This window comes from Arachis hypogaea, chromosome 19 (genome assembly GCF_003086295.3).
Source record: "Arachis hypogaea cultivar Tifrunner chromosome 19, arahy.Tifrunner.gnm2.J5K5, whole genome shotgun sequence".
NCBI lineage: Eukaryota > Viridiplantae > Streptophyta > Magnoliopsida > Fabales > Fabaceae > Arachis > Arachis hypogaea.
This window is the reverse complement of record NC_092054.1, coordinates 88,547,544-88,608,965: the sequence shown is the minus strand read 5'-3', so window position 1 is coordinate 88,608,965 and position 61,422 is coordinate 88,547,544. Positions and strand designations below refer to the sequence as shown.

The 61,422-nt window shown below is 38.0% G+C and overlaps 1 protein-coding gene, 1 long non-coding RNA gene and 1 other non-coding gene across 3 annotated transcripts; all 3 read left to right on the top strand.

The window, feature by feature from the left end:
* The first annotated feature begins 12,245 nt into the window (after positions 1–12,245).
* Positions 12,246–22,700, top strand: LOC112777340 (uncharacterized). The gene is made up of 5 exons (XR_003190387.3): positions 12,246–12,815; positions 12,955–13,133; positions 15,905–19,398; positions 19,538–19,716; positions 22,488–22,700. It is a non-coding gene; the product is annotated as an uncharacterized lncRNA (long non-coding RNA).
* A 6,742-nt stretch (positions 22,701–29,442) lies between these two features.
* Positions 29,443–29,925, top strand: LOC112778506 (uncharacterized). Its single transcript, XM_025822815.1, has one exon. It carries the CDS (start codon positions 29,443–29,445, stop codon positions 29,923–29,925), a length of 483 nt encoding a protein of 160 aa, XP_025678600.1.
* A 9,655-nt stretch (positions 29,926–39,580) lies between these two features.
* Positions 39,581–39,683, top strand: LOC112781371 (small nucleolar RNA R71). The gene has a single exon (XR_003192151.1). It is a non-coding gene; the product is annotated as a small nucleolar RNA R71 (small nucleolar RNA).
* Positions 39,684–61,422: the final 21,739 nt, after the last annotated feature.

The following is a 61,422-nucleotide window of genomic DNA, read 5'->3' as shown; positions in this document are numbered from 1 at the left end:
AATTTCATTTTCATTTTGTAAAGCCTATATAAAGGTATCAATTTCATTTCATTAGGGAGATCTGTTAGGCTGCTAGGCAGCAGTAGGAGTAGGAGTAGGAGTAAAATAGAAGGCTCTCTTTGATACACTTTTATTTTTCTGCACTTTCTATATTCTTGAATTCAGTTTATGCAAATTTCAATTTCTACAATCCTCAGCTCCAATTTCCTTCTCTGCAATTTTACTTTTCTGTTTACATTGCTCCCAATTTACTTTCCTGCAATTTCCATCTTCTGCAATTATTCTGAATTTTGATTTAAGTTCCCAGCACCCAATTCCCTTTACATTTGCTGCAATCTACATTTCTCGTTCTTTAAGATTCTATAAATTTACTTCCTGCATGTTAGATCTGCTGCAATTTACTTTTCTTGCCCTTTAAGCTTCTGCTAATTTACATTCTGTAATTTACAGTTTTCTGCAATTTACATTCGGTTATCAAATTTTCACTCCACTCAATACTGTTAGCTTGACTAGACTAATCACCTCACTAAAGTTGCTCGATCCATCAATCCCTGTGGGATCGACCTCACTCATGTGAGTTATTACTACTTGCCAGTGAGTTTGTGTGGAAATCTAATTTTCACCCATCAAGTTTTTTGCGTCGTTGCCGGGGATTGATTTAGATCGACAATGATTAAGTGGGTGAGAAGTTTAGATTTAGCATTTTCTTTGTTTTTGTTCTTTTAATTTTCTGTTCTGAGTTGACACCAAGGTGTTTGTGTTTTTGCCTCACTAAACAAATCTTACCTGAGATATGAATTTAAGTTTTCTTTGGTGGTGTGTCCTACAAAATTCAAATGGAGTTCAACTCATCTTTTGATCAAACAAATTTCATAGGATATTGCCCACCATCACAATATGATTCAAGTCATTATCCTAATGGTGGATGGGAATATCAACAAGAAATCACATATTCTGAGCAATCCAATCAATGGGGATATGCTCCAGAGCCACAAATTGATCAAGCAAATCACATGAGATATTGTCCAGAACCACAAAATGATTTATGTCATTATCCTCATGGTGTCTGTGCATATCAACAAGAGTGTGAACAATCAAGTGAAAGGAATTTCCTCCCAGAGCCACAAAGTAAATCATACTGTTATGATACTAACACTAACTATGGCTGGGAAGGGAATTCTAGTGCTCCATATGATACTCAGCAAGAGACATCATCTCTTGATTATACTTTCAATAAATTCATGCAAAATTGTCCACCAATGCCACAAGATGATCCATACTGTGATGAATTCAACAATTCTTCAAGTTGTGCTTGGGAGGATCAAAATCAGAAAGCACCCAATGTGTCATACTCCATTAATCAAGAGCCATCATCACTTGAGCAAACCTTCAACTTATTTATGCAAAGTTGTCCAACTTCACCCCCCCCCCCGGCCCATTTTTCATTTGAAAATCTTTCATTACTTGACTATACCTCAACACAAAGCTTCCTCCAAGATCCATACAATTCATTCCACCAACCACAAAATTCATCCCACACCCCTCAACACAACTTTTCCACAACACATCCATGTCACCAAAATTACTCTCAACTTTCATCTCTTGAACTAGCAGTTGAGGATTACCTTCAATAGTCCAAAGAATCCTTGGAAAGTCGATACCAAGTCATTGAAAGACAAGGACAACTCTAGGAAAGACACAAACAATCCTGGAAAGAAATCCTCTTCAAGAAGATGAATGGGCACTTAGAGCAAAGCAGAAGAAACTTAGGAGTGCCAAGAATTGAGGATAAAGAACAATCTATAAATGAGGAAGTAGAAGAGCAAGATGAAGAGGCCTCTGGGTCAAGTGAATTTTCAGTAAAGAAGAATGAGGTGGTAGAGGTATATGAGTGGTGCACGAATTGTGAATCACACCTTTCACAATTCGTACCACTAACCAGCAAGTGCACTGGGTCGTCCAAGTAATACCTTACGTGAGTAAGGGTCGAATCCCACGGAGATTGTTGGTTTGAAGCAATCTCTGGTTATCTTGTAAATCTCAGTTAGGAGGTCAATTATAATTATCAGTTAACTTCCAAATGAACAAGGGAACATAAAATAAATACTTGGTATGCAGTAATGGAGAATATGTTGAAGTTTTGGAGATGCTTTGTCTTCTGAATCTCTGCTTTCTCCCTGTCTTCTTCTTCACACACGCAAGGTTCCTCCTATGGCAAGCTGTGTGTTGGTGGATCACCGTTGTCAATGGCTACCATCCGTCCTCTCAGTGAAAAAGGTCCAGGTGCGCTGTCACCGCACGGCTAATCATCTGTCGGTTCTCGATCATGTCAGAATAGGATCCATTGATCCTTTTGCGTCTGTCACTACGCCCAACACTCGCGAGTTTAAAGCTCGTCACAGTCATTCAATCCCTGAATCCTACTCAGAATACCACAGACAAGGTTTAGACTTTCCAGATTCTCAAGAATGCTGCCAATGGATTCTAGCTTATACCACGAAGATTCTGATTAAGGAATCCAAAAGATATTCATTCAATCGAAAGTAGAACGGAGGTGGTTGTCAGGCACGCGTTCATAGGTTGAGAATGGTGATGACTGTCACGGATCATCACATCCATCATATTGAAGTGCGAATGAACATCTTAGATAGAAACAAGCGTGTTTGAATAGAAAATAGAAATAGTTGCATTAATTCATCGAAACACAGCAGAGCTCCTCACCCCCAACAATGGAGTTTAGAGACTCATGCCATCAAAGAGTACAAAGTTCAGATCTAAAATGTCATGAGATACAAAATAAATCTCTAAAAGTTGTTTAAATACTAAACTAGTAACCTAGGTTTACAGAAAATGAGTAAACTATGATAGATAGTGCAGATATTCACTTCTGGGGCCCACTTGGTGTGTGCTGGGGCTGAGACTTAAGCTTCTCACGTGCCTGGGCTGTTTTGGGCGTTCAACGCCAGGTTGTAACCTGTTTCTGGCGTTGAACTCCAACTTGTAACATGTTTCTAGCGCTGGACGCCAGACTGCAACATGGAACTCGCGTTGAACGCTAGTTTACGTCATCTATCCTTGAGCAAAGTATAGACTATTATATATCACTGGAAAGCCCTGGATGTCTACTTTCCAAAGCAATTGAGAGCGCGCCATTTAAAGTTCTGTAGCTCCAGAAAATCCACTTTGAGTGCGGGGAGGTCAGAATCCAACAGCATCAGCAGTCCTTTTTCAGCCTGAATCAGATTTTTGCTCAGCTCCCTCAATTTCAGCCAGAAAATACCTGAAATCACAGAAAAATACACAAACTCATAGTAAAGTCCAGAAATGTGATTTTTAATTAAAAACTAATAAAAATATACTAAAATCCAACTAAATCATACTAAAAACTAAGTAAAAACAATGCCAAAAAGCGTATAAATTTTCCGCTCATCACAACACCAAACTTAAATTGTTGCTTGTCCCCAAGCAACTAAAAATAAAGTACGATAAAAAGAAGAGAATATACAATGAATTCCAAAGACATCTATGAAGATCAGTGTTAATTAGATGAGCGGGGCTATTAGCTTTTTGCTTCTGCACAGTTTTGGCATCTCACTTTATCCTTTGAAGTTCAGAATGATTGGCATCTATAGGAACTCAGAATTTAGATAGTGTTATTGATTCTCCTAGTTCAGTATGTTGATTCTTGAACACAGCTACTTTATGAGTCTTGGCCGTGGCCCTAAGCACTCTGTTTTCCAGTATTACCACCGGATACATACATGCCACAGACACATAACTGGGTGAACCTTTTCAGATTGTGACACAGCTTTGCTAGAGTCCCCAATTAGAGGTGTCCAGAGTTCTTAAGCACACTCTTCTTTTGCTTTGGGCCTTGACTTTAACCGCTCAGTCTCAAGTTTTCACTTGACACCTTCACGCCACAAGCACATGGTTAGGGACAGCTTGGTTTAGCCGCTTAGGCTAGGATTTTATTCCTTTAGGCCTTCCTATCCACTGATGCTCAAAGCCTTGGGATCCTTTTTATTTACCCTTGCCTTTTGGTTTTAAGGGCTACTGACTTTTTGCTCTTGCCTTTTGGTTTTAAGAGCTTTTGGCTTTTTCTGCTTGCTTTTTCTCTTTTTTTTTCGCTATTTTTTTCTGCAAGCTTTGTTTTTCACTGCTTTTTCTTGCTTCAAGAAACATTTTTATGATTTTTCAGATTATCAAATAACATTTCTCCTTTTTCATCATTCTTTCAAGAGCCAAAAAATTTAACATTCATAAACAACAAATTCAAAAGACATATGCACTCTTCAAGCATTCATTCAGAAAACAAAAAGTATTGCCACCACATCAAAATAATTAAACTATTTTAAAATTCGAAATTCATGTACTTCTTTTTCTTTTTCAGAAAACAATTTTCATTTAAGAAAGGTGATGGATTCTTAAGACATTCATATCATTAAGACATAGACACTTAGATACTAGTGATCATATAGTGAAGACACAAACATAATTAAACATGAAGCATAGTAAATGAAAAACAGGAAAATAAGAACAAGGAGATTAAGGAATGGGTCCACCTTAATGAGGGTGGCGTCTTCCTCTTCTTGAAGGACCAATGGTGCTCTTGAGCTCCTCTATGTTTCTTCCTTGCCTTTGTTGCTCTTTCCTCATAGCTCTTTGATCTGCAGTCAATTGCTCTACCTCTGAATGATGGAAAACCAAAAGCAATGCTTTTACCACACCAAACTTAAAAGGTTTGCTCGTCCTCGAGCAAAAGAAGAAAGAAGTGGAGAAGATGGAGGAGATGGAAGTGTGTGAATGGGTGGGTTTGGGAGGGGAATAGTTTGAATTTGAATGGTGAGGTAAGTGGGGATCCTGTGGGGTCCACAGATCCAGTGAGGTCAAGAATTTAGCATCCCTGCTCCAATTAGGCGTATAAAATGCCCTTACTGTGCAATCCTGGCGTTTAACGCCAGACGGATGCTTGTTTCTGGCGTTAAACGCCAGCTTGGTGCTTGTTTCTGGCGTTAAATGCCAGACAGATGCTTGTTTCTGGCGTTTAAACGCCAAAATGATCTTCCTCCAGGGTGTGCTATTTTTCATGCTGTTTTTCATTCTGTTTTTTGATTTTCCATTTGTTTTTGTGACTTCACATGATCATCAACCTAAAGAAAACATAAAATAGCCATGGAAAATAAATAGATATAATTAAATAACATTGGGTTGCCTCCCAACAAGCGCTTCTTTAATGTCAATAGCTTGACAGTGAGCTCTCATGGAGCCTCACAGATAATCAGAGCAAGGTTGGGACCTCCCAACTCCAAACTTAGAAGTTGAATGTGGGGGTTCAACACCAAACTTAGAGTTTTGTTGTGGCCTCCCAACACCAAACTTAGAGTTTGACTGTGGGGGCTTTGGTTGACTCTGTAGTGAGAGAAGCTTTTCATGCTTCCTCTCCATGGTTACAGAAGGAGAACCTTGTGTCTTATAGTTTGCAATGTCTACAAACCACAGAGCTTCCTGAATAGCAATCAATTGCTCATCCGAAAAGGTTTCAGAGATCTCAGTAGGAGGGAGGGATGCTTCTGCTACTGGTTCTATCCGGGACAGGTGATCAGCTACTTTATTCTCTGTCCCTTTTCTGTCTCTTATTTCTATATCAAACTCTTGCAAAAGCAACACCCATCTTATGAGCCTGGGCTTTGAATCCTGCTTTGTGAGTAGATATTTAAGAGCAGTATGGTCAGTGTACACAATCACTTTTGATCCTACTAAGTAGGATCTAAACTTGTCAATGGCATAAACCACTGCAAGTAATTCTTTTTCTGTGGTTGTGTAATTTTTCTGGGCATCATTTAAAACACTGCTAGCATAATAAATGACATGCAGAAGCTTGTTATGCCTCTGTCCCAATACTGCACCAATGGTATGGTCACTGGCATCACACATTAGTTCGAATGGTAATGTCCAGTCTGGTGCAGAAATAACTGGTGCTGTGACCAACTTAGCTTTCAGGGTCTCAAACGCCTGCAGACACTTTGTGTCAAACACAAATGGTGTGTCAGCAGCTAGCAGATTGCTCAGAGGTTTTTGCAATTTTTGAAAAATCCTTTATAAACCTCCTATAGAATCCTGCATGCCCCAGAAAGCTTCTGATTGCCTTAACATTGGCAAGTGGTGGTAATTTTTCAATTACTTCAACTTTATCTTGATCCACCTCTATTCCCTTGTTTGAAATTTTATGCCCAAGGACAATCCCTTCAGTCACCATAAAGTGACATTTTTCCCAATTTAAAACTAGGTTGGTCTCTTGGCATCTTTTCAGAACAAGTGCTAAATGGTTAAGGCAGGAACTGAATGAGTCTCCAAATACTGAAAAGTCATCCATGAAGACTTCCAGAAACTTCTCTACCATATCAGAGAAAATAGAGAGCATGCACCTCTGAAAGGTTGCAGGTGTATTACACAGACCAAAAGGCATCCTTCTGTAGGCAAACACTCCAGAAGGACATGTGAATGCTGTTTTCTCTTGGTCCTGAGGATCTACTGCAATTTGGTTGTAACCTGAATAGCCATCAGAAAAGCAGTAATATTCATGACCTGCTAGTCTCTCTAGCATCTGGTCTATGAATGGTAAAGGGAAGTGATCCTTCCTGGTGGCTGTATTGAGCCTTCTGTAGTCAATACACATACGCCACCCTGTAACTGTTCTTGTAGGAACCAGTTCATTCTTTTCATTATGAACCACTGTCATTCCTCCCTTCTTAGGGACAACATGGACAGGGCTCACCCAGGGGCTATCAGAAATAGGATAGATAATCCCAGCCTCTAGTAACTTAGTGACCTCTTTCTGCACCACCTCCTTCATGGCGGGATTTAGCCGCCTCTGTCGTTGAACCACTGGCTTAGCATCATCCTCCAATAGGATCTTGTGCATGCATCTGGCTGGGCTAATGCCCTTAAGATCACTTATGGACCACCCAAGAGCTGTCTTGTGTGTTCTTAGCACCTGAATTAGTGCTTTCTCTTCCTGTAGCCCTAAAGCAGAGCTTATGATTACAGGAAAAGTGTCACCTTCTCCCAGAAATGCATATTTCAGGGATGGTGGTAGTGGTTTGAACTCAGTTTTAGGAGGTTTCTCCTCTTCCTGAGGAGTTTTCAGAGGTTCTTTTATTTCCTCTAGTTCCTCCAGATCAGGCTGAACATCTTTAAAAATGTCCTCTAGCTCTGATTCGAGACTCTCAGTCATATGGACCTCTTCCACTAGGGAGTCAATAATATCAACACCCAAGCAATCGTCTGATGTGTCTGGATGTTGCATAGCTTTGACAACATTCAACTTAAACTCATCTTCATTGACTCTCAGGGTTATCTCCCCTTTTTGGACGTCAACGAGGGTTCGTACAGTTGCTAGGAATGGTCTTCCTAGAATGAGAGTTGCACTCTTGTGCTCCTCCATTTCCAGCACTGCAAAGTCAGTAGGGAAGGCAAATGGCCCAACCTTGACAATCATGTCCTCAATTATGCCTGATGGGTATTTAATGGAGCCATCAGCAAGTTGAAGACAGATCCGGATTGGTTTGACCTCTTCAGTCAAGCCAAGCTTTCTGATAGTGGATGCAGGGATTAGGTTGATGCTTGCCCCAAGATCACATAGAGCTGTCTTGGTGCAGTTACCCTCTAATATGCATGGTATCATAAAGCTCCCGGGATCTTTAAGCTTTTCTGGGAAGCTTTTCAGAATGACTGCACTGCATTCTTCAGTGAGAAGAACTCTTTCAGTTTCTCTCCAATCCTTCTTATGACTCAAGATATCTTTCATGAACTTGGCATAGGAGGGTATTTGCTCAAGTGCCTCTGCAAACGGAATCTTTATTTCAAGAGTCCTGAGATAGTCTGCAAAGCAGGCAAACTGCTTATCCTGCTTCTCTTTGCGGAGTTTTTGAGGATAAGGTATCTTGGCTTTATATTCCTCAACCTTAGTTGATGTAAGTTTATTTCCTACAGAAGTGGTTGAAGAAGCCTTTTTAGATGGGTTGTCATCAGCACTAGTGTGTGTCTGATCCCTTACTGGCAATTGAGTGCCAGAGTTAGAAGCTGGAGTGACGTTAGACGCCAGCTCCTCATCTGTTCCTGGTGTCTGAATGCCAGAACTATGCTTCTTTTGGGCGTTCAACGCCAGATCCTTGCTTGTTTCTGGCATTGAACGCTAGTCCTGAGCATGATCTAGGCGTTCAGCGCCAGCCTTCCACCCAATTTCTGGCGTTTTAGCGCCAAAATTATTTTTCCCTGGGCTCTTACTGTCCTCAGGTGGATTTTAGGTGGTTTGCTCATTTCTTGGCTTCTTGCTGCCTTGAGGTGGGGTATTTAATGTCTTCCCACTTTTTAATTGAACTGCTTGGCATTCTTCTGTTATTTGTTTTGACAGCTGCTGCTTTAATTGTACTTCCATGTTTATATTAGCCATCCTTGTCTCTTGTAGTTTATCCTTGAATTCAGCTAATTGCTTTGTTAGAAAATCCAATTGCTGATTGAATTCAGCAGCTTGCTCTGCAGGACTGAGTTCAGCAGTTACTGTTTTAACCTCTTCTTTCATGGAAGAGTCACTGCTTAGGTACAGATGCTGATTTCTGGCAACTGTATCAATGAGCTCTTGAGCTTCTTCAATTGTCTTTCTCATGTGGATAGATCCACCAGCTGAGCTATCTAAAGAGATCTGAGCTCTTTCTGTAAGCCCATAATAGAAGATGTCTAACTGAACCCACTATGAAAACATTTCAGAGGGGCATTTTCGTAGCATCTCTCTGTATCTCTCCCAGGCATCATAAAGAGATTCATTATCTCCTTTGCCTTGGATGTCCAGCCTTAGCTGTGTCATCCGTTTTGGAGGAAAGTATTGATTCAGAAATTTTTCTGTTAGTTGTTTCCATGTCATTATGCTAGCCTTAGGTTGGTTATTTAACCACCTCTTGGCTTGGTCTTTTACAGCAAATGGAAACAGTAATAATCTGTAGACATCCTGATCTACTTCCTTATCATGTACTGTGTCAGTAATTTGTAAAAATTGTGCCAGAAACTCTGTAGGTTCTTCCTGTGGAAGACCGGAATACTGGCAGCTTTGCTGCACCATGATAATGAGCTGAGGATTCAACTCAAAGCTACTGACTCCAATGGACGGTATGCAGATACTACTCCCATATGAAGCAGTAGAGGGGTTAGCATATGACCCCCAGAGTCCTCCTAGACTGTTCATTTCCACTTAGATCCATGATGGAGAAAGGGAGATGATGTAAAATAAAAAAATTTTATTTTTATTTATTTATTTATTTATTTAATTATTTCGAGAATAAAATAAATTAAAATAAAATAAATAAAAATAGGTGAAGATTTTCGAAAAAAATGAGGAGAGAGAAAGTGGTTAAGAAGTTTTGAAAAGGATATGATGATTTTTGAAAAAGGTTTTAAATTTTGAAATAAAAATCTGAATTTTAAAGGTAAATTTCGAAAATTTGCTTTAAAATAGAGAGAAAAGATATTTTTGGATTTAAAGAGGAGAGAGAAAAACAATAAGATAGTACAAGATTTAAAATTTTTAGATCTAATACTCCTTATTTTCGAAAATTTTGGAGGGAAAACACCAAGGAACACCAAACTTAAAAATTTTAAGATCAAGACACAAGGAAACTCAAGAACACTTTGAAGACTCTCAAGAACACAAGAACATGAAGAAAGAACACCAAACTTAAAATTTTTTTGAAAACCAAACTAAAATTTTCGAAAAACAAAGTGAAATCAACATGAAAACACCAAACTTAAAGTTTGGTACGAGATTTAATAGAAAAATTATTTTTGAAAAAGAAGATTTTGAAAAGAGTATACCAAATTGCCATGAACTTAGACCAACTCTCTAGCCAATTGGGCAGTAAATATAACACTTGTTTTGAAGAAGTATTTTTAAATAACTAAGAATAAAAAAATATATTTTTTTTTGAAAACTAATGTTTTAAAAAGGCACAAGAAAAACAAGAAAAAGTCAATAAAGAAATAATTTTCGAAAAATTTTTTTGAAAGAGAAAATAAGGATTCTAAAATTTTAACCAGAAACAATAATAAGAGACTCTAAACCAAAAAGAAAATTTTTTCCTAATCTAAGCAACAAAATAAACCGTCAGTTGTCCAAACACGAACAATCCCCAGCAACGGCGCCAAAAACTTGGTGCACGAATTGTGAATCACACCTTTCACAATTCGTACCACTAACCAGCAAGTGCACTGGGTCGTCCAAGTAATACCTTACGTGAGTAAGGGTCGAATCCCACGGAGATTGTTGGTTTGAAGCAATCTCTGGTTATCTTGTAAATCTCAGTTAGGAGGTCAATTATAATTATCAGTTGACTTCAAAATGAACAAGGGAACATAAAATAAATACTTGGTATGCAGTAATGGAGAATATGTTGGAGTTTTGGAGATGCTTTGTCTTCTGAATCTCTGCTTTCTCCCTGTCTTCTTCTTCATGCACGCAAGGTTCCTCCTATGGCAAGCTGTGTGTTGGTGGATCACCGTTGTCAATGGCTACCATCCGTCCTCACAGTGAAAAAGGTCCAGGTGCGCTGTCACCGCACGGCTAATCATCTGTCGGTTCTCGATCATGTCAGAATAGGATCCATTGATCCTTTTGCGTCTGTCACTACGCCCAACACTCGCGAGTTTAAAGCTCGTCACAGTCATTCAATCCCTGAATCCTACTCGGAATACCACAGACAAGGTTTAGACTTTCCGGATTCTCAAGAATGCTGCCAATGGATTCTAGCTTATACCACGAAGATTCTGATTAAGGAATCCAAGAGATATTCATTCAATCGAAAGTAGAACGGAGGTGGTTGTCAGGCACGCGTTCATAGGTTGACAATGGTGATGACTGTCACGGATCATCACATCCATCATATTGAAGTGCGAATGAACATCTTAGATAGAAACAAGCGTGTTTGAATAGAAAACAGAAATAGTTGCATTAATTCATCAAAACACAGCAGAGCTCCTCACCCCCAACAATGGAGTTTAGAGACTCATGCTGTCAAAGAGTACAAAGTTCAGATCTAAAATGTCATGAGATACAAAATAAATCTTTAAAAGTTGTTTAAATACTAAACTAGTAACCTAGGTTTACAGAAAATGAGTAAACTATGATAGATAGTGTAGAAATCCACTTCTGGGGCCCACTTGGTGTGTGCTGGGGCTGAGACTTAAGCTTCTCACGTGCCTGGGCTGTTTTGGGCGTTCAACGCAAGGTTGTAACCTGTTTCTGGCGTTAAACTCCAACTTGTAACTTGTTTCTGGCGCTGGACGCCAGACTGCAACATGGAACTGGCGTTGAACGCCAGTTTACGTCGTCTATCCTTGAGCAAAGTGTAACATCCTGCATTTTTGAAAATCTAAATATAAATAAATTGTGATTTTATCTTATTAAGTTTAAACTTTATAATTTTAGAAATTATTTTATTAGAATTAATTAAATAGACTCGGAGATAATTTTATTTTGAATCAATTAATATTCTTAAGTAATTTATTATATTGGAATATTTTGTATAATTTTAGTAATTGAAAAATAATAAAGAATTGTACAATTTAATTTAAGTAACTTTTATCCTGAAAAAGTTACGATTTATTTTACTAATTTGATATCTTATTTTATGAAGTAATTAATTAAGAGTAATTAAATTAGTTTTATTAATATTTGGAGTTTAAGTTAATTAATATTCTTATGTAATTTTTATAATTGGTTATTTCATATGCTTTGGAAATAAAATTTAGTAAATAGAAGTGTTATATAATTTAATTTAAGTAATTTTTATTATGAATAAATTATGGTTTATTTTATTAGTTTGAGCTCTTAGAGACTAATTTATTAGACATGATTAAATTGATTTTGATAAATACTTTAATTTTAAGTTAATCAGTATCTGTGCACAATTTTGATTATAACGAGTTATTTTATACAAATTGAAATTAAAGTTTTGGTAATAGAAAAATAATGAGGGCAATAGATATTTCAGGTTTAAACTGTTTTATAAAATAATTAGAATATTGATTTTATAATTTAAATTAGAAATAATTATTTGAACTCATTAATGAATTAATAAATAAAATTGTGTTCCGAGACTAATTTTCACAATGTTATATTTAAATCATAAATTGTCATTTATCTTGAATATTTTGTAAAATTCATATATTAATCCTATATCTTTTATTCTAACCCTAACTCTATATTTCTTATTTTTATGTACCGTTATCATCCAATACGTATACTCCTCACCCAATTACTGAAACACACATAGAGTACACTAACCCCTCCCTTATTTCTCCACGCTTCTTTTCTTTCCACCGTTCATTCCCGCAGGAATACACTCCACATAAATAAATTTGCACACAGAAAAGAAAGAAATTAGAGATAACAGGGGAAGAGGAATAGAGAGAGAGCGAGAATGCAAAGGGAAAAAGGGGAAGGGGGGAGCAGCGCCGGTGGGCACCATAGGCACCGCGGCTACTGTTGCTGCCTCACAGGAGAGTGAAGGAGAAGTAGAAGACGAAAAATGAGGTAGAAAAGGGAGGAAGTGTCGTCCCTGTTGTCACCAAGCACCGCCACCGCCCAAGGGGAAAGCTCAGTCGTTAACATCAATTCTGCCTGGACCACCGCTGCCAAACCCTAGCCATCACTGTCGCCACTGCACGTAAGAAGGGGGCGGCACCGCTGATGACCGTTGAGTTGGAGCTGTCACATACACGAGAATTTCCGGGAATCGTTGCTGCCATGTTCCCATTCCAATTAGGTTCAACATCCACTGTTTTACATTAGCCGTTTTCCCTTATTTCTGCTCCAGTTACATGCCCTATTTTGCCAATACTTTATCAATCTGCTTGTTCTTGTTTTAATTCAACTTTGGCCTGTGCTCTATTTTAAATTTTCAGAGTCGCTTCTACTTTTGATTCTATTGAATTTGAAATCTTCGTTTCGTTGAGACCATGATCACTGCTATGGGAACTAACTCCGCTGCTATCTTGATTGAAACTGTTGCATAGCTAGTAGTGGTCCAGCCAGCTGCCTCGTCATAATCCCGCCTCCGGATTCTTTTAATCGCGACATCGAGGTAGGGGGTTTAAAACAATTTCAATTTAAGAATGCCTGCAAGGTTTATTGAATAACTGCAAAGAGATTTAATAGCTGTGAGTAATTGATTGATTATGTAATTATTGAATTGTGGCTGAAATTGTGATTGGAATGGTTGAGATTGTGATTTGGAATTGTTGATTTGTGATACTGATTGATTATGTGGATTGGGAATTGCTTGATGACTAATTGTAGAGAATTTCTGAATTTTAATGGGTTATGTTGGATTTGTTGCCGTTGAGTTGTTATTTGGTATATTGTAATATTAATAAACTTGGTTGGTGGTTGATTTGGAATTGGTTTTGAGGGGTTTTGAAGGGTTGGATTTTGAATACTAAATATATTGGTGAAAAACTGATTTTTAAAATTAAACGGTGACTTTGGAAGTGAATTAGTTATTCAACGATAATCGAAATGATATAAGAGCAAAGGCTGAGTAAAGTATAATAAAAGTTGTTGTTGGGACTCAATTTTGAGAAGTTTGAATTAACTATAGAACTAGTTATGATTCTTCAAAGTTAAAATGTAAAACTTGATTTTCTGCATTATTTTTAAAGGAAGCCGGAAACTTTGAAAAACTATAACTATTTCTGTGATTATCGGAATTGTGTGGGACCAAATCCGGATTGAGCTTGGGGATATAGGGAACTGGACTGCTGAATTTGAGACTTTTTCATTAAGTTTATGATTTATGGTGAATTTTTGAATCATGGATGTCAAAACTGGTTTTTCTGCAGAACGTTTAACGCAGCAGTAACTTGATTCCTCTATTGGAAATTTTGCAGTTTGAATTTTGAAATGGAACCAATTTTAAATAAAACTTTATTCCTATTATTTTAATGCCGTAAAATTTCAGAACAATTGGACTTGTAGTTTTAAAGATATGAATTTTTGAAGGATGATGCATTATGCAGAAAAAGCCAGATTCTGTTTCCTTAAATTAGTAACTTTGGGAGTTTATAACTTTTGATCCTGGATAGATATTGAGATGCAACCAGTTGGAGGTGAAAATTAAGTATGTTTAGTATATGTGATTTAAATTTCAGGATTTTCTATGTTTTAATAAGTGAGTTATGGAACTTGGAAGAGGTTGTGTTCAATGATTTGTAAAACAGAATTCTGCAGAAAATTACCTAATTTCCAAGCTACGTAACTCCTTCATTAAAAATGGTATGACCTTGGAACCAATTGAGAAAACATTTGGATGAGTTATGTTTAACCACATTAATTTTGAAGGTAGTTGGATTTAATTTAGATTTTATATGAAATTTCAAATGTTGTATGGTGCTGCTGTCTTCTGGTTTTAAAACACTGCAGAACAGTCACGGTTTTGCTTATATTCCCGAAGCTATAGTCAGCGAAAAATTATGATTTTTGATTTAATAGAAAGCTTAATCCGAGACGGTCGCATGGATATAAAGTTTTCACAATTCCAAATTCATTTGATATTTTACAAAACAAAATGGAAATCAGGCTGCCAAGTTGTGTTGGTAATTATTTTGGATATGGAATTTAAGAAATAGATTTTCTATTATCAAATATTTTTGAGAATATATTGCTGTGGCAAATGCTGAAAGAGGCTGATGAACTGTTGAGAAAGAAGGAACCCGTAAGGGTGGATAAGTCCTATTTTTAAAGGAGATTATGTCCAAATTTTTATAAAAAATATAAGGACTTAATCAAAATAAATATTCAAGGCTTATTTAATAATAATAACTCCAATGATTCTTTTAAGAAAAGAATATTTGATCTATGAGATTGTTGGTAGGGGCGTGGGTCAAGTCCCGCTTGCTCAGTGCGTAAACCATTATGCAGGGATGGTGGTTTTGTCCCGCCTGCAGTGAGGACGGTGGTTTTATCCCGCTCACGTATTGATAAATTGTTCAGCAAGGACGGTGGTGTGATCCCGCTTGCATATTATTTTATGTACCCAGTAAGGATGGTGGTTTAATCCCGCTTACTGTGGAGGCAAGGACGGTGGTTTAATCCCGCTTGCATGTTCCGGGCAAGGATGGTGGTTTAATTCCCGCTTGTCTATGGAACCTACGGATAAGGATGGTGGTCTAATCCCGCTTATCCGAGTCGGGTCTGGCAACATAACCGACGTGTGAGCTCATGGCCAGTAGGACAGGCATGCATCATATGCATCTATGTGACATTGTTTGGGTGTGTATATTGTAATTGGTTTGCCTAAGTGAATAATTCTGTTTAACTGCTAGTTGCTATACTTGATGTAATTGCTCTTGATTGTGTTTGAACCTCATTACTTGTGTTTGTAACTGATTGGCTGGATTGTGGTGAATTGGGTGTTGATTGAGTTGTTTGGGCCTAAGGCTGTGACTGGTATGTTTGAGGTCTAGTTTTGTATAAAGTATCTGACTGATTCAGCATAGACTTAATGAACCTATGCTTGGAGTAGGATGATCATTTATACCGCGTAGGTAACTTCTGTTATGTTATGGTCTTGTAAGGTATGAAAAATCAAACTTGTTCAGCATAGACTTAATGAACCTATGACTGGGACAGGTTGGTCATTCATACAGTCTAGGAAACTTTTAAAAGTTTTACAAGAAAAATATGGATTTAGGATATTAAGTAATTAACTAATGCTTTTAAAGAAAGTTAGTTTCCTTTTAGATGTCTATGAATGCAGTTAACTATTTGCGCTTTATTCTTTACTTTCACGGCATTCTCGACCTCTACTGAGAACATGTGGTTTGGTTCTCACCCCCAAATTTTTCACCCTTTCAGCAACAGGTTTGAAGACGCAATTTGAAGCTGCGAGCGATCAGTAGGCTTTCTTTATGGTTTTAATTGCTTTCATAGAGTCCCCTCGCTATTGTCCTTTGAGATTTTATTTTACATAGAGGGGTAGGTTTAGTATATTGTATTTGAGTTTTTTTTGGTCTCTTTTGTATAAGAATTATTATCAATAATATTTATGTGATTATTATTATTTGTGAATGTTTGAATTATGACTTTAATGAATAAGAAAAAAACAAAATTTCTGGAATTTTCTTAAAACTGAAACGCGAACTCGATACAAAGGCTCGATAATTAAGTAGTCAATACTAGAGAAGGTTACGTAATGTTCTTTCTAGTGGAAATACCCTGACTTAAGCAAGGTATTTTGCTGGACGGGACGTTACAATATGGTATCAGAGCAGTCTTTCCTGTAGAGCCTTGGGAGTGGACTGACTATGCTTCATTGCGTACTCTGAGTGTCTGTCATGCTTTATAGCTTGTTCTTATGACAAGAGTTTGTGTTTTATATGCATGACTGTCTAATGATTAATGCTATTAGATTACCATTGCATACCTCATGGTATCAAGTTTGGCCAACTTAATACTAATGATTTATGTATATGGAAATACTAATGGGTTATCATAGACGAAATAGAAGTGATAAGGTTAATGCGAATCACGAGGTTTTGGGGACGTTAGAAACTAAATTCTAGAGATTAGTTCCGTTTCGACGTATGCTCTTTATTCGTGCTTAGTGTTATCTCTTTCTCTATTAATTGTATTGGAATTTCTAGTTTCTGATCTCTTTCTTGCTAATCTTGTGTTATCATTCGTGCATATCCTTGCTTGACTCTGTATCTAGTTGTTGTTTGAATCTTTTGAACCATTTATCTTATACCTTACCAACTCTATGCTCTTTGCTTTGAACTTGGATTTATTTCGGTGCAACATATCATTTCTTGTAATTTCCTTCTTGAGTATTTGTTTCAGATTCTCTTCGAGAAAAATTTCAATTTAAATCTTTTCTTACTTGATTGTATCCACAACCCTTGCTTAAATTTTGATGGGATTATTTTTAATTCAGCCTAGACTTTCTTATATAAACTCTAAAACTTCTTTATATAGTTTAATCTTGTTTATTTGTGATATACTATTTTTCTTTTATTGATTTATAGAAAATTTTATTTCAAAAATTATTCTTTGAATTGAACCAGATTTTCTTCCAACTTTATTATAATTCTATGGCTATCCTTACCTAATTATGTACTTAAGTATTCTCCAGGATTTTTTTTTAGAAAATATTTTGCCCTTGACATCAAACAAGCTTTAATTTACAAACCATGCATGATTTGTTTTGATTTAAAAACTAAATTAATATAACATTATTTATACTAAGTTTAGTACTTTTGGGAAATGTTAGATTTATATATATTCTTTTGAAAAAGATAAACTAATTCCCTCTATTTCAAATTGAAGTTGTTCAAAATCGTTGTACTATCTTCCCTAATGATGTTCATATTGAAACTGTTCGATTTAAAATTTCTTCCTAAGCTTTGAATTAACTCCCTTTATGCTCCATTTCATTGCTTATATATATCCTTGTTTGTTGACGATCTCACGTATTCCTTCAAAACCTTGCGAAATACCATCTTGTGCAATTGCAAACTTGAGTATTCTTCTAATTTCACGCATAAACCTTTCGTGCCGTTTGTCTTTCTCTTCTCATGTTTCGTATTCCTTATAGGCAGTAGTTCTTAGGGACACGATTTGTGCGTACGGAAAGTGAATCTGGTCAGTATACGAAGTTATAAGGAGTTTAATTCTGAGGCGACAAGAGGAAGTGGTCGTGCTTTGTTAAGAGTTCTGAACGAATATTGTGCCTATTTGATTTTGGATTTTGAAATTTTTCTTGTGTTAAGTTATTTTATCAACTCTTGCATTACCTAGTATATTTTCTTCTATGTTTATGTGATATGATTTTCTTGGATCCTTTAAAATGTTCAAAAGGGGATGTGAAAATAAACTTTTTCTTCATCTTGTATCAATTTTCGAGGGCGAAAATTTTTGTAAGTTGGATAGAATGTAACATCCCGCATTTTTGAAAATCTAAATATAAATAAATTGTGATTTTATCTTACTAAGTTTAAACTTTATAACTTTAGAAATTATTTTATTAGAAATAATTAAATAGACTCGGAGATAATTTTATTGTGAATCAATTAATATTCTTAAGTAATTTTATTATATTGGAATATTTTGTATAATTTTAGTAATTAAAAAATAATAAAGAATTGTACAATTTAATTTAAGTAACTTTTATCCTGAAAAAATTACAATTTATTTTACTAATTTGATATCTTATTTTATGAAGTAATTAATTAAGAGTAATTAAATTAGTTTTATTAATATTTGGAGTTTAAGTTAATTAATATTCTTATGTAATTTTTATAATTGGTTATTTCATATGCTTTGGAAATAAAATTTAGTAAATAGAAGTGTTATATAATTTATTTAAGTAATTTTTATTATGAATAAATTATGGTTTATTTTATTAGTTTGAGCTCTTAGAGACTAATTTATTAGGCATGATTAAATTTATTTTGATAAATACTTTAATTTTAAGTTAATCAGTATCTGTGCACAATTTTGATTATAACGAGTTATTTTATACAAATTGAAATTAAAGTTTTGGTAATAGAAAAATAATGAGGGCAATAGATATTTCAGGTTTAAACTGTTTTATAAAATGATTAGAATATTGATTTTATGATTTAAATTAGAAATAATTATTTGAACTCATTAATGAATTAATAAATAAAATTGTGTTCCGAGACTAATTTTCACAATGTTATATTTAAATCATAAATTGTCATTTATCTTGAATATTTTGTAAAATTCATATATTAATCCTATATCTTTTATTCTAACCCTAACTCTATATTTCTTATTTTTATGTACCGTTATCATCCAATACGTATACTCCTCACCCAATTATTAAAACACACATAGAGTACACTACCCCTCCCTTATTTCTCCACGCTTCTTTTCTTTCCACCGTTCATTCCCGCAGGAATACACTCCACATAAATAAATTTGCACACAGAAAAGAAAGAAATTAGAGATAACAGGGGAAGAGGAATCGAGAGAGAGCGAGAATGCAGAGGGAAAAAGGGGAAGGGGGGAGCAGCGCCAGTGTGCACCATAGGCACCGCGGCTGCTGTTGCTGCCTCACAGGAGAGTGAGGGAGAAGTAGAAGACGAAAAATGAGGTAGAAAAGGGAGGAAGTGTCGTCCCTGTTGTCACCAAGCACCGCCGCCGCCCAAGGGGAAAGCTCAGTCGTTAACATCAATTCTGCCTGGACCACCACTGCCAAACCCTAGCCATCACTGTCGCCACTGCACGTAAGAAGGGGGCGGCACCGCTGATGACCGTTGAGTTGGAGCTGTCACAGACACGAGAATTTTCGGGAATCGTTGCTGCCATGTTCCCATTCCAATTAGGTTCAACATCCACTGTTTTACATTAGCTGTTTTCCCTTATTTCTGCTCCAGTTACATGCCCTATTTTGCCAATACTTTATCAATCTGCTTGTTCTTGTTTTAATTCAACTTTGGCCTGTGCTCTATTTTAAATTTCCAGAGCCGCTTCTGCTTTTGATTCTATTGAATTTGAAATCTTCGTTTCGTTACGACCATGATCACTGCTATGGGAACTAACGCCGCTGCTATCTTGATTGAAACTGTTGCATAGCTAGTAGTGGTCCAGCCAGCTGCCTCGTCATAATCCCGCCTCCGGATTCTTTTAATCGCGACATCGAGGTAGGGGGTTTAAAACGATTTCAATTTAAGAATGCCTGCAAGGTTGATTGAATAACTGCAAAGAGATTTAATAGCTGTGAGTAATTGATTGATTATGTAATTATTGAATTGTGGCTGAAATTGTGATTGGAATGGTTGAGATTGTAATTTGGAATTGTTGATTTGTGATACTGATTGATTATGTGGATTGGGAATTGCTTGATGACTAATTGTTGAGAATTTCTGAATTTTAATGGGTTATGTTGGATTTGTTGCCGTTGAGTTGTTATTTGGTATATTGTAATGTTAATGAACTTGGTTGGTGGTTGATTTGGAATTGGTTTTGAGGGGTTTTGAAGGGTTGGATTTTGAATACTAAATAGATTGTTGAAAAACTGATTTTTGAAATTAAAAGGTGACTTTGGAAATGAATTAGTTATTCAACGATAATCAAAATGATATAAGAGCAAAGGCTGAGTAAAGTATAATAAAAGTTGTTGTTGGGACTCAATTTTGAGAAGTTTGAATTAACTATAGAACTAGTTATGATTCTTCAAAGTTAAAATATAAAACTTGATTTTCTGCATTATTTTTAAAGGAAGCCGGAAACTTTGAAAAACTATAACTATTTCTGTGATTATCGGAATTGTGTGGGACTAAGTCCGGATTGAGCTTGGAGATATAGGGAACTGGACTGCTGAATTTGAGACTTTTTCACTAAGTTTATGATTTATGGTGAATTTTTGAATCATGGATGTCAAAACTGGTTTTTCTGCAGAACGTTTAACGCAGCAGTAACTTGATTCCTCTATTGGAAATTTTTCAGTTTGAATTTTGAAATGGAACCAATTTTAAATAAAACTTTATTTCTATTATTTTAATTCCGTAAAATTTCAGAACAATTGGACTTGTAGTTTTAAAGATATGAATTTTTGAAGGATGATGCATTATGCAGAAAAAGCCAGATTCTGTTTCCTTAAATTAGTAAATTTGGGAGTTTATAACTTTTGATCCTGGATAGATATTGAGATGCAACTAATTGGAGGTGAAAATTAAGTATGTTTAGTATATGTGATTTAAATTTCAGGATTTTCTATGTTTTAATAAGTGAGTTATGGGACTTGGAAGAGGTTGTGTTCAAAGATTTATAAAACAGAATTCTGCAGAAAATTACCTAACTTCCAAGCTACGTAACTCCTTCATTAAAAATGGTATGACCCTGGAACCAATTGAGAAAGAAATTTGAATGAGTTATGTTTAACCACATTAATTTTGAAGGTAGTTGGATTTAATTTGGATTTTATATGAAATTTCAAATGTTGTATGGTGCTGCTGTCTTTTGGTTTTAAAACACTGCAGAACAGTCACGGTTTTGCTTATATTCCCGAAGCTATAGTCAGCGAAAAATTATGATTTTTGATTTAATAGAAAGCTTAATCCGAGACGGTCGCATGGATATAAAGTTTGCACAATTCCAAATTCATTTGATATTTTACAAAACAAAATGGAAATCAGGCTGCCAAGTTGTGTTGGTAATTATTTTGGATATGGAATTTAAGAACTAGATTTTCTATTATCAAATGTTTTTGAGAATATATTACTGTGGCAAATGCTGAAAGAGGCTGATGAACTGTTGAGAAAGAAGGAACCCGTAAGGGTGGATAAGTCCTATTTTTAAAGGAGATTATGTCCAAATTTTTATAAAAAATATAAGGACTTAATCAAAATAAATATTCAAGGCTTATTTAATAATAATAACTCCAATGATTCTTTTAAGAAAAGAATATTTGATCTATGAGATTGTTGGTAGGGGCGTGGATCTAGTCCCGCTTGCTCAGTGCGTAAACCATTATGCAGGGATGGTGGTTTTGTCCCGCCTGCAGTGAGGACGGTGGTTTTATCCCGCTCACGTATTGATAAATTGTTCAGCAAGGACGGTGGTGTGATCCCGCTTGCATATTATTTTATGTACCCAGTAAGGATGGTGGTTTAATCCCGCTTACTGTGGAGGCAAGGACGGTGGTTTAATCCCGCTTGCATGTTCCGGACAAGGATGGTGGTTTAATTCCCGCTTGTCTATGGAACCTACGGATAAGGATGGTGGTCTAATCCTACTTATCCGAGTCGGGTCTGGCAACATAACCGACGCGTGAGCTCATGGCCAATAGGACAGGCATGCATCATATGCATCTATGTGACATTGTTTGGGTGTGTATATTGTAATTGGTTTGCCTATGTGAATAATTCTGTTTAACTGCTAGTTGCTATACTTGATGTAATTGCTCTTGATTGTGTTTGAACCTCATTACTTGTGTTTGTAACTGATTGGCTGGATTGTGGTGAATTGGGTGTTGATTGAGTTGTTTGGGCCTAAGGCCGTGACTGGTACGTTTGAGGTCTAGTTTTGTATAAATATCTGACTGATTCAGGATAGACTTAATGAACCTATGCTTGGAGCTAGATGATCATTTATACCGCGTAGGTAACTTCTTTTATATTATGGTCTAGTAAGGTATGAAAAATCAAACTGGTTCAGCATAGACTTAATGAACCTATGACTGGGACAGGTTGGTCATTCATACAGTCTAGGAAACTTTTAAAAGTTTTACAAGAAAAATATGGATTTAGGATATTAAGTAATTAACTAATGCTTTTAAAGAATGTTAGTTTCCTTTTAGATGTCTATGAATGCAGTTACCTATTTGCGCTTTATTCTTTACTTTCACGGCATTCTCGACCTCTACTGAGAACATGTGGTTTGGTTCTCACCCCCAAATTTTCCACCCTTTCAGCGACAAGTTTAAAGACGCAATTTGAAGCTGCGAGCAATTAGTAGGCTTTCTTTATGGTTTTAATTGCTTTCATAGAGTCCCCTCGCTATTGTCCTTTGAGATTTTATTTTACATAGAGGGGTAGGTTTAGTATATTGTATTTGAGTTTTATTTGGTCTCTTTTGTATAAGAATTATTATTAATAATATTTATGTGATTATTATTATTTGTGAATGTTTGAATTATGACTTTAATGAATAAAAGAAAACAAAATTTTCTGGAATTTTCTTAAAACTGAAACGCGAACTCGATACAAAGGCTCGATAATTAAGTAGTCAATACAAGAGAAGGTTACGTAATGTTCTTTCTAGTGGAAATACCCTGACTTAAGCAAGGTATTTTGCTGGACGGGACGTTACACAAAGTATGGACTATTATATATTGCTGGAAAGCCCTGGATGTCTACTTTCCAACGCAAATGAGAGCGCGCCATTTGGAGTTTTGTAGCTCCAAAAAATCTACTTTGAGTGCAGGGAGGTCAGAATCCAACAGCATCAGCAGTCCTTTTTCAGCCTGAATTAGATTTTTGCTCAGCTCCCTCAATTTCAGCCAGAAAATACCTGAAATCACAGAAAAATACACAAACTCATAGTAAAGTCCAGCAATGTGATTTTTAATTAAAAACTAATAAAAATATACAAAAATCCAACTAAATCATACTAAAAACTAAGTAAAAACAATGCCAAAAAGCGTATAAATTTTCCGCTCATCAATGAGCACAGGATTCCAAATCCACAGAGGCTAGTTGAAGTAACAATGGAACATAAGGACTCACTCCCAAAGGATTTAATGGAAGATCGTAAAGAAGAAAAGGAGGAAGTCAATCAAGAGATTTCACACTCATTTGAAGCAGAGAGCTATAAAGATGAAGGGTTCATTGAAACCCCAATGCAAGAAGTTTCTGAGGAAGAAATCACTTCAACAATCACACAACCACCAAGTCATGATATCCAAGAAGTGAAGGCAACCAACAACAACACCGAGAAGAGGATTGTGACCAAGCCACAATTGATCGTATCCATGAAGAAGAAAAGGTCAACCACAAGCAATCCAACCCCTGAACCACCAGCAAGCAAGTTCAATTAAGCAACTTACCAAAGGAAGCTTGCTCAGAGTAAACCAAAACAGAGGACAATAGCTGAATCTTCTCCCCCCTTGAGCTCATTCCTCTTAACAAACTGGAAGAAGAGGAAGAAAGTGAAGAACAACATGTCAAGCTAATAACACTAAAAGAGCGCTTGTTGGGAGGCAACCTAACCGTAGGTAATATTTCATGTCTTTGCTTTGTTTACTTTCTTTGTCTGCTTTGTTTATTTTCAATAAATTGGCATATGATTACATTCTAAGTTTGGTGTTGCCCTACAACAATTTATTTTCAAATCCATCTGGATGATTGCATCAATTCTAAATGGAAGTGTCACACTAAGTTTCTAAGTTTGGTGTGCCACTTAATTTTCTGTGCAAATAAATCCAGCAACACCACTTGTCTGCATAATCATAATGCCTTTGCAGTGTTATTTTTTTTCTTTTGGTTTGACACTTTTTCATTCTATTTGATTTAGCCATTTTTGTTTTTAATACTTTCATTTATTTTGCTCCTTAACTGTTTTTGTTAATAACTCACAAAAAATTCCCTACTCATGACAGATTCTTTGCTTGATGATTGTATTTAACAAATAACAGTTTCATTTGCTTAGTTTTAGTTCAAATAAATTGACATGTGATTGTATTCTAAGTTTGGTGTTGCTACGCAACAAAATTTGGTTCCAATCCTTACTAGATACTTGCATCAATTCCAAGTGAAAGTGTCACATTAAATTTGATGTGCCACTTATCTTTTATTCTATGTATCATGCACACCCTCTTATGTTTGTAATCACAATGTCTCTGTTTCCTGTGCCTCGATGGTTATTTTTCTTGCTTAAAACACGTGTACTACTAACATTTTTATTGTGTGAGACATTCATGCTCCATCTTAGACCCCATCACCATTGTTCTAATTGTTCCTTGAGGATGAGCAAGAATTCTGAGTTTGGCATGGGAAGAGGAAGAATAGAGGAGAAAGGACAACAACAATGAAGATGAACTACAAGGTGGTAAAGTTTATTTTTCTCTTATGTGTTTCTAGTACTTTAAATTGCATGATTGTCTTTATCTTCTCCGTATGCATGTGTGTATGAATAAGCATAGCCTGAATTTTGATTTGTAACATCTTGCTGTGACATTATGATTACCATCTTGAATTGTGTGAGTCAAAGTAATTAAGGAATCATGATCATAAACAAACAAGGTCATTAAAGAAGAATTTAGCATGGGCATTGAAGAACCGAAGATTGATGGTTTAGAAGTTATAGTAAACTCCCGTTGCAAGTATAGTTACTAAACCAAGCAATCAACCTTTTTTACAAAAGTTTTGGTTGTCACAAATAACAAACTCCTTTAAAATTGATAACCGAGTATTCAAACCTCGGGTCGTCTTCTCAAGGAATTGCAGGGAAGTATGTTCTTATTATTGGTTATGAGTCTTGTAAATTAGGGGTTTTAGAAAGTAAGGGAGCAGTATGTTACACAAGAAGAATAAGATAAATAAATAACTATAAAATAAACTCTTGGCAAAATATAAGAACTGGAAGTCCTATCCTTATCAATTGTGATGAGAATTGGATTTTTAATCCCACTTGGTCAGCCTTTACTAAACAAAGGAAAGTTAAGTGGGCTGATTGGCTTGATTCTCAAGTCCTAGTCAACTCCTGTGGAGAGACTAGCTTTAGAGCAATCCTAGTTCAATCAGAATCTGCCAATTTCAACCACTGTTTTATTTGACAGCTCAAGCGTCACCAATTACTTTAACCAAAGCCAAAAGGAAGAAAAATCTAAATTAAATTAAAGACATTTATAAATGAAGCAAAGCAAAATTAAATCTGAAAATACCTCGAATTGCATTCACAAAAGAACTTAAATCTGACATGGACATTCATAAATTAAATTAGGAAAATAAATAAAAAGAACATTGAACCTGGGATTGAGAGTCACTCCTAAAACTAAGAGAAGTCCTAAATCCTAATCCTAAGAGAGAGGAGAGAACCTCTCTCTCTAAAAACTACATCTACTCCTAAAATTGTGAATTATGAGAGCCCCCTTATGAATGGATGCATTCCCCCACTTTATAGCCTCTAATCTGTGTTTTCTGGGCCACAAACTGGGTCAGAAATAGCCCAGAATTTGCTGGTCTCGAATTCAACCACGCTGGATTTCCATCACTGCGACGCAGCCGCATGAATCACACGGTCGCGTCACCTAGCGTCAGGGAAACTATAGCATATTATATATCAAATCGGAGCCCCAGACGTTAGCTTTCCAACGCAACTAGAACCGGGTCGTTTGGACATCTGAAGCTAAAGTTATAGCCGTTTGAGTGCGAAGAGGTCAGGCTGGACAGCTTAGCAATTTCTCCAACTTCTTGTATTCCTTCCACTTTTGCATGCTTCTTTTCCATCCTCCAAGCCATTCCTGCCCTATAATCTCTGAAAGCACTTAACACACATATCAAGGCATCTAATGGTAATAAGAGAGGATTAATAATAAGCAATTATAAGATCAAAGAAGCATGTTTTCAATCATAGCACAAAATCAGGAAGGAAATATAAAACCATGCAAATATTATGAATAAGTGGGTAAAGAGTTGATAAAATCCACTCAATTGAGCACAAGATAAACCATAAAATAGTGGTTTATCAGGCATACAAGTATTGGAAGGCTAGTATGATTAATTGTTGCTCAATCGCATTAGATTTTATTTAATTGAAGTTTTCATCTAGGACATTTTATGAAGTTTTTGAAATCATGAAAACCTTGAAGAAACAATTGCAAATTGAGGCAAGAAAAGCAAAATGGAAAGAATGAGAAAGCTGAAGGCTTTGAGTACCAATGACAATTCAATTGTTAAGTACTTGTGGTGTTTATGTATCAGGCAAAAAAGCTTGAAAACAAAACACTTAGATTCAAGGCTAGCCTCAAGTGCAGAAGCACTCCCTCAAAGCTCAAGGCTCTGAGCATCAATGATTAGAGAGCAAAGAAAAGAAACAAATGCTTGTGGTGCTTATGTATCAAGTGGTAATTCTTGAAAACAAAGCATTTAGAGTCGTAGCTTTGTTATCAACTCATGGGGTAAAGCACCCAAAAGGAGAAGCTAATAAGATAATCAAAAGCTTATTTCAAGGAAGAAATATAAGGAAAAGGTTTCATAAAATGAGCTAGATAGAAGCATCAATGATTTACATTTCTTTTATGATTATAGCATGCATAGAAAACTAGCCAACCATGAATATTAACTTGCTATTCTTCTCACCTTGGTGTGTCAAAATTTACTGCATGATTCTTTTCTTGCTTGGGGACAAGCAAGGTTTAAGTTTGGTGTTGTGATGACATATCATCATGTCATGTTTTTCTATGCTTTTTCATACAAGAAATTGATGATTAGTGCTTAAATATTGAATGCTTTTGTGCTTAATTGGTATATTTCTTTGATCTTTTAATTTTATAAATTTTGAAGGAAATAAGCGGAAAAAGAAGCAAAATAGCACAAAATCACCTCAAAAGAAGAAAAGAAGAATTTTGGGGCACATTTTAGAGTTTAGACACACTTTGGAGCCTTAGGCCACGCTTTTAAAAGTGTGGCCCATGACTAAATCAGAGAAGCATTGCGTTAAGAAGGAGAACACCACATGGCTGGCGTTCATTCCCCAAGTGAGCGCCACGCTCACTAAGTGAGCGTTTTCGATGCCACACTTGGAGGCAAAGATTTTGCCATCTGTGCGCACTAAACAATGCTCACTAACATAACTGGGCGCTAATTGGGAGAGCGCTGGCAAGGAAGAAAGGCGCGCACCGAAGGAGAAAGGGTAGCGCTCAAATAGCTAGCGCAGCGTTCATTAAGAGAGCGCTAAAGAGAACAATTTTATTTAAATTGTAATTTATTTTCAATTTCAATTTCATTTTCATTTTGTAAAGCCTATATAAAGGCATCAATTTCATTTCATTAGGGAGATCTGTAAGGCTGCTAGGCAGTAGTAGGAGTAGGAGTAGGAGTAGGAGTATTATAGAAGGCTCTCTTTGATACACTTTTATTTTTCTGCACTTTCTATATTTCAGTCTTGAATTCAGTTTATGCAAATTTCAATTTCTACAATCCTCAGCTCCAATTTCCTTCTCTGCAATTTTACTTTTCTGTTTACATTGCTCCCAATTCACTTTCCTGCAATTTTCATCTTCTGCAATTATTCTGAATTCTGATTTAAGTTCCTAGCACCCAATTCCCTTTACATTTGCTGCAATCTACATTTCTCGTTCTTTAAAATTATGTCAATTTACTTCCTGTAAATAAGATCTGCTGTAATTTACTTTTCTTGCCCTTTAAGCTTTTGCTGATTTACATTCTGCAATTTACAGTTCTCTGTAATTTACATTCGGTTATCAAATTTTCACTCCACTCAATACTGTTAGCTTGACTAGACTAATCACCTCACTAATGTTGCTCGATCCATCAATCCCTGTGGGATCGACCTCACTCATGTGAGTTATTACTACTTGATGCGACCTGGTACGCTTGCCGGTGAATTTGTGTGGAAACCTAATTTTCACCCATCAACCTTTCGAGATCATGTGCGATGCCTCGAACCACGCCGTAGGTGCCGCGCTAGCACAGCGCGATGGTAAAGATCCTTACACTATAGCCTATGCATCAAAGACCTTAGATTCGGCCTAGTCGAATTACACCACTACCGAAAAAGAGCTCTTAGCTATTGTTTTTGCGCTGGATAAGTTTTGACCCTATTTGCTAGGCTCTAAGGTAGTGGTGTATTCGGACCATGCCGCCATGAAATATTTGCTAAAAAAGAAAGTTTCAAAGCTTAAACTCATTAGGTAGATATTACTCTTGCAAGAATTCGATTTGGAGATCAGAGATAGAAGTGGGATCCAAAATCTGGTAGTGGACCATTTAAGTCGGCTTGAACATTTAGCTTCAGATCCCACTCATATCAATGACTCATTTTCCTTCGATACCTTCGATACCTTGTAGGCAATATCCCAAAGTACCCCTTGGTTCGCCCCGATTGCTAATTACTTAGTCGCCCGCATTTTTCCCCCACAATTTTCAAAGCATCAAAAACATAAATTGAGAAGTGATGCTAAGTATTATATTTGGGATGATCCACATTTGTGAAGGCACGGGCCTGACCAAGTGATTAGAAAATGTGTGCCGGAATCTGAGTTTCAATCTATCCTTCAATTTTGCCACTCATCTGAGAGTGGGGGTCATTTTGTGCCACAAAGAACAGCAAGAAAGGTTTTAGACTGTGGATTCTGGTGGCCTACTTTGTCTAGGGATGCCAACCAATTTTGCAAATCCTATCATTAATGTCAGAAATCTGGAAATACCTCACAGAGAGATGAAATGCCTTAACAATCGATGATTTTTTGTGAGATTTTTTATGTTTGGGGCATAGATTTCATGGGGCCATTCCGAAATTCCAATGGGTTTGTTTATATCCTGTTAGCAGTGGATTACATCTCTAAATGGGTGGAAGCAATTCCTACCCACTGTGATGACGCCAATACCGTTGCTTCATTCTTGAAAAATAACATTATCTGTAGATTTAGGTCACCACGAGTAATCGTGAGCGACCAGGAAACCCATTTTTGCAACAGGAAAATTGAGGCATTGATGAAAAGGTACGGGGTCATCCACAAAGTATCCACAATCTATCATCCTCAGACCAATGGGCAAGCAGAAGTGTCCAACAGGGAGATCAAGATAATCTTAGAGAAAGTGGTTAACCCACAATGAAAGGATTGGAGTTCCAGATTGGGAGATGTACTCTGGGCATACAGGACCACTTACAAAACCCCAATCGAAATGAGTCCCTTTCGTATTGTTTTTGGGAAGCCTTGTCATCTCCCTGTGGAAATTCAACATAGAGCCTATTGGGCGGTGAAGAATTGTAATCCAGATTTAAAGGGGGCAGAAATGGAACGTAAACTTCAATTGGAGGAATTAGAGTGTCTTAGGCTAGAAGCATACGAGAATGCTCAATTTTACAAGGAGAAAGCCAAGACATTCTATGACCAAAATATTAGGAGGAAGAGTTTTAAGATAGGTGATGAAGTGCTTGTGTACGATTCGAGGTTGCGATTGATGCCCAGGAAGTTGAGATCTAGATGGGATGGTCCATTCAAGGTGGTGGATGTCAAGCCTTATGGAGTGGTAGAAGTGATCCATCCTATCAATGGGATCAAGTTTAAAATCAATGGACATAGGGTGAAACTCTATCAAACTCAACCCAAAAATGCCAAGGAGTTGGAGATATTCCTCCTTGGAGAAGTTTCAAGTGACCAATGAAGCCATGCAAAGTCCAACTTAGGACTATAAACCAAAGTGCTTGGTGGGAGACACCTGATGAAAGAATTATTGTATCATTACAAAAATCCCCTTCGACAAGTGTACCGAATCATCGTCAAGTAATAACTCACAAGAGTGAGGTCGAATCCCACTGGGATTAACGGATTAAGCAATCAATAGTCAATTGGTTAACCTAGTTAGACGGTTCATATTGGAGTGAAAATCAAGTAGGAAATGGAAATTGCATAAAAGTAAATGAAAGTAGTAAAGTGCAGAAAACTAAATTGACATAAATGTAAAGTGCAGGAAGTAAATGACAGAAAGTAAAAGAAGAAAAATAAAATGAACATTCGGATCAAGAGATATTGTAATTCTCCGAATCAAGTTCATCCTCGTCTCTTCCTCAATCAATGCATTCATTGATCTTCTTGGAAATCTTAAGTTATTGGATCCCAATGTCTTGGCTCACCAAACTCTCTAAGCATGAACAATTTCCCAATGTCTTGGTTTAATTGTTCATGGAAAAAGGTGAAGCTTGGTCACTGATTATACCACACACATTCATAGATCAAAGTATTGGTAGGATTACATGTCACTATATCCATCCAACCCCCAACCTAATCCAATGTGAGAAAGCATTTCTAGTATGATTTCTTCATTCCTTTGTCAAGGCTCCGAGGAAATCTAATTATGAACAATTTCTCCGTCGAGACAATTGTTCAATTGAATTAAGATCGAAAGCTTTCTAGTAAGACCAAGAGAAAAGACAGAGAAAGCATGATGAAAATTACAATTGATCCATTAAATAACAGTAAAGCTCTCTAACCCAATGAAAAGAGTTAGTTTAGTTTATTGCTCTAAATTTTATAGAGAAGAAATAAAATGCAAAAAATAGAAGAAAAAGAATTAGAATTCAGAAAGGAATGGAAACTTCAAATTCATAAAGAAAATTACAAGTAAAATTAAACTACTGGAAAATAGAAACGGAAAGAAAAGAAAAAGAGGAGTGATGAATGGTGTGTGTTAGGGGATGTGTATGCATGACCCTGGACTCCACTTCAATCCAGAGTGATTTCTCCAATCCAGCTACTGCCTACATATAGGCTTATGGAAAATGAAAGAGAAAATTACAATTGAATTAAAATTCCTAATCTAGATCCTTCTTGTGCCTTGGATGAGTGATAATTGATAGGCTCAGCTTGCCTGCATGATTCAAGGGTGTATTGGGCCTTTAGCGGTGTTGTCTGCATTAAAATTATGCTCTCAGACTCTGTCATCCCTGTTTGAGTCAACGTTGGCATGCAAACGTCTGCTCCAACATTTTTCAATCCACGCGTACGCGTCTCCTACGCGTACGCATGCATGGTTCTTTTTGCCAATAGATGCGTACGCGTGACCCATGCGTACACGTCATATCAAGTTTTTGCCCAGGGTTGTCATCGCGGACGTTGGACCCAGCGTTTGCTCCTCAACGTTACCTCAAACATTGGCCTTCTCATGCGTGCGCGCAGGTGACACGCACGCGTGGCTTGTCATTTTTCACTACTCACGCGCACGCATGGGTTACGCGTACGCGTGGTTTGCCTTTTCTTCATCAAGCACGCGTACGCGTGACGGATGCGTACACGTGGCTGCAAATTTTTCCGGGCTTCTTTTGCGCGCACGTTGGGGTTGACGTTGGATCAGCAACGTTCCTTCCAACGTTGCTTCTTCAATTTTTCCTTACAGCGTTGGTTCATTGCCAAAGTTTATTCAAACTTTGCCATTAACGTTGGCTCCCCAACTTTGCTTTTCTTTGCTTCTCTGCTTCCATTTAGCCTGTCATCAAACAAACAAGTGCATCAAAATAACATATAGGATAATCTTTACTCTACTAAGTTTGCTTAATAATGTTCAAAATCAAAACTTCACTTAGCGTGATCTAATCCATCATATTTACCCTGTATATTAACAAAAATTCACCCGTGCTTGAGATTTTCTTAATGCAGAGGTTATTCATACTTTTGCTCTATCAATAAAATTTATGAAAATTAGAACAAAATTTAGTGAAAAAGCATAAAAAAATAGGCAATGATGCCATGGCATCACAACACCAAACTTAAATCTTGCTTGTCCCAAGCAAGGAGAGAATCATGCAATAAGGTCTGACAAACCAAGGTGAGAGGAGTTGCAGTGTAACATTCATGGTTAGCTAGTTTTTTTATACATGCAGCAATTACAAAAGAAATCGGATGATTGATGCTTCCCACTTTATGAAATCCTTTCTCTATGTTTCTTCCTTGAAACAAGCTTTTCATTCTTTTTATAGCTTCTTGTGTGCTTTGCAACATTTGTTGAAAGCTACGACTCTAAATGCTTTGTTTTCAAGTATTACCACTTGATACATAAGCACCACAAGCATTTAATTAGAGGACTCTTTTTAGCTCATGTTATTTCTTCTCTTTTTGGATTCTCTAATCATTGATGCTCAGAGCCTTGAACTTTAAGGGTGTGCTTTTGCACTTGAGCCTAACCTTGACTCTAAGTGTTTGGTTTTCAAGCTTTTTTCTTGATACATAAACACCACAAGTACTTAACAAATGAATTGCCATTGGTACTCAAAGCCTTCAGCTTTCTCATTTTTTTCCTTCTTTTATTTTTTTCTTGCCTTAATTGCAATTGCTTCTTCAAGGTTTTCATGATTTCATAAGAATGTCATAAAATGTCCTCAATGAAAACTTCAATCAAATAAATTCCAATGTAATTGTGCAACAAAACAATCATGCTAGCTTCCCAATACTTATATACTCATGCTAACTTCCTCTTTAATGACCTTGTTTGTTTATGATCATGAAACAAAATTGCTTTAGACTCACAAAATTCAAGATGGCAGTCATGATGTTATGCAGCATATTACAATTCACAATTCAAACTATGCTTATTCACAAGGAGCAATCACACATACATACAAAGAAAGTAGAAGACAATCATGTAATTGAAAATACTAGAAATAAATAAGAGGAAAAAAGAACTTTACCACCTTGTAGTTCATCTTCATTGTTGTTGTCTTTCACCTCCTATTCTTCCCCTTCCCACACCATTTTAAGATGATTGCTTATCCTCTAGCAACAATTAAAATAGTGGTGATGAGGTTCATGATGGGTCATGAATGTCTTAAACACTGAAATATGAGTAATGTATGTGGTTAAGCAAGTAGAAATTAAAGGTAACACTGTAGGCCTAAGAAGCAAAAGCATTATGATTAAACAAACAAGTGATGTTGCTGGATACATTGCATAAAAATATAAGTGGCACACCAAACTTAGTGTGACACTTTCTCTTAGAATTGATGCAAGTATCCAAAAAAATAAAAAAAAATGGGTTGTTGCGGGGCAACACCAAACTTAGAATGTAACCATATATGCCAATTTTATTTGAAAGAAAGCTAAATAAAAGAAATTGCTCTATGTGTTAATAACACAACCACCAAATGCTAGAGGTGTCACAAACAGGGGCTTCTTGGTGAGGCATTAACACAAACAGTCAAAGAGCATAAAAGACGAAAGTAAGTAAATGAACAGAAAGAAAGTGTCTAATCTAGGTAACCAACCAACCGGTAGTTTGTTAATCACGATTAATCCCTGGCAACGGCGCCATAAACTTGATTCGCGGAATTTTGCCTCTCAACAAATTTCTTTCGGCAAGTGCACCGGATTGTGGTCAAGTAAAAACTCACAAAAGAGTGAGGTCGAATCCCACAGGGATTGGTAGATCGATCAATTAAAATTGGTGAATTATACTAGTTGAGCGAAATCAAAATTAAAATTGGGATTGCTGAATGTAAAATGGCGGGAGACTTAAATTGCGAGAAATTAAAGGAACAGAAAATTAAATTGCAGGGAATTAAAGTGACAGAATCTTAAATTGCTGGAAATTAAATGGGATCAGGGAATTAAGCATGAAATTAATGATGCAGAAAGTAAAATTGAATGGGTAGATCAGAGATGGGGAATTCATTGGGTTTTAGGAGATATTGAATTCTCCGAATCAAATCATTTTCACCTCTTCCTCAATCAATGCATTCATTGACATTGCTTGGCAATCTTAGGTGATTGGATCCCAATGTCTTGGCTCACGAATCTATCTAAGCATGAACAAATGCCCAATGTCTTGATTTAATTGCTCATGAGAAGAGTTGAAGTTCGGTCACTGACTATACGACACAAATTCATAGATCAAAGTGTTGGTAGGATTACATGTCACTATATCCATCCAAACCCCAATCTAATCCAATGTGAGAAAGCAATTCTAGCATGAACTCTTCATTCCTCTCTCAAGGCTCCGAAGAATTCCAATTATGGATAGCTTCTCTCTCAAGACAACTATACAATTGAATTAAGACCAAAAGCTTTCTAACAAAAATCAAGAGAAAAGAAAGAAGAAGAAGATGAAAACTACTATTGATCCATTGAATTACAATAGAGCTCCCTAACCCAATGAAAAGGGGTTTAGTTATTCATAGCTCTCGAAATGGAAATTGGAATTAAAAGATACATTCTAAAATTAACTAACAGAGAATGAAAAATACAATAAAAGTGCCCAGGAAAGTAAAAGCTCAAAAAAAGGTAAAAAGGTCCTCTCTAACTTAAATTCTAAGCTATTTATACACTTTCTTCCATTGATCTTCAAGCTCTGAATTGGGCTTTTGGCCTTGATGGAATTGGGTTGAAAATGGCTCCAATTGGTTGCCCCTGGTGTTTGAGAAGAGATCTGTGTAAAATTCGAATCCTGATGCTTCACGTTTGAGTCAACGTTTGAGGGCCAACGTTGACTGAAACACCATTTAGAACAAAACCAGGCAAACCAGAAAGCTTGCTGTCATTGGCGTTTGACTCAACGTTGGACGGCCAACGTCAGGCATTAACCCACGCGTACGCGTACCTTGCGCTTCCGCACAAAAGGGTTAAAAATGCTCATCCGCGCGTACGCGTGCTTCACGCGTGCGGGTGGATGCAAGATTTTCATTTTGCAATTTTAAAACAAAGCAGGGGATTTTGGCTTCAGCGTTGGACCTCCAATGTTCCTTCCAACTTTGGCGTTTTCATGCATACACGTACTCCACGCTTACGCGTGCATTGTTTTTTTTCATCCACGAGTACGCGTGCTGTACGCTTAAGCGTGCATCGTCTTTTTTTCCATCCGCAGTGACGCGTAAGCGTCGATTCAAAATTTTTAATTCTGAATTCTAGGCTGAGCATCGTGGATCTTAGAGGCTAGCGTTTGAGGTAACGTTGGACCTCCAACATTCGATTTTGACGCGTAAGCGTGACCCGCGCGTATGCGTGGATGGTCAATTTTTGCAATTCAACGCGTGCGCGTGATGCACGCTTGCGTGCGGATATCAAATTTTGCTACTCAAAAATCTTTTAGCCCCAGAATTGATCATTTTCTCACAACGTTCGGGTTAACGTTGGACCCCCAACGCCACCTCCAACGTGAGCATTAGCCATGTTTACAGAGAATTGCTCTGTTTCTCTTCCAACGTTTGAGGCAACGTTGGTTGTCTAACTTGGCCACCAACGTTGCTTCCTCTTCATCCTTTCCATGCTCCTTCTTCAACCGTCCTCCATGCCTTCCTTCACGTATCATCAACCAATAAATGCATCAAAGTGTTGCTAAAGTCATGAGAATTCTTATCGTTCTTAGCATACAAGTGATCATAGCACAAATCCTCATGAAATTGCATCAAATTACTCATGGTTGAATGAATCTAGGCATACATGAATTTCTATCCAATTTGCTTACTTATAGCTCAAGAAAGTACATAAAACCTATTAAAAACAAGGAAAAAGGATAGTGAAACTAGCCTAAGATGCCCTGATATCACAACACCAAACTTAAATCTTGCTTGTCCCTAAGAAAGTACTGAATTATTAAGAAGATAGCATGAAACATAAGGAGGTGTTCATATCAGCAAGTCCTTATTATCAGTCAATGGGGTTTTATGCAGAAAATGCAACAACTTACTTCTTATTGATCTTTAGATATAGAGTGTCTCCTTCAAGCATCAATTAACATACTGCTATGACCTTTTATTATTCACTTATCCTTGGTAGTTGCTTTTCTTCATTTTCTTTTCCTGTAAGCTTAAGCTCAGTGTCATGTGTTATAGCAGTTTCTTAGCTTATTTCTACTCAACACATTTTCCACTACAGATACTTGGCTCACAATTCTTCTTAAGACATTGATGCCCAGCACCTCTTTGGGTTACTAAATGTCTTGTAACTAGGTTGCTCTTGATAATAGACTTTCGGTTGATAATCCCGGGTTAGTTAACCCAAGTTACCAAGTGTTAAAGCACTCCATAGAACCTAATCATCCAAGCAGATCCTAGTACAAAGGCATCACAGGCATATGTCCTAAGGTCCAAGCTATTGGTGTCTAGCCTTATTCTTTGCTTTCCTTTGTTTTTTTGCTACCACTTTTCGCTTTTCTTTTCTTTCTTTCTATTTGTTTTTATTTTCTCCAATAAATTTTTTATTTGCTAAGATTCATAGACAGTAAGCTAATTTACACTAAAGGGGAACAATCTATCCTTTTATTCATTATAAGTGAGCTACTACACAATCAAACATACATACCACCACTTACTCTTATTTCTATTCTTGCTAAAAAGGAACTACTCCACTTCTTGTTCAAACATTTCTTTTATTGAATTGAAAATACTTAGGGGAAAAGACAAGCATTTAACAAGTGAAAGTGAAAGCACACACATCTAGGCTAGCCTACTTATTGCAAAGATTAAACATAACAGGATGCAAAACAACTAAAACTAAAAGTTACTATTAAAATGGGCACATTCAGACTTCCAATTTAGAGCATTTCAAAGCTGATGGAATTAAGTAACAATACAACCTCTTGGTGGCGTCTTCTTTTTGCTCTCAGCTGATGGTGTGTAGTCCTCCCAAGATATTTATTGAATTCCTGCAAGTTATTGGAAGTTGCTTGTTCCCCAAGCACTTGAGAGATTGTTAGCATGCATGTATGTTTGTAAGCTTTTGAACTTAGATTGGTGTGTGAACACCAAACTTAGCCTCTTGCCTTATGCAGAAATTTGAATCTTATGCAGAAAACATCAAGCACTTTTATTTAAGAAAGTAACTATGAACCATAAAATAACTATGAACTAGATAACTAACTAAAAACTAGAAAACAAACAACTCTTAAGTGATTTCTCTGATTGTTTGGAGCTGATAATTATTTATGCTGAGGGTGAAATGTGTTCTTAATGAACTTCATGGTGGAACACCAAACTTAGAATTACACATTCACTCTTAAAGTTTTTTGGTGTACAACACCAAACTTAGCTCCTAGCAATGCAGAGAAATCTCTTTACTCTCTTATTGACACGCTTATGAAAAGAGAATTACCTTTGGTTGGGTTGCCTCCCAACAAGTGCTCTTTTATCGTCAATAGCTTGTCGGTCAACTTTCTGTCAGGGTAGATTGTAGTGCTTGAGATCCTCTTCTCTCACTATGAAACTGTCCCCATTTGATTCCTTGACAATTTCCAAATGCTCCAGGGAAAGAACCTTTATGATTGTGAACACTTGAGGTAACTGAGATGGAATGGTTGGAAGATGGGGTGGGGTTTGTGGATGGTGGATTGATATTACCTTGTCTCCAGGGGAAAAATCTTCTGTAGGAATCTTCTTATTTCTCCATCCCCTTGGCAGTTTCTTCACAAATCTTTTCTCTTCTTCCAGTGGTGCTCCAGTGATTGTTGTTATGTTAGGTAGTTCCTTGTTAGCTGCTCTTCTCAACTCTTGTGGCTTCAGCTCTTCCTTGAACTCCATTGGTTGCTTTTTCTCTTGAGCTTCTTGTTTATCCATCAAGGTAAGTTTCAGATGCTGGCCCTGTGGTTCATTGCTGTTCTCCTTCAAGGGACTCTCAATGTATTCTTCCTTTAATTCCTTGTTCTCTTGCTCAGATTCATGCACGAGCTTGAAGGCCTGGAAAGTGAGTTGCTCATCATGTATTCTCAGTATCAACTCTCCTTGTTCTACATCAATGAGTGCTCGACTAGTAGCTAGAAATGGTCTCCCCAGAATAATGGGATGGAGGTAACTTTCCTCCATGTCCAAAACAACAAAGTCTGTGGGGAGGAAGTAGTTTCCCACTTTCACCAACACATTTTCCACTATTCCTTCGGCCTACTTCTGAGTTTTATCAGCCAATTGTATGATTACATCCGTGGATCTCAGCTCATTGATTTGCAATTTCTTCATAAGAGACAGAGGCATTACATTTATGCTAGCTCTTAGATCACAAAATCCTCTGTCAATTTTTGTTTCTCCTATGGTACAGGGAATATGAAAGCTCCCTGGATCTTTTTTCTTCAGAAGTATGTCCTTTTGAATGATAGCACTACATTCCTTGTTCATCACCACTGTTTGGCCACCTTTCAGGTTGCTCTTCTTGGCTAGTAGCTCCTTCATCCACTTGATACAAGTAGGCATCTGTTTGAAGATTTTGAGGTATGGAATGTTGACACTGAGAGATGCAAACATGTCTAGGAATCTTGAATATGACCTTTCTTTTTCATCTCCTTTGAGTCTCTGAGGAAATGGTGCCTTTGGCACATAAGGTTTCAGAGTTTCCTTCCTTATTGAGTCTTTTCTTTGTACAGATCCAATTCCTTGTTCCTTTTCTTCCATGTTGCTCTGGGGGTTTCCTTGGCTGTGCTCTGTTGGCTTAGTGGTATCTTCTTCTAGGATTTTTTCATTTGCAAGAGTAACTGCCTTACACACTTCCCATCTCACCTTCTTCATTTTCCCTCTTGGATTTTCTCCGTGTCACTTGGGAAACTATCAGTGGACTTCAGAATTTGCTGTGAAAGATGTCCTACTTGAGATTCGAGATTCTTAATAACCTCTCCTCGGCATTTTATACTCCCTCTTACTTTTTCTTTGAATTTCTTTATGTCCTCAAATTCCTTGCCAAGGTTTGCAAGCATAGCTTCCATCCTGGCCATTCTGTTATCATCATGTGGTGATGGTTGGTGAAAATTGGGGTGTTGAGAGTGGTTGTTGTGGCTTTAGTATGGTGGATGTGAATAGGTGTTTTGTGTGGTCTGGTATGGTTTTTGGTTGGAGTTTCGGTGAGTGGAGTTGTTGTACTAGGTAGGATTGTAAAGTCTGTGATCTTGGCCTTGGTTTTGTTTGTTCCCCCACCCAAGGTTTGGGTGGTTTCTCCAACCAAAGTTATAGGTTTTGGAGTAAGGATCATTGGTTTGCCTGGATAAATTTCCAAGGTAATTATCTTCCTCTCAGTTAACTCCTTCTTTTGTCTCCAACTCTTCTTGGGGTGATAGTTGAGTGTGGATAGCTGCAGCCTGATTCTTTTCCATTTGTTTGGTCAATTCAGCCAGTTGCTTGGTGATCATCTTGTTCTGGGTCAGAATTGCATCCACATGGTTCAATTCCAAGACTCCCCTGTTGTTGCTCCTATCTGAGGTATAAAAATACTCATTGTCGGCCATTGTCTCTATCACATCAGTAGCTTCTTCAATGGTCTTCTTCTTGTTAAGGGAACCTCCAGATGAGTGGTCTACAGCCTTTTTTGATTCATGATTCAGCCATTCATAGAAGATATGAATTTGTACCCACTCATTAAACATGTCAAGGGGCATTTCCTTCTCAAATTCTTGAATCTCTCCCAGGCTTCATAAATGATCTCACAATCCAGCTGTTTGAATGTTTGCACTTCAGTTCTCAGCCTATTTACTTTTTGTGGAGGGTAGAACCTTGTCAAGAATTTGTTCATTACATCTTCCCAAGTTATCAGGCTTTCCTTTGGGAATGATTCCAACCATTTTGATGCTTTGTCCCTCAAAGAAAATGGAAACAGTAACAATCTATAGGTGTCAAGATGAACACCATTAGACTTAACCGTGTCACATATCCTTCGAAATTTAGTGAGGTGCTCATTAGGATCCTCTTGGGCACTTCCTCCATAAGAACAGTTGTTTTGCACAAGAGTTATGAGCTGAGGCTTCAATTCGAAGTTACTAGCATGGATAGTTGGCTTTTGAATGCTGCTGCCGCAGTTTCCTGGGTTTGGATTGATGTATGATCCCAGAACTCTCCTCTCTTGTCCAGTAGGGTTAGCTCCACCTCTTCTGGCATGATTGTTCACCTCTCCTTCGTGATGGTTTTCCATATCATTCTCCATGGCTATATCAAAGTATTCCTCCTCTTCTTCTGCACCAACAACCCTTTTTCCTCTTGCTTCCCTCCTTAATCTTAGGAAGGTTCTTTCCGGTTCACTATCAAAGGAAGTTGAAGTTTCCTTTCTCCTACCTGTCATACAATGAACAAGTACAAGAAACAGCAAGTGAAGAGTCTACTAAAATAGAGTATAATTAGCTTGGTTAGAGTAATTTATCAAATAGTTAGTGGGTTAGCTTGCTGGAAAGTAAAGTAGAAAGATAAAATTCAAGAAAAACAACTAAAATTTGCAGAAATTAAATGAACAACTGGAATTAAAATTCAATTAATCAAAAGAAAAAGTAAAGTGCTCAATCTAGTTATCCTTCAATTTAGTAATTGTCAATACAAAACTAATCCCCGGCAACAGCGCCATAAACTTGATGAAAGAATTATTGTATCACTACAAAAATCCCCTTTGGCAAGTGTACCGAATCATCGTCAAGTAATAACTCACAAGAGTGAGGTCGAGTCTCACAGGGATTAACGGATTAAGCAATCAATAGTCAATTGGTTAACCTAGTTAATCGGTTCATATTGGAGTGAAAATCAAGCAGGAAATGTAAATTGCATAAAAGTAAATGAAAGCAGTAAAGTGCAAAAAAGTAAATTGACATAAATGTAAAGTGCAGAAAGTAAATGACAGAAAGTAAAAGAAGAAAAATAAAATGAACATTCGGATCAAGAGATACTACAATTCTCCGAATCAAGTTCATCCTCATCTCTTCCACAATCAACGCATTTACTGATCTTCTTGGCAACCTTAAGTGATTGGATCCCAATGTCTTGGCTCACCAATCTCTCTAAGCATGAACAATTTCCCAATGTCTTGGTTTAATTGTTCATGGGAAGAGGTGAAGCTTGGTCACTGATTATACCACACACATTCATAAATCAAAGTATTGGTAGGATTACATGTCACTATATCCATCCAACCCCCAACCTAATCCAATGTGAGAAAGGATTTCTAGCATGATTTCCTCATTCCTTTGTCAAGGCTCCGAGGAAATCCAATTATGAACAATTTCTCTGTCGAGACAGTTGTTCAATTGAATTAAGATCGAAAGCTTTCTAGTAAGACCAAGAGAAAAGATAGAGAAAGCATGATAAAAATTACAATTGATCCATTAAATAACAGTAGAGCTCTCTAACCCAATCGAAAGAGTTAGTTTAGTTCATTGCTCTAAATTTAACAGAAAAAAAATAAAATGCAGAAAATAGAAGAAGAAGAATTAGAATTCAGAAAGGAATGGAAACTTCAAATTCATAAAGAAAATTACAAGTAAAATTAAACTACTGGAAAATAGAAACGGAAAGAAAAGAAAAAGAGGAGTGATGAATGGTGTGTGTTAGAGGATGTGTATGTATGACCCTGGACTCCCCTTCAATCCAGAGTGGTTTCTCCAATCCAGCTACTGCCTATATATAGGATTACAGAAAATGAAAGAGAAAATTACAATTGAATTAAAATTCCTAAACTAGATCCTTCTTGTGCCGTGAATGACTGATAATTGATGGGCTCAGCTTGCCTGCATGATTCAAGGGTGTATTGGGCCTTTAACGGTGTTGTCTACATTAAAATTGTGCTCCCAAACTCTGTCATCCGCGTTTGAGTCAACGTTGGCACGCAAACGTCCACTCCAACATTTTTCAATCCACGCGTACGCGTCTCCCACGCGTACGCATGACCCACGCATACGCGTCATATCAAGTTTTTGCCCAGGGTTGTCATTGTAGACGTTGGACCCAGCGTTTGCTCCTCAACGTTACCTCAAACGTTGGCCTTCTCACGCGTGCGCACAGGTGACGTGCACGCGTGGCTTGTCATTTTTCACTACTCACGCGTACGCGTGGGTTACGCATACGCGTGGCTGCAAATTTTTTGAGGCTTCTTTTGCGCGCACGTTGGGGTTGATGTTGGATCAGCTACGTTCCCTCCAACGTTGCTTCTTCAATTTTTCCTTACAGCGTAGGTTCATTGCCAAAGTTTATTCAAACTTTTCCATCAACGTTGGCTCCCCAACTCTCTTTTCTCTGCTTCTCTGCTTCCATTTAGCTTGTCATCAAACAAACAAGTGCATCAAAGTAACATACAGGATAATCTTTACTCTACTAAGTGTGCTTAATAATGTTAAAAATCATAACTTCACTTATTGTGATATAATCCATCATATTTACCCTGTATATTAACAAAAATTCACCCGTGCTTGAGATTTTCTTAATGCAGAGGTTATTCATGCTTTTGCTCCTTTATCAATAAAATTTGTATGAAAATTAGAACAAAATTTAGTGAAAAAGCATAGAAAAATAGGCAATGATGCCCTGACAACAACACCCCACCATGGTAACATTGTTCCAACTTTATCCTTTCTTGTGATATGATGATTAGCTTAGTTTTGATTTGGTATTTTTGGATTGAATAAGTTGAATTGCTTGTGGATCATGAATTTGTGCTTGTTTGAATGATTTGGGGTTGGTATGTTGCTTTGGTCTAAGAGGGAACCTTAGTTTCGAAAAGGAAAAAAATTTTGTGAAACAGGGCACCTGTGCGTGTGCACGCAGCTGCAATTTTTGCCATCTGTGCAAGCGCACGACCCTGTGCGTATGCATACCCTTTGAAGCACCCTCTGGTGGCAGTGCCAGCACTGCTTATATGTGTGTGCTGCCTTGTTTTCTTAGCCCTGTGCATGCATACTACCTCGTGCATACGCACGCAATCCCTTTATCGCGCCTCTTGTGTGGCCGCACAGACGTGTGCGTCCGCATACCAATTGACAACCCCTCTTGTGGGAGCGTCGTCACAAGCTGTGCGCGTGAACAACCTTCCCCATCTTTGTCTCTGTGCGTGTGCACGGACCTGTGTGCGCACGCACACATGACTTTTCACCTCAAGCGTTCACAAAAAAAAAGAGAGAGAAGTTCTCTGTGCGAGCGCACGCCATTGTGCACCCGCACGCACTGTTGCAACCCTTCTGGTGTGAGCAACCGCATGCTCTGTGCGCCTGCATCCCTCCCAGCTTTTCGTCTGTTGTGCGTACGCACACATACCTTTTCTTGCGACCCCTGTGCGTGCGCTCCCTACGGTGCGTCCGCACACACATATACACCTCCTCTGGTTGCAGCGATCACATGCTGTGTGCATTTGCACCCCTTCTAATCTTTACTTTCTGTCCGTCTGCACAGGCCTCTGTGCGCCTGCACGCGACTCGATTTGGGTGTTATCAGGGCAACCTCCCCTATTGAGCAGTAGTTTCATTTCTTTTTTCTTCCTCACAGCAGCTGCTCCCCTCCATCTCTTGGCCCAGTCAGGCGACCTTGCCGTCGGCCACCACCGCCGTCAAGCCGCCGCCACGACCGTCAAGCCGCCGCCACCACCGTCAAGCCGCCGCCACCTCTCTCTCTCATAGCTTCTCTTTCTTACTTCTCTTTTCTCTTTTCTCTTCTCTTTCTTTCTTTTTTTCTTTCCTTTCCCTTTTCATTTCTTCACCACCGGTGACCTTTTCCTCTCCGGCATTTTTCGGCGACCCCAACCGCCTCAAATTCGCAATGGCTATAAAGAGTGCCATTGTTCCCTTCCCCATTCTTGCTTGTTTGCACCTTCAATTTTTAGGTTCATATTTTCCCCTTTTCCTTTTTGTTGTTGATTTTTACAATTGCTTTGATTTTCTTTTCATGTTTCTTAGATTAATTTTATTCCTTTTCTTTATCTCTTTGTATTGCATGTCTTGATATTTGATTATGGGTTGATTTTGATTAAGTTTGAGCATCAATTTTGATAAGTTTGCACATTGCATATCACATGTTTGATGAAATGTCTCAATGAACATTTTGTTTGATTCATATGACTTGGCCATCATATGTGTTCAATTTATCTCTTGTTAGGCATAGTGTATGAATTGTGCAACTTTAATTATGACTCTTGATGGTAATTAAGTGAAGTCACCAATGCATTTCCTTGTTTGTTGATGTACAAATTTTAGTTACAAATGTATTGTGTTGTATGAGATCAATTGTCATTGTTTATCTAGGAATTTTTTATTCGGCAATCACTTTACAATTGTTCAACTTTAGATGATGTCTTGATCAAACATCTTTTGGCCTTAACATAGAACATTGCACATGTGGTTACCACTTCTTGAGGATGAGCAATTGATGCTTCACTTTGAGTGAATGGTTGTTGTTGTTGTACACTCTTTTGCTAATGAAATTTCTTGCCAACAACCTCAATGACCATTACATTAAAAGCATGTTAATAAACCAATTGGTGTGAGCTTGAAGGTGCTTTTATGTCCATGCTTTAGCATTGCAACTTAAGCACTTATTTGAGAAGCAGTGAGCTTTGACTGTTAAATAATGTGATTGTCGTGATATCCGGCCGGTGTGTGTGTTCCAACCGCGTGCATCCTTGGAATATACACACCGTATTTTTGTAAATCACACTATTTCTATAAGTTTCTTTTAACCTTGTTAGTGCTTCCTACATGATTTTTTTTATTTTTGCCCTATGATCTCGAAATTCTTTTATTTCTATTTTTAGGATGAGAAAGAATGGTAAGGCACCGGTTACCTCACCGGTTGAGCAAAATACCACTTGCTTTCCTAATATTTGGTGGGATCGCCAAGGTGATAAATCGAATACCTTGGTTAACCGAAGAGTCGACTCTCAATATGAGGCTATTGAGAAGCGTACAATCCATTGGGAGCGGCCGTTGAAGGTTCCAAGCAAATACAAAGTGACTATTCACCAAAGGATTACCTCGCTTCAGTAGGAATTTCTCGAACGAGAACCCATTGAAGTAAATGAAACTATGGTGCGGGAATTCTATGCAAATTACCAAGCTTGGGAACCGGAGTCAGTATTTCTCCGGGAAGAATGTTGGATACATCCAATCAAGCTCTAGAAGCTATTTTAAACATCCCCCACATTCCACTTGAGAAGGATTATTATTTCAAATTAAAAGTGGATGTCTTCAAAGGAAGAGTATCTCTAACTCCCATTCTTGAGAGAATAGGCCATCCTGGTGCATCTTGAGAGTATAGCAAAGGGAGGAATTATGTTCCCACTAGTATTGCATACTCTAATTTGAATGCTAAAGTTCGTATATGGCATCAAATTGTGGCGGACTATATCATTCCGAGCACCCACACTACCCATGTGAGATTTAGAACTACTTTGCTGCTTTGGGCTATTATGGAAGGGAAGCATATAGATATTGTACCTTTATTGCGCAAATCGATATAGAAATTAGTTGAGAAGAAGAATATCAACATTCCATTTCCGTCGATGGTGATGCCCTTAGCAAATGTAGCAGGGGTAAAGAGGCGACCAATGGATATCATGTTCGAGTTTCCAAGAGGCAACAAATTCATTCTGAGGGGAGAATTGGATGGATCATCAGAAAAGACACCCTCGAAGAGGAAGGCACCCGTAGCACCACGATCAAGTCTAGCAACCTCATCGATTCCTTTACCGGTTCTCTGGTCTCTTCTGGATCTATTCCGAGATATCTTGCACGATATCCACCACATGGAGCATTTGGAGCAGAAGCGTTTTGAGTGGATAGCGGAAAAGCTAGAAGGAAGAGACCTCAGCCCAGCTCCTGAGGCTTCATCCGAGCTAGTTGAGGAGGAGCATGATGAAGGTGGCCAACCCACTCCCGATACCACCAGCTGAAGGTGGTCCCGAAGGTCTCATTCTCCCGAATCCTAAGCAAGCACGGAGGACCGTGCACGAACTAAGTATGGGGGAGGATTGACTTCACATGGGGGTAAAAATTTCTTTTCTCAAATCACTTTGCAATACTCTTTTTAGTTCTTTTTGATGAATTTCAGTAGCTTTATTTTCATTGCATCTTAGTTGGTTTGTTTGTAGATATCTCTTTATAGTTCATTGTTATATGGTAGTTAATGCTTGCATGTTGCATGATAGAATGAATAAGTTAGTGAAACACCAAGGAATTGCCATGAAATCTTTCTTAGGGCATACCATCGATTGAATTGAAAAATTTTGTGTTTTCTAACTTGCTTGAAGTATTTTGTTTGTGGAACATAGGAAAGAGCTAGAACAACATACCTTGTAAGCTTTGAGCCTTGATAGATGGTTGCATTTTTCAACCATAATGTTTGTTCTGGTGTGATTTTACTCCTTTTTTATTATGATCATTGATTTGCATGATTCTTTATATCCTGTATTTGTTGTTTGGATGCATTTAGCATGATTGAGGTCATCTTTGATGTTAAAATCACCGACCTATATGGCCAACCCTTGTACTCACCATTGTGAATCCCTGTTGAGCCTGTAATTCCCTTTTGTTCTGATTTTAGCACATTACTTCCCCTTAAGTGAAAAACTATTGGTGTCCTTGAATTACTCTTTGATTAGCTTGGGTGGATTAGTGTGTATATTCTAAGTGTGGGGAAATTGCTGGGAAGCATTAGTAATAGAGGCATGAGATTCATAGTGAAAAAAAATTGGCAATTGGAAAAATACTCATGTGTTCTTGGTTTTAAGTCATATGCATCTCTTGTGCTAACAAATACAAGAGTTAAAAAAAACTGTGCATAATAGAAAGTGAAATAAAAAAGTTGAAATAAAGGATGCATATGTTCATGTCTTGAAAAGAAAGTGCATGAGTAAGGTGAGATAGGAGGAAAATTCGGATAGCTAGGTTACATTGTTATGAGTATATAGGTAATATAGGATTACGTGGACACTTAAGCTAATCAAAGAACTAATTCTTTAAGTCCACTTAACGATATTTATCCTACCTAAACCCTGGCCCCATTACAACCCTCGAAAGACCTCATGATATTTGTCTTTCATGCATCAAATACTAGTTGATTGTTAGATGAAGTGCAAATTTTTTAAAACCATGATAAAAGGAGAATTAAGTGATTAAAACCCTAAACACTGAGCGAATTGAGTGAATACACATCTAGTGAGGGGTTCGATCGCTCAATTCTATGTTCTTGCATCTCATGTTATATCTTCTTGCAAGTTGTTTGTTGATTAGTTTTGAAAAGTTCAATTCAATCCCTTGGATATTGGTCTTAATGCATAAACTCTTTGCATTTGCCCCAAAGCCTTCTTGTGATGGATTGGAATTTCATGGTTTGTTTTACCAACTCTTTGTATAGTGCATATTGATAGTAACCCTTAGGATAGTTACATGCATTTAGGTAGTACATAGAATAAATGATTTTCCTTTCATTTATCTCCTTTGATTGTGTTTAGCATGAGGACATGCTAGAGTTTAAGTGTGGGAGAATTGATGAATCCATGTTTGATGATAATCTTAGGTTGAAATCGAATGGATTCCATCATATAAACTTGCACTTATTCCACTAAATAGCATGCATTTGAACTTTCCTCCTAAATTGTGCTTGATTATGAAAACATACTCTTTTGTGTCTAATTTGATTAATTTCATTCCAATTACCTTCCATTCGATGCCTTGATGTTATTTGTTAGTAATTTCAGAGGTATAAGGCAGGAATGGCTTGGAGAAAATGAAAGAAGAGCATTCAAAGTGGAGGAAGCATGAAGAATCAAAGGAGAATAGCTCAGCCTAGTATGCGCACGTACAGACCTACGTGCGTACACATAGCCATTGAATCAGAGCCACGCGAGCGCGTGAGCCGCGTCGCGCGTCCAGTCAACTATCGCCTAGTGAGCGTGCGAACAACCTCCTGTGCATACACACGGGTCAAGATTTTTCGCAGAGTGTGCGGATGCTCATGTCTGTGCGTCCGCACAGGTGGACGCACATGCCTTCATTAAAATAGCACGTGACTCGCGATTTTGATGGATTTGAGGCCCATTTCTGAAGCCATTTAGCTCATAAGGAAGGGAGAATGAAGCCCATAGTATAGGATAACATTAGAATAGCTTAGGAGTAGTGATAGATAGTTTTTAGTGTAGTTTTTCTTTAAGTTTTCCATCATCTTCTCTACTAGGTTTTATACTAGGGTTTTTATATTCTAGTGCCATTTCAATTTTGATCTTGGATTTTGCTAATTCCCATTGTAAGTATCTCGTGCTATTACTCTTTATAGTTACATTGTTCTTACACTTTCTTATAATTCAAGTTATAGTTCAGTTTCACTTCTCCTTTGCAATTTCTATTTCTTGTTGATAAAATTGATTTCGATGAGTGTTGCATGCTTTCTTGAGTCTTTATTGTTGATTGAGATCATTTATTGCTTTTGGTTTCAACTTTTTCTCATTTTTCCCATGTTTAAGCTTTTTATCCACCAAGTGTTTGACAAAATGTCAAGCATGATTTTGGGCTAGTTTTCTATCTCTTGGCTTGGGGAAAGTGAGCGATTGGGTTCCTAGAGTTGGAATGTCCAACATTTAGTGTCAATTTGGGATTGTTAATCGTTCTTGTTCCCACTAACGCTATGTTCTTGCTAAGTTAATTAGCAAGCAATTTAGGATTTGTGGGTTAAGAACACTTATGCTCATTTAACTTACTTTCCGATGTGAGAGTTGATCAAATGAGATTCATCCATTCTAATTGGAATGGTTGTGGTTCCAACAAGGAAAGGACCCTTAGCTCACTCCAGGCGAAGATGCCTTTTATGCTTCAATCCCTTTATACACATTTACATTAGTTCCTTTTATACTTTACTTGTCTATATTGCATAGTTACTTCATTAATTCCTTTATTAGTTCATTTATTACAATTTTGCATGTTTTTTCATTGCTTTATATGTTTATCTCTTCATTACAAACCCCATGATCCTCACAACCAAGATTGCACGCTGATGCCAAGGCATCATTGCCTATTTTTCTATGCTTTTTCACTAGATTTTGGTTTAGTTTTCATACAAATTTTATTGATAAAGGAGGAAAAGCATGAATAATCTCAGTATGAAATAAAATCTCAAACATAAGTAAATCTTAGTTAATATATAGGGTAAATAAGATAAAATAGGTCACACTAAGTGAAGTTATAACTTTGAGCATTATTTACACACTTAGTATAGTAAAGATTATCGTGTAGGTTACTTTGATACACTTGTTTGTTTCATGATAGGCTAAAGAGAAGCAGAGAAGCAGAGAAAAGCAGTGTTGGAGAGCCAATGTTGGTGGCAAAGTCTGAGTAAACGTTGGCAATAAACCAATGCTGCTGTAAGGAAATATTTGAAGAAGCAACATTGAAGGGAACATTGGTGTGGAAACGTTATCCCCAACGTGCGTGACAAAGGAGCCTGGAAAAATTTGCAGCCACGCGTACGCGTTCCACACGTGTACGTGTGAATGATGAAGAAGTGGCAAACCACGCGTATGCATAACCCATGCATACACGTCAGTAGGGAAAAATGACAAGCCATGCGTGCGCGTCACCTGCACGCACGCGTGAAAAGGCCAAGGTTGGAGGTAACAGTGGTGATCAAATGCTGGGTCCAACGTCTGCGATGACATTCCTGGGAAAAATTTGATACGACGCGTACGGGTGGGTTACGCGTACGCGTCGATTTGCAAAAAGCAGCATGCACGCGTACGCGCGGGAGACACATACGCGTGGATTGGAAAACGTTGGTGAGAACGTTTGCATGCCAACATTGACACAAACGCTGAAGACAGGGTCTGGGAGCAGAATTTTAAAGCTGCAACATCACTTAAGGCCCCAATACACCCCTGGATCATGCAAGCAAGCTGAGCCCCTCAATTATCACTCATCCAAGGCACAAGAAGGATCTAGATTAGGAATTTTTAATTCAGTTGTAATTTTCTCCTTCATTTTTTGTAAGCCTATATATAGGCAGTAGCTGGATTGGAAAAATCATTCTGGATTGGAGGGGAGTCCAGAATCATGCATTCACATTCCCTAACACACACCCTTCATGCAATTTTCTTTCTTTTCTTTTATTTTCTGTTAGTTTAATTTTAGTTTGTAATTTCCATTTTGAATTTGAATCTTCAATTCCAGTTTTATTTTTTCATCTTCTTCTTGATTCTGCACTTTCTTTCTTTTCTGTTAAAATTAGAGCAATGAACTAAACTAACTCTTTTCATTGGGTTAGAGAGCTCTATTGTTATTTAGTGGATCAATTGTAATTTTCATCATGCTTTCTCTGTCTTTTCTCTTGGTCTTACTAGAAACCTTTTGATCCTAATTCAATTGAACAATTGTCTCAACGGAAAAATTGTTCATAATTGGATTTTCTCGGAACCTTGACAGAGGAATGAGAAAATCATGCTAGAAATGCTTTCTCACATTGGATTAGGTTGGGGGTTGGATGGATATTGTGACATTTAATCCTACCAATACTTTGATCTATGAATGTGTGTGGTATAATCAGTGACCAGGCTTAATCTCTTCCCATGATAAATTAAACCAAGACATTGGGAAATCGTTCAAGCTTAAAGAGATTGGTGAGCCAAGACATTTGGATCCAATCACTTAAGATTGCCAAGAAGATCAATGAATTCATTGATTGAGGAAGAGATGAGAATGAACTTGATCCGGAGAATTGCAATATCTCTTGATCCCAATGTTCATTTTATTTTTCTTCATTTACTTTATGTCATTTACTTTCTGCACTTTACATTTATGTCAATTTACTTTTCAGCACTTTATTGCTTTTATTTACTTTTATGCAATTTACTTTTCTGCTGCTTATCGCACCAAACTGAATCGTCTAACTAGGCTAATCAATTAACTATTGATTGCTTAATCCATTAATCCTCGTGGGATCGACCTCACTCTTTAGTGAGTTTTACTACTTGATACAACCCGGTGAACTTGCTGGTAGTTATTGCGCAGAATCTATTTTTCGCATATCACACACTCATTGGTCTCAAGTGTCCTTGGGAGTCGACCCAGGAATTGAAACTCCCAGAATTGAATTGGTTTTGAATTGTGACATATCTTTAGATTAAACATTTGATGTGGTGGACTGATCGTTGGTCTAGGCTATACTTTCAACGATAAGATTATAATTTGTGAAAACCTAGATTGACGGTGAATCCGGCCGGCCATCAGTCGCCCCTTTAGTTGATGTTTGATGTGAGCTTTTTAGTCATGTTCCAACAATATTTTAGGTAGTGTTCCAACGGGAACCTTTTCTTTATAGTTTGTTTGGACGACTTTTTAGCTCTTGTTTGTGCTTTTGCTTTTTAAGTAGTGCCTTTTTTTGCAAGACTTGTACTTTATAGCTAGGAACTTCTGTCTCAGCTTTTTAGCCTTTCTTTGGCCATTGCGAGATGTCTTCATCCCTTTTCAGTGATCCTTTCATTGGTCCGACTTCTCTATCGGGCCTTGTTAAGTTATTTTTAGTAATCCATTTTTAGTCAGACCTCGTCAGGTCACTTTCTATGGGTTACTTTTTATAACTTCTTGCATTAACTTGCTTCTATTGCTTTCACCTTGCCGACCTCTTTGTAATCGAGCAATGAATTTGGTTTTTACCTTGCCGACCTTTTTGTAATCAGGCGATGAATTTGGTTTTCACCTTGCTAACCTTTTTGTAATTGGGCGATGAATTTGGTTTTCACCTTGCCGACCTCTTTGTAATCGGGCGATGAATTTTTGCATTTTATGAGCTTAGATTAATGCGTCTTGGTAGGAAACTTTTAAGGGAATTGGTGACTTCTATTCAAATAACAATGGAAAATAAATAAAAGTATGTACATACGAGTGCTTACCCTTCTAGATCGGGCAGTTTCTTAGATCTTGGCCTGGCGCCTCATTAAAAAACCTTTTCAGGAAAAAAGTGCGCCTTGACCGAAGATCTTATTTTTCTAACTATAGAACCTTCTCAGGTTACAGGCATGCCATGACCTTGGTAGTTCTCACCCTTTGAGGTAGGACACCGTGTAGTAACCTTTTCCTAGTACTTTTGTTACTCGGTATGGTCCTTTCCAGTTAGTTGCTAGCTTCTCTTCTCCTGACCGACCTACTCCGATATCATTTCGGATTAAGATGAGATCGTTGGCGGAGAAGCTTTACTGGACTACCTTTCGATTATACCTCAGAGCCATTCGACGCTTTAGGGCTTCTTCTCTAATCCGAACTCTTTCTCGAACTTCTCGAAGTAGGTCGAGCTCCTCCTTTTGAGCTTGGGAGTTGGCATCTTCGTTGTAGAGGATCATCCTAGGGGATCCTTCTTCTAACTCCACGAGAATCATTGCCTCCATTCCGTAAGCAAGTCGAAATGGTGATTCTTCAGTGGTTGAATGTGGTGTTGTCCGGTATGCCCATAGGACTTGTGGAAGCTCTTCAGCCCAAGCTCCCTTGGCATCCTGTAGTCTCCGTTTTAACCCAGCTAGTATAACTTTGTTGGCAACTTCCGCCTGTCCATTGGCTTGTGGGTGCTTTACAGAGGTGAACTGGTGCTTGATTTTCAAATCAGCTACCAGATTTCTGAAACCCGTGTCGGTGAATTGAGTGCCATTGTCTGTGGTAATGGAGTATGGCACCCCAAACCTTGCGACAATATTTCTGTATAGGAACTTTCAACTTCTTTGGGCGGTGGCAGTGGCCAAGGGTTCTGCCTCAATCCATTTTGTAAAATAGTCTATTCCAACAATAAAGAACTTGACTTGCCCTGATTCCAGAGGGAAGGGTCCGACGAGGTCGAGCCCCCATTTGGCGAATGGCCAGGGTGAAGTGACACAGATGAGTTCTTTGGGCGGTGCGGTGTGAAAGTTCGCGTGCTTTTGACATGGGGGGCATGTTTTGACGAACTCTGTTGCTCCCTTTTGCAAGGTCGGCCAGTAGAATCTAGCTCGGAGTACCTTTTTCGAAAGAGCTCGCGTCCCGAGGTTGTTGCCACACATGCCACTATGAACTTCTTCGAGAACCTCCCTTTTAGTGGAGGTCGGGACGCATTTTAGGAGGGGTGTAGAGATTCCTCTCCTATACAGGACGTCATGTACTATGGTGTAGTATTGTGCTTCTCATACTAACCTTTTTGCCTATTTTTTTTATCTGTGGGAAGCATTTTCGACTTGAGGTAGTTGATTGTGGGTGTCATCCATCCTTGATCCTGTCCTGATATGGCGAGGATCTTTTCTTCCCCCAAGGTCGATGGACTTCGGAGTGTTTCTTGGATGAGGCTTCTATTATTGCCCCCTGGTTTGGTGCTGGCTAGTTTTGAAAGTGCATCAGCTCGGGCATTCTGTTCTCGAGGTATGTGTCAGACCTCATATCCCCCAAATTATCCGAGCTGTTCTTTGGTTTTGTCAATGTATTTTTTCATGGTGGGATCCTTAGCTTGATAGCTCCCTTCTATTTACGAAGTGACTACTTGGGAGTCACTAAAAATGGTAAGTCTTTGGGCTCCTACTTCCCTAGCCAGCCTCAAACTAGCCAGTAGTGCTTCATATTCAACTTGATTATTTGATGCAAGAAACTCGAACTTTAAGGAGAGCTCGATTTGTGTTCCCTGATCGCTCTCTAAAATGATGCCTGCACCACTCCCGGTTTTGTTTGAGGAGCCATCTACATAAAGGCTCCACTTTGTGGGGGTGTCCGGGGTGTCAGTATACTCTGCGATGAAGTCAGCCAGGTACTGAGATTTAATAGCTGCCCGAGCTTCATATTTGAGGTCGAATTCTGATAACTCGATCGTCCATTGTAGAATTCTTCCGGCTAAATCTGTTTTCTGCAAAATACCTTTTATGGGCTGGTCAGTCCGCACTCTAATAGTGTGAGCTTGGAAGTATGGACGGAGTCGTCGAGAAGTGAGTATGAGGGCGTAGGCAAACTTTTCTATCTTTTGATAGTTTAGTTTAGCCCCTTGTAGAGCCTTACTGATGAAGTAAATGTGTTGTTGCCCACTTTCGTCTTCTCTGACTAGTGCTGAAGCTATTGCCCGACTTCCTACGGCGAGGTACAGTATGAGTTCTTCACCTTCCCGAGGTAGAGTAAGAATGGGCGGTTACCCCAGAAATTTTTTAAAGTCTTGGAATGCTTGTTCGCATGCTGGAGTCCATTCAAACCTCTTTCCCTTCCTTAATATTGCATAGAAGGGGAGAGATCTTAAGGCTATCCAGCTAAGAACCTGGATAAAGCTGCTAGTCTTCCATTGAGCTGTGATGAATCCATATTTGATGATGATTTTTAGTTAAAATTGAATGGATTCCATCATATAAACTTGTACTTATTCCACTAAATAGCATGCATTTGAACTTTCCTCCTAAATTGTGCTTGATTATGAAAACATGCTCTTTTGTGCCTAATTTGATTAATTTCATTCCAATTACCTTCCATTCAAAGCCTTCATGTTATTTGCTAGTGATTTCAGAGGTATAAGGCAGGAATGGCTTGGAGAAAATGAAAGAAGAGCATTCAAAGTGGAGGAAGCATGAAGAATCAAAGGAGAAGAGCTCAGCCTAGTATGCGTGCGCACAGACCTGCGTGCGTATGCACAGCCATCGAATCAGAGCCACGCGTGTGCGTGAGCCATGTCGCATATTCAGTCAAGCATCACCTAGTGTGCGTGCGCCCAACCTCCTGTGCGTACGCACGGGTCGAGATTTTTTGCATAGTGTGCGGACGCACACGTCTGTGCGTCCGCACAGGTGGACGCACATGCCTTCATTAAAATAGCACGTGACTCATGATTTTTATGGATTTGAGGCCCATTTTTAAAGCCATTTAGCTCATAAGGAAGGGAGAATGAAGATCATAGTATAGGATAACATTAGAATAGCTTAGGAGTAGTGGTAGATAGTTTTTAGTGTAGTTTTTCTTTAAGTTTTCCATCATCTTCTCTACTAGGGTTTATACTAGGGTTTTTATATTCAAGTGCCATTTCAATTTTGATCTTGGATTTTGCTCATTCCCATTGTAAGTATCTCTTGCTATTACTCTTTATAGTTACATTGTTCTTACACTTTCTTATAATTTAAGTTATAGTTCAATTTCAATTCTCCTTTGCAATTTCTATTTCTTGTTGATGAAATTGATGTTCGATGAGTGTTACATGCTTTCTTGAGCTTTTATTGTTGGTTGAGATTATTTATTGCTATTGGTTTCAAGCTTTTTCTCATTTTTCCCATGTTTAAGCTTTTTGCCCACCAAGTGTTTGACAAAATGTCAAGTAATTTAGGATTTGTGGGTTAAGAACACTTATGCTTATTTAACTTACTTTCTAATGTGAGAGTTGATCAAATGAGACTGATCCATTCTAGTTGGCATGGTTATGGTTCCAACAAGAAAAGGACCTTTAGATCACTCCAAGCCATGATGCCTTTTATGCTTCAATCCCTTTATACACATTTACATTAGTTCCTTTTACACTTTACTTGTCTATATTGCATAGTTACTTCATTAATTCCTTTATTAGTTCATTTATTACAATTTTGCATGTTCTTTCATTGCTTTATATGTTTATCTCTTCATTACAAATCCCATGATCCTCACAATCAAGATTGCACACTCATTGGTCTCAAGTGTCCTTGGGAGATGACCCGGGAACTGAAACTCCTAGAATTGAATTGGTTTTGAATTATGACATATCTTTAGATTAAACATTTGATGTAGTGGATTGATTGTTGGTCTAGGCTATACTTTCAACGAAAAAATGATCATTTGTGAAAACCTATATTGATGGTGAATCCGGCCGGCCATCAAGCTGTTGGACCTTCTTGACACAGATCGGACTTTTCATGCGAAGTATGGCCTGGCACTTATCTGGGTTCACTTCGATTCCTCTTTGGGTGAGAATGAAGCCCAAGAATTTTCCAGCTTCTACTGTAAAAGTGTATTTTGCAGTATTAAGTCTCATCCCATGCTTTCTTATGGTATTGAACACTTCCGTGAGGTCTGATAGCAACGTTTTCTCGCTTTGTGTCTTTACCAACATGTCATCGACATAAACTTCCATTAGCTTCCCAATGTGATTGTCAAAGACTTTATTCATCAGTCTTTGGTAGGTAGCCCCTGCGTTCTTGAGTCCGAAGGTCATGACTATATAGCAGTAGTTTGCTTTTTGGGTTAAGAATGATGTTTTCTCTTGGTCGGCTTCATACAATGGGATTTTGATTGTACCCCGAGTAAGCATCCATGAAGGAGAGGTACTGATAACCTAACGAAGCGTCAACTAATGTGTCGATGTTCGGGAGTGTGTAGGGATCTTTTGTGCAGGCTTTGCTGAGGTCGGTGTAATCGGTGCACATCCGCCACTTTCCATTTGCCTTTTTGACCAACACCACATTGGCTAGCCATAATGGGTACTTTACCTCCCTTATGAATCCTGCCTCCAACAAGGCTCGTACCTGCTCCTCTACAGCTTGCGACCTTTCTGGGCCGAGCTTCCTATATTTTTGCTGTACTGGCCGAGACCCTGGATATACAGCTAACTTGTGGCACATTAGTCCAGGATCAATACCAGGCATGTCAGTGGCCTTCCATGCAAAGAGATCGGAGTTATCTTTTAGGAGCTTTATTAGCAGTTCCTTTAAGTCTTCTCTCAGATTTGCCCCTATACTTGTTGTTTTGTGTGGAGTGTCTCCAATTTGAACTTCTTGGGTTTCACCTTCTGGCTGAGGACGGAGTTCTTCCCGAGCTCGAATTTCCCCGAGTTCTATAGTATTGGTTTCTTTTCCTCTGGGGTCACCTTTAAAGTTCAAACTTTCGTTGTAACAGCGTCGTGTGATTTTTTGGTCTCCCTTTATGGTAGCGATCCCTTCTGGAGTGGGGATCTTCATGCATAGGTGTGGAGTGGAGACCACAGCGGCGAGCTGGTTTAACATTGTCCGACCTATTAACGCGTTGTAGGCTGAGCTCACGTCAACTACAATATAGTCTATGCTCAACGTCCTAGACCGAGTTCCTTTTTCAAAGGTTGTATGTAGTGGGATGTACCTTAATGATTGAATTGGGGCGTCTCCTAGCCCGAATAATCTATTTGGATATGCTCTGAGTTCTTTTTCTTGTAAGCCGAGCTTGTCGAAGGCGAATTTGAACAGTATATCGACAGAGCTTCCCTGGTCGACTAATGTTTGATGGAGGTTGGCATTGGCAAGTATTATGGTAACAACCACGGGGTCATCATTCCCCGGGATGATGCCCGTGGCGTCTTCTTGATTGAAGGTGATATTGGGGAGGTCAACCGACCTGTCTCCTCTTCCAACATGGTACACCTCCTTAAGGTGTCCTTTGCGCGATGTCTTAGAAATCCCTCCTCCTGCGAATCCTCCATTGATCATGTGAACATGCCTCTCAGTGGTGTGATGGGGACGTTCAGCTCGTTCGATCTCTTCATCCCTTCTTTTTTTCTTGGATTCATCTGTTTTATTGGCCAGGAACCTGTCTAGTCTTCCTTCCCAGGCTAGTTTTTCTATAACGTTCTTTAGGTCGTAGCATTCATTGGTAGGGAGCCCGTAGACTCGGTGGTATTCGCAATACTCTATCCGACTTCCTTCTCTTTTATGCTTAATCGGACCCGAGGGGCGGGATCTTCTCAGTGTTTGATGAGCCGATAATTTATACGCTTTTTGGCATTGTTTTTAGTATGTTTTTAGTATATTTTAATTAGTTTTTATTATATTTTTATTAGTTTTTAAATAAAAATCACTCTTCTGGACTTTACTATGAGTTTGTGCATTTTTCTGTGATTTCAGGTATTTTCTGGCTGAAATTGAGGGACCTGAGCAAAAATCTGATTCAGAGGCTGAAAAAGGACTGTAGATGCTGTTGGATTCTGACCTGCCTGCACTCAAAGTGGATTTTCTGGAGCTACAAAAGCTCTATTGGCGCGCTCTCAATTGCGTTGGAAAGTAGACATCCTGGGATTTCCAACAATATATAATAGCCTATACTTTGCCCGAGATTTGATGGCCCAAACCGGCGTTCCAAGACAGCTCAAGAATTCTGGCGTTTAACTCCAAAACTGGCACAAAAGCTGGAGTTAAACGCCCAAACTAGCACAAAAGCTGGCGTTTAACTCCAAGAAAAGTCTCTACACATGGAAGCTTCAATTCTCAGCCCAAGCACACACTAAGTGGGCCCGGAAGAAGATTTCTTCATTAATTACTGATTTCTGTAAACCCTAGCCTACTAGTTCTCTATAAATAGGACCTTATACTATTGTATTTTAAACCTTTGATAAGTCTTATGCTATCTTAGACACGTTTGAAGGCTGGCCATTCGGCCATGCCTAGACCTTGTTCTTATGTATTTTTAACGGTGGAGTTTCTAATACAAAGTACTATTGTTTTTCTATTCAACTCAAGTCTATTTCTTCTCCAAGATATTCATTCATTCTTCAACTTGATGAATGTGATGATCCGTGACACTCATCATCATTCTCACCTATGAACATGTGCCTGACAACCACCTCTGTTCTACTAGCAATGGCTTGAATGCGTATCTCTTGGGTTTCTAATCTGAGATTGGAACCTTCGTGGTATAGGCTAGAATTATTGGCGGCCATTCCGGAGATCCGGAACGTCTAAACCTTGTCTGTGGTATTCTGAGTAGGATCTGGGAAGGGATGACTGTGACGAGCTTCAAACTCGCGATTGTGGGGCATGTGACAGACGCAAAAGGATCAATGGATCCTATTCCGACATGATCGAGAACTGACAGATGATTAGCCGTGCGGTGACAGCGCATTTGGAACGTTTTCACTGAGAGGACGGGAAGTAGCCATTGACAACGGTGATGCCCAACATAAAGCTTGCCATGGAAAGGAGTATGAATGATTGGAAGAAGGTAATAGAAAAGCAGAGGTTCAGGAGGAACAAAGCATCTTCGTATGCTTATCTGAAATTCCTACCAATGAATTACATAAGTATCTCTATCTTTATTCTATTTTATGTTTATCTTTTAATTATCAATCCTCCATCACTATCTGAATTAGCCTGACTGAGATTTACAAGGTGACCATAGCTTGCTTCAAGCTGACAGTCTCTGTGGGATCGACCCTTACTCACATAAGGTATTACTTGGACGACCCAGTGCACTTGCTGGTTAGTTGTGCGGAATTTTGACAAAGTGTGATTCACGTTTAAGAGCTCCAAGTCTTTGGCACCGTTGTTGATGATCACAATTTCATGCACCAAATTTTTGGCGCCGTTGTCGGGGATTGTTCGAGTTCGGACAACTGACGGTTCATCTTGTTGCTTAGATTAGGTACTTTTCAGAATTTTTAAGAATGGATTCTAGAGTTTCAAGGTGATGTTCTTATCATCACAAAAGCTGATTGATTTTCATCAATTTAGCTGCTGAATGTAATGTCCTGCTGAAGCTTGGTCAAACATGTCTAATCTTTTTAGACTGAAGCTTTAGACTAACATTGCATGATTCCTGGAATTCTTATTAAAAGTTTTGAATCCCTTTATTTTCTTTTCCATATAAGTTTCGAAAATCACAAAAAAAATTTATAAAACCATAAAAATAAAAAATATTTTATGTTTCTTGTTTGAGTCTAGTATCAATTTTTAAGTTTGGTGTCAATTGCATGTTTCTGTTCTTCTTGCATTTTTCGAATTCATGCATGTTCTTCATTAATCTTCAAGTTGTTCTTGATGATTTCATTGCTCTAATCTTTAAATTCTCTTGTTTTGTATGTTTTGTTGTTTCTCATATGCATTCTCAATTTGTTAGTGTCTCCTATATGAAAATTTTTAAGTTTGGTGTCCTGCATGCATTGTTTATTTGATTTGAGTTTCCTAAGATTAATTATATTTTGATTGTTTCTCATCATTAAAAATTCAAAAATATTTTCAAAATTGTGTCTTTTCAAGTCAATAATACAGAGAATTGAAGATTCAGAACATTCAGTAGAGGAATCAAACAGAAAAAGCTGGGTGTTCAAAACCCCCAGTGAAGAAGGAAAACTGGCGTTTAAATGCCAGCCAGGGTACCTGGCTGGGCGTTTAACACCCAAAAAGGTAGGATTTTGGGCGTTAAACGCTAGAATGGATGCCATTCTGGACGTTTAACACCAGGATGACTGATGCGGGCAGAAATTGGCGAATTAAAAATTGTTAAAATATATACGTTGCAAGTATAGTTCTTAACTCGCCAGAAATCCACCGCTCAATTTAGAAAGAAGTCACAAAAAATTGAAATTTAAAATACTGGGAGCATGAATCCCAGGTCGTCTCCCAACGAGTTGCAGAAAAGTGTGCTATTTTATTAATCAGATATTTTCAAAAAGGGTTGAATTGAGCAAACAGGAAATTAAATTGGTTTATTTGAATAATGTAAATAAAAGCCTTGACTGGGAATTGATTAGTTGGAATCCCTATTATTGTTGGAATGCTCTCAGGATTAATTGACAATTGAAGGTTGTCCTGTTTAGTTATCCTTTACTAGGTAAAGGAAAGTCAAACAAGTTGGAATGCTACGTCCGTTCACAAGTTGCAATCCACTTAATTAAAAGGGATTGGTGTTAGTAATTAGGAGGCAATCTAACCATAAACCCAATTACAATTTTTCTTTCAAGCCTCCCAACTCAAGGGTTCCTTTCAATCAATTCCCCATCAAGTTAGGGAACTACTCGCTCATTGTGAATGTAAAATTCATAGCATATAAAAAGGAATTAAAGGTGACTACTCGCTCATTGTAAATAAAAATCGAAATAGTCAATTAAAAATAAAGGTGATCCTTGTATTAAATAATCCTAAAAATATTCCAATGGTAAAATTAACAAAGCAAAGAACATGGAAGAGTGAAGCCAAGTAAAGAAAACGAACTAGAATGACGAAGTCTTGATGAGGTAATAACTCTTCTCAGTGTTCCAATGCCAAAAAAAAATAAGAGAAAATTAAATCCTAAGAACTATGAATGTGTAGAGAGAAAACCTAGAGGAGGAGTAAAACTAGATCTAAAAACTAAAACTGTGTAGAATGAATGTTATCTCTGGTTTCTGCATGTTCTCTGGCTCTAGTCTGCTGTTCTGGGCCAAAAATTGGGACAAAATAGGGTCCAAAATCACCCCCAGTGATTCTACAAATTATGCAGATCGCGCATGCCACGCGATCGCGTCGCTCATGCGGACGCGTCATTCGCGTTTCGCTTCACCACGCGGGCGCGTCGTCCACGCCTCCGCGTCGCTCGTGCTTTTCCATTTCACGCGGTCGCGTCGTCCATGTGGCCGCGTCACTACGATGTGATCTTCTCTGCGCGGTCGCGTCGTCTATGCGGCCGCGTCGCTTCTCGCTAGTCATCTCCTCAATTTCTTGTGTTCCTTCTATTTTTGCTAGCTTCCTTTCCAATCTCCAACTCATTCTTGCCCTATAAAGCCTGAAACGCTTAACACACAGATCACGACATCGAATGGAA

Bases quoted from the DNA above. Each gene is read 5' to 3' on its own strand.
- LOC112778506 (XM_025822815.1), top strand. From the start codon at position 29,443: ATGAGTCCCTTTCGTATTGTTTTTGGGAAGCCTTGTCATCTCCCTGTG.